The sequence below is a fragment of the Hylobates moloch genome, unplaced genomic scaffold, assembly GCF_009828535.3.
Source record: "Hylobates moloch isolate HMO894 unplaced genomic scaffold, HMol_V3 SCAFFOLD_22, whole genome shotgun sequence".
Taxonomy (NCBI): Eukaryota; Metazoa; Chordata; class Mammalia; order Primates; family Hylobatidae; genus Hylobates; species Hylobates moloch.
The window spans coordinates 46,180,320-46,251,221 of NW_026652297.1; the positions used below are offsets into that span (position 1 = coordinate 46,180,320).

General features: G+C 46.6%; 2 protein-coding genes across 7 annotated transcripts in view; one reads left to right on the forward strand and one right to left on the reverse strand.

The window, feature by feature from the left end:
• The first annotated feature begins 4,742 nt into the window (after nt 1-4,742).
• Nucleotides 4,743-49,110, forward strand: GPAT4 (glycerol-3-phosphate acyltransferase 4). Of its 5 annotated transcripts, none has more exons than XM_032143420.2 (13): nt 4,743-4,840; nt 24,941-25,954; nt 36,635-36,704; nt 36,874-37,174; nt 37,958-38,032; nt 39,129-39,218; nt 39,406-39,499; nt 40,069-40,184; nt 41,607-41,662; nt 42,268-42,353; nt 45,960-46,088; nt 46,174-46,253; nt 48,089-49,110. In XM_032143420.2, exons 2-13 carry the CDS (start codon nt 25,790-25,792, stop codon nt 48,195-48,197), a joined length of 1,371 nt encoding a protein of 456 aa, XP_031999311.1. In that variant the 5' UTR covers nt 4,743-4,840; nt 24,941-25,789; the 3' UTR covers nt 48,198-49,110. The 5 variants fall into 5 exon arrangements, with proteins under 5 accessions (XP_031999311.1, XP_058289369.1, XP_058289371.1 ...); XM_058433386.1 differs by lacking the exon at nt 4,743-4,840 and adding an exon at nt 6,851-6,980; XM_058433388.1 differs by lacking the exon at nt 4,743-4,840 and adding an exon at nt 28,532-28,612 and having other exon boundaries at nt 25,807-25,954.
• Nucleotides 49,111-70,651: 21,541 nt separating this feature from the next.
• The window catches only part of NKX6-3 (NK6 homeobox 3), a 5,231-nt gene continuing 4,980 nt past the window's right edge, over nt 70,652-70,902 (reverse strand). For both annotated transcript variants that reach the window (XM_032143425.2, XM_032143426.2), the window contains one exon: nt 70,652-70,902. This exon is cut by the window's right edge and continues 1,233 nt beyond it. The gene's annotated coding sequence lies outside the window, so the exon portion shown is untranslated.

A 70,902-nucleotide genomic window follows, 5' to 3' on the forward strand; every position in this document is an offset into this window, starting at 1 on the left:
GTCCAGGCTGGAGTGCAGTGAAGCAATTTCAGCTCACTGCAGCCTCGACCTCCTGGACTCAAGTGATCCTCCCACCTCAGATTCCCAAGTAGCTGAGACTACAGGCTCCTGCCACCATGGCTGGCTAATTTTTTTTTTTTTTTTTTTAGAGAGAGGGTTTCACCATATTGCTCAGGCTGGTCTTGAACTCCTGGGTTCAAGCGATCTGCCTGCCTCAGCTTCCCAAAGTGTTGGAATTACAGGCATAAGCCACCGTGCCCTGCCTGACTCTCAAATTTATATCACTAGCTAAAGCTCTCCTCCCAACTCCAGACTTAAAAAAATTGAGTGTAGAATTACCATACGATTGGGCAATCCCACTTCAGGGTAGATACACAAAATAATTGAAAGCAGGATCAACCCCAAATGTCCATCAACAGACAAATAGATAAAGAAAATGTAGTATACAAATACAATGGGGCCAGGCGCAGTGGCTTATGCCTGTAATCCCAGCACTTTGGGAGGCTGAAGTGGGTGGATAACTTGAGGTCAGGAGTTTGAGACCAGCCTGACCAACACGGTGAAACGCCATCGCTACTAAAAATAAAATAAAATAAAAATCAGCCAGGCATGGTGGCACATGCCTGTAATCCCAGCTATTTGGGAGGCTGAGGCAGGAGAATCTCTTGAATCCAGGAGGCGGAGGTTGCAGTGAGCCAAGATCACGCCATTGCACTCAAGCCTGGGAAACAAGAGCAAAAACTCCGTCTCAAAATAAATACATACATACATACAACGGAATATTAGCCCTAAAAAAAAGGGAACTCTGACACATGCTACAACATGGAAGAATCTGGAGGACACTGTGCTAAGTGAAAAAAGCCAGTCACAAAAAGACAAAAACTGACTATTTATATGAGGTAGAGTACTCAAACTCCCATTAGCAGAACGTAGAGTGGTAGAATGGTTGTTATTTGGGGTAGAGAGAAGAGAAATGAAATTTTTTTTTAATGGGCATAGAATGTCAATTTTTTAAGATGAAAAATTTCTTTCTTTCTTTCTTTTTTGTAGTGATTGGGTTCCCCCAGGTTTCCCAGGCTTTGTCTTGAACTCCTGGGTTCAAGCAATCCACTTGCCTCAGCCTCCCAAATAACTGGAATTACAGGCATTAGATACCACCCCCAGCCTTGATAAAAAATTTCTGAAGATTCACAATAATGAGAATATATTTAACACCACTGAACTGTACACTTAGAAATGATTAAGATGGGCCAGGCCCAGTGGCTCATGTCAGTAATCCCAGCACTTTGGGAGGCCAAGGTGGGTAGATCACCTAAGGTCAGGAGTTCAAGAGCAGCCTGGTCAATATGGTGAAAACCCATCTCTACTAAAAATACAAAAATTATCTGGGCATGGTGGCGCACACCTGTAGTCCCAGCTACTCGGGAGGCTGAGGCAGAAGAATCACTTGAACTGGGAGGAGGAGGTTGCAGTGAACCGAGATCTCGCCACTGCACTCCAGCCTGGTCGACAGAGTGAGACTCCGTCCCCTCTCCCCCTACCAAAAAAATTAGCCAGATGTGGTGGCACATGCCTATAATCCCGGCTACTCAGGAGGCTGAGGTGAGAGGATCGCTTGGACCTGGAGGCAGAGGTTGCAGTGAGCTGAGATTGTGCCACTGTACTCCAGCCTGGGCAAGAGAGTGAGACTCCATCTCAAAAAAAAAAAAAAAAAAAAAAAGAACTGATTAAGATGGTATAATAAATTTTAGGTTCTACGTATTTTACCACAATTGAAAACATTTTTTAAAAATAATATTTATTTTACTTTATTTGGCTTTTTCTTTTGGTGCTTGGAAATGAGCATTGATGTTGCTGGTTGTGCGGTCAAGAGTTATGGATTCACCTCTTAATGAATGGCAAAGTCTTTGTAGATGTTAAAGTTGACTTTGGAAGGAAGATAAGTTGTACAGCACAGGCATGGTATTTTCCTGGGGAAAGGAGTTCTTCCCAGGCTCACAGCACTGTGCACCATGTAGAGAGCACACATTTTGGGGAAATGCCCTCATACTATGAATGAATTCAAAGTTAGTATGGGATAGGATCTAAATCTTGTGATCTCTTTCTTCTAAAGGACTACCCTTCACCAGGTTTTAAAAATTACTCCTATAATTTCTGCAGTATGAGTTTTTTCATTCTAGAATGTGAAAATATTGCCAACAATAATCTAAGGACAGCCGATATTCACAGCGACAAGAAGTTCAGTGTTGGCTATAGCTCGGTCATGCTATGGGCAGGAGGCCTTCTCTAAAGATAAGTCTGCTTTGTGTCAAGCATTTCAAGCATGACTTGCTTGTTTCATCTGCCCATTTACATTCCTTGTACCCAGAAATGAATGTGATAAAAGTTTTGGTGCCTACAGGAACTATATTTACCCAGTTCATGTTGGCTTCCCACTCAGAGGGAAGTTTGATTGCCTTCCTGCACTTGAGAAGTTTAGAGAATGTGCCAGTGAATGTGCACACTCATAAGGTGTGTGTGTGTGTATCAGTGTTAATACCCAACAATTGAGCCTACTATTTGCTTGGGCAAAGAACATCATTTTCTCTTGAGCCTCTAATATGTGTGAAATATGTTAAGATTTCAATATTATGTACAAAGAACTAGTAGATGGTAAGAATTGTGAGAAAATATAACCATGAGAACACAAAGAGAGTAGAGCAGATGAGTGGGCTACTTCCAAGACTGGTTCTGGGGGCAGAAAAGGAGACCAGATGTAAGACTCCAAAGAGCAGCTGAGATCCTGGTAGCCACTTTAAATCCCTATCCCAAGGACTGTGGAGAACACAAAAATGTATGATGTCTGGTTTCTTCTCTCTCATTTTTTTTTTTTTTTTTTTGAGATGGAGTCTCCCTCTGTCGCCCAGGCTGGAGTGCAGTGGTGTGATCTCAACTCACTGCAACCTCCGCCTCCCGGGTTCAAGCAATTCTCCTGCCTCAGCCTCCCGAATAGCTGGGATTACAGGTGTGCACCACCACGCCTGGCTAATTTTTGTATTTTTAGTAGAGACGGAGAGACGAGGTTTCACCATGTTGGTTAGGCGTCTCGAATGCCTGACCTCGTGATCCGCCCACCTCAGCCTCCCAAAGTGCTGGGTTACAGGTGTGAGCCACCGCACAAGGTGGTTTCTTCTCTTAGGGAATTCAATGTAGTTGACGATTAGACATGGCCATGCATTACTCAGTCTTGAATTGGGATCCCGAAAAAAGCTGGGCGAGTAACAAGGGCTCAACGAATGGATAAGTGATTGAGTTAATAAATATGTGATCAGTTCCAAATGGGTAACATTTAGTTATATTTGGTGGAGATAAGTAGTCCAGTCCAGTGTTTTGGAGCAAAGTGGTTATTCTTTTTTTTTTTTTTTTTTTTTTTGGGTCTCGCTCTGTCACCCAGGCTGGAGTACAGTGCCACAATCTCAGTTCACTGCAACATCTGCCTCCTGGGTTCATGCAATTCTCCTGTCTCAGCCTCCCGAGTAGCTGGGATTACAGGTGCGAGCCATCACCCCCGGCTAAATTTTGTATTTTTAGTAGAGACGGGGTTTCACCATGTTGGCCAGGCTGGTCTCAAACTCCCGGCCTTAAGTGATCTGCCCGCCTCTGCCTCCCAAAGTGCTGGGATTATAGGCGTGAGCTACCCGCGCCCTGCTCCCCCCACCATTTTTTTTAATTTTTAAAATTTTTGTAGAAGTGGGGATCTCGTTATGTTGCTCCGGCTAGTCTCAAACTCCTGGCCTCAAGCGATCCTCCTACTTTAGCTTCCCAAAACGCTGGGATTACTGGCGTGAACTACCATACCCTGCCCATTATTCTTACAGAGATTTTGATGTCTAAGAATGTGGACTTTAAAGATTTCATTATCAGATTATGCATTTAGCATGGAATGACAGTCTGACAGCCGTGTACAGCGTAAACCGGCGGAGAGGGCTTGGCACTAAAGGCAAACTGTCTTTTAAGAGCAGGAAAAAGAAAGGTAATATATATTTTAGGGAGGTCCCATTTTAGGGGAGATAATAAACTTGGGTTAGGCGTCTGAAGTCAGAAGATATAGTAAGAAACACACACGCAAACTCCAGCAGCCACCAGCTAGACTTGAGTAGAGACAGCAGGTCCAAGTGGAGGTGGAAGTTGGAAAGCTGCATCTGCCAGGGAGGGCGAAGGTGGCCTACACCCACTCCTGGAGCACCCTGCTTGACGAGCAAGGCAGACGAGGCTGAAGGAAAAGGCTGGTGATGACGGTGATCGTGGTGATGGTGCCGGCAGCTAACAGATCTTGAGCGTACCAGGCCCTGAGGTGAGTCCTCTAACGGGCAGAATGTCGCTGCATACGGACAGCAGCCCCAAGAGGACAAGGTGATTTAGTGACTCTAGCCTCTTCCCGCGGTGTCGGGCTGATTTCACCCTCTCCGGAACACACGTGCGAACCCCCTGACGCAGGAAAGCGCTCCGCTTTCTGAGAGGGGCGCGCCAGCGGAGGGGCGGCCAGGGCCCGGCCTCTCCTGCTCCCGTCCCGCCCCGCCCCCGGCACTGGCCCCTAGTCCGCCAGAGGGCGACTCCGCGCGTCCCGGGCTCGCCCAACCCGCGAGCCCGTCCACGCGGCACCCGCCTCTCCCTAGGCCCCAGCCCTGCCGGCCCGCGCGCGCCCGACGGGAGCGTGCGGGGCGGTGGGCGCAGGGTCACGTTGGGCGGCGTAGACAAAGGCGGGCGCGCGCACGTCTTGACGCAGCCTGGGCCCGCGGCGGCGGTAAGGGCGGGAGGGAGCGGTCGCCGCGGGATTTGGAGCTGCCTGGCCTCGCGGTCGGTGAGTAGGAGGGAGCTGGCCCCTTACCTCAAAGTCCCCGACCTCCGGGGAGCCGAGAGCGGGACGTGGGAGCCGGGCTTGGGCGGCCGCGCGGGGCCTGCGGTCTGGGACGCCCCGGCGACGCTGCGCTGGCGTCAGGAGGCACCATCGCCGCGCCCCGGGGATCCCCGGCGGGTGGAGCGGGTGCCCCCCGTCCGCGATGGAACGGTCCGCGCCCGCCCCGAACCCCGGCCGCCCGCCTCTCCGCTCCCCTGCCCTCCGAGCCTGGCTCCTCGGAGCCCCTCGCCTCCCCCGAGTCCCAGGTGTGCGCAGCCCTCCGGCCCCGGGAGTGCGGGGATGTGGGTGGCGAGGGCTGCGGGGCTTTGGAGCACCAGGAAGCGCCTTCCCCTGTCATTCCCCTTCCTGTGTTCTCTGGCTGCCGTGAGATGCATGTCTTTACCCTCTCTTTCTCCAAATGCATGCTCCCATTTTTCTTTAGGATTTCTTAACTCCCGAAATCCCTTGCCTTTCCTTTTTTATTTCAGCACCCTCCGAGGCATCCTCCTCCCACTGGTGCTTGTTTATTTCCTCGCTTTCCATGTCACAGAGGGCTGAAGTTTAGCTGTTCAGAAGTTGCAGAAAATAGCTTATAGGAGACATACGGTGTAGCACGATGGAAATAAGTTCCATCCTCTGCCAAGTATTACCATGGATCTTCTCACTGATAACCTTGAGGTCATTTGAGGAATTTTGTTTCTGGTCCATTTTCCTTAATTTTGGCTGAACTTTGAGGAGCTCTGCTTAGTTTCATGTCTTGTAGATTCTATCTCAATCCAAGGGAAATGGTGTGAAGAGCGGTTATACCATACCAAAGTCTGCAGACAAAATCCTGTAATAATGCCAATCAAATATACTTCTCTCTTTGAAAGAGATGTGCTTTTTTTTTTTTTTTAGCTTTGTATTTTGGAGAATTTCAGACACAGGGAAATAGATGGAATAGGGAACCAGCATGTACTTGTTCTGGCCTCCTCAGCCACTTAACTGTGGCTATTCCTGTGCCATCCACACCCCACCCATTTCCCCTCCCGTGTGTCTCAGGGAGAACTTGATGCAAGATGAGTCTGTCAAAAGTAGCTTCAGTTCCGTAATGAAAACCACCCTACGAAGTCATAATGTACTTTTTGTGTTGGAACACAGCCTACTTTTATGAGGTCGTCAGCTAAGAAACACAATAGAGTTGAAGAAAGAGCACAGCAAAAGGTTTTTAACATGATTGAACAGGTTAAAAGAAAAAGTATGGCCGGGCATGGTGACTCACGCCAGTAATCCCAGCACTTTGGGAGGCCGAAGCGGGCGGATCACCTAAAGTCAGGAGTTCAAGACCAGCCTGGCCAACATGGTGAAACCCTGCATATACTCAAAATACAAAAATTAGCCAGACTTGGTGGCGAGTACCTGTTTTCCCAGCTACTTGGGAGGCTGAGGCCGGAGAATCGCTTGAACCCAGGAGGCAGAGGTTGCATGAGCCGAGATTGCGCCACTGCACTCCAGCCTGGGCGACAGAGCGAGACTCGTCTCAAAAAAAAAAAAAGAAAAAAGAAAAAAAGTGTTTCAGATCTGGATGAGAACATTCGGAACGTCCTGTTCAATGTTTTCATTTTTTTCTGAGCCCTTGGAGGTCCAGAGAAGTTCAGTGACTTGTCCAGAGCCGCAGGTCTTAAGAGGCTGAAATCCCGCCTCTGCCTCCAGGCTGCGGTTCCACTGACCCATACTGCTTGCCTTCAGGTTCCCTTCAGGAAAGAGAAATGGTGTAGGAGGGCTGTGGATGAAGACGCTTACATTCATGTAGGATTTGGATAGGCGAACATGAGCTTTTCCACCAAATTCCAGAATTTTAAGAAATGCCTTAAATTATTTCTTAAAAATCAATTGGGGACAGACGAGAAGTTCTGATGATAGTTTTTAGGGAACATGATAAAATTCTGACCTTAGAAGTGGTATACCAGTTTGAGAATAAGAACAAGCTATAAACGGTGTAGATAACATTCACAGCTATTTAAGAAAGAGTTACTAAGGGAAACCAGAATGACTTGGAGTGTTACTCTTCTTTTTCTGAGAGAACAATGGCACCATCTCAGAAAGCCTTTCGTGCCATTAGCAGGTAAGAATCTGGGCTTCTTGGACCATGGGTTAGACTTTCTTACAAAATCATAATATGCATTTCCTAGCAAAATTTATGCTACTACATTTCGTTATCTCAACAAAGACTGGTAAATTCAGTACTTATTCCTCAATTTTCCTACCCTTAAAATGGGGATATGCTACCTCTTCAAGGAATGCTGGGAACAAGCAAGTCCTCATGTTAGGGGTCTTTGAGTTTTCATGGAAGTTTAGGTTATTTATATGATGACATAGTTGTCAACTTACTTTCAGGATGGACTTTTCTTTTGTGAGTTTGTGACCTAAATACAATAGTTGTTATGCATGTCCAGTTTATGGAAGTACCACTGCAATAGCATTTGAGTGTCATGGTAAATCATTACCCCTAAAGATAGAGGAGGGAGGAGGAGGCGACTGTTGTGTGTCTATTTTGTGTTTGGTGTGAGGAGTGCTGTGGCTAGGCTCTTCAGAGGCTAGCCTAACTTGCTAAGTGGTTTCTGCTAAAGAAAAACCCACTTTTCTTGTGTGTGCTTGTCACCAAAAGTTAGCTTTTATTAAAAACAAAACAAAGCTCTGAGCTATCTGGGGATTATTTGGCCCTGGTTAAACATGAACTGTACTGCAGAATTGTTTGGGTAAAGTAGAACCTCATTATGACATGTCGTTAACTTCCTACTGTGTCATTGTGCTCATGGGGAGAACTTGACGGAATATCATCCATTGCATGTATCACTAAACCATGTAATAGCATACACTATGATTAAGGCTTTTTAAGAGAATAGAATTTTAGAGTTAGAAGGAGCCTTCCAAGTGCTTAGAGTTTCCCCTGAGTCCTTTAATATACTCTTTCACCTTTAAAACACATGCAGACACGTACAAATGCCACACAAACACAGAGGCTCATCTAGGGCTCTCTTCATTTTGCCTTGTACGATCTTAGTATGTTTGGATCCCACCTCCAGTTAATTTGTAAGCCGAAGATCTGCAATAATAGAAAAATGCTTTGTAAAACAGGAGCGTAATACGTTTGCACTTGACTTTTATTTATTTATTTTACAGAGATGGTCTTGATCCGTGACCCAGGCTAGAGTGCAGTGGCATGATCAAGGCTCACTGCACCCTCAGCCTCCCTGGCTCAAACAGTCCTCCCGCCTCAGCCTCCCGAAGGGTCAGAGTTACAGACATGAGCCACCACGCCAGGCCTTTGTTGACTTTTTTTTTTTTTTTTTTTGAGACAGAGTCTTGCTCTGTCACCCAGGCTGGAGTGCAGTGGCACAATCTTGTCTCACTGCAAGCTCTGCCTCCCAGGTTCACACCATTCTCCTGCCTCAGCCTCCTCAGTAGTTGGGATTACAGGCACCTGCCACCACGCCTGGCTCTTTTTTTTATTATTATTTTTTAGTAGAGACGGGGTTTCACCGTGTTAGCCAGGATGGTCTCAATCTCCTGACCTCGTGATCCCCCCGCCTTGGCCTCCCAAAGTGCTGGAATTATAGGCGTGAGCCATCACACCCGGCCAACTTTTTTGAATTAAAAAAAAAAAAAAATGATCAGGAAGCCTAAATCAAGGGAAGTTCAATGATTTTTCTTTTTAATTTTTTTTTTTTTTTGAGACTGAATCTCCCTCTGTCACCCAGGCTGGAGTGCGGTGGCGAGATCTCGGCTCTCTGCAACCCTCCACCTCCTGAGCTCAAATGATTTTCCTACCTCAGCCTCCTGAGTAGCTAGGATTACAGGCATGCGCCACCACACCCAGTTAATTTTTGTATTTTTAGTAGAGACGGGGTTTCACCATGTTGGCCAGGCTGGTCTCGAACTCCTGACCTCAGGTGATCCACCCGCCTCAGCCTCCCAAAGTGCTGAGATTACAGGCGTGAGACACTGCTCGTGGCCAAAGCTGAATGATTTATTCAAGGACACATAGACTAGACAGTAAGAGTTGTGCCTGGAACCTAAGGGCAGTCCTGGTTCCAGATCTAAGCCCTTTCTGCTGTAGCATTTTCTTGACCTCGGAGAAATAGAGTGGGAAAGTGTATATATATGTATACACACACACACATATACATATCTTTCTTTCTTTGCCAGTTGAAGATATATTATTTTCGGAGTCTCCTTTAAAAATTTTTGATCAGTGCTGTCCCATAGAAATATTATATGTCTATATACACAATTTTAAATTTTATAGTAATGCTTTTTTAAAAAGCACAAAGAAATAAGATAAGGTTGATTTAATCATTCCACAAGGGATGAGAGAGAGAGTGTGTGTGTGTGTGTGTGTGTGTGTGTGTGTGTGTATCTCAAAACATTACATTGTGCCCCATACATATGTAAAATTATGTATCAATTTTTTAAAAATTGACAAACAGTAATTTTACATATTTATAGTGTACAGTAGTATTTGTCCACATGAATAGAATGTGTAATGATAAAATCAGAGTATTTAGGATATCCAACACCTGAAACATACATCATTTCTTTGTGTTGGGAACATTTCAAACCTACTTAACATTTCAAATTAAAATATACAAGAAATTGGCCCGACGTGGTGGCTCATGCCTGTAACCCTAGCACTTTGGGAGGCCAAAGTGGGTAGATCACTTGAGGTCAGGAGTTTGAAATCAGCCTGGCCAACATGATGAAACCCCTTCTCTACTAAAAATACAAAAGAAACTAGCCGAGTGTGGTGGCCTGTGCCTATAATCCCAGGTACGAGGGAGGCTGAGGCACGAGAATTGCTTGAACCCAGGAGGCAGAGGATGCAGTGAGCAGAGATCGCACCACTGCACTCCAGCCTGGGCCACAGAATGAGACTGTCTCAAAAAAAAAAAAAAAAAAAAATGTATATATATATATATATATATATATATATGTACAAGAAAGTGGTAACTATAGTCATCTTCCTTTGCTATTGAATACTGGAACTCATTCGTTCCATCTAAGTTATTTTTTTCTATCCATTAACCAAGCTCTCAACATCCACCCTTCCCAGCCTCTGGTATCTATTATATTCTACTGTCTACCTCTATGAGATCATTTTTAGCTCTTACATATTGACTTTGATTTGAAAGTCAATTTAAATTTTTTTAAAAAAATTTTATAAAGTAAAAAGAAACAGGTGAAAATAATTTTAACAATATATTTTATTTAACCTAGTTTATGCAGAATATTACTTTGAAACGTAATCAATATAAAAATTATTAATGGGATATTTCACATGCGTTTTTTCATACTAAGTCATTGAAGTCCAGTTTGCATTTTACATTCACAACACATTTTAAGTGCTCCAAGGTCACACATGGTTAGTGGCTGCTCTGTTGGACTGCAGAGAATCACTGTCAGTGGAACATAAAGATGAAGGAATGTTTTATTTTGCTTGGTAATGTTCAGGTCTGAGGTTAGAGTTTGTGGTTGTGGTCATTGGTTTTTTCTTTCATGTTTTAGTGATTTTCTTTGCACAATTAGAAGTATTTTGAATTTGCAGAGAAATGAACAAAAAGGTCTGATACCACAAATTTGTGCACTTGTCATGAAAAGGTTTCATTTTTTAAGACAGGGTCTTGCTCTGTTGCTCAGGCTGGAGTGCAGTGGCACTGTCATGGCTCACTGCAGCCTCAGCCTACTGGACTCAGGTGATCCTCCCACCTAAGCCTCCCAAATAGCTGAGATTACAGGAATGCACCACCACGCCCGGCTAATTTGTGTATTTTTAGTAGAAATGGGGTCTCTCCTTGTTGGCCAGGCTGTTTTTGAACTCCTGGCCTCAAGTGATCCGCCCGCCTTGGCCTCCCAGAGTGCTGGAATTACAGGTGTGAGCCACTGCACCTGGCCAGTGATGTGTGTAAATTTAAAAGACTGTATTGGTGAAGATGTGGAACAAGTGGGACTTCCCTACGCTGCTAGTGGGAATACAAAGTGGTACAACCCGTTTTGGAATTTGTCATTCCACTCCTAGGTATTTACCCAAGAGAAATGAAGTATATGTCCATACAAAGACTTGTAGATAGCAGTTTTATTTGTTAATAGCCTCAAACTGGAACAACCTTAGTGTCCATCAGTAGGGGAATGGATGAAGAAACTGGTATATCCATATACTGGAATACAGCTCAGAAATCAAGAGGAATAAACTGTTGATACATGCAGCAACGTGGATGGTTCTCAGTATAATTATGCTGAGTGAAGTAAATTGGATAAAAAGATTTTTTAAACAAGAAAAAGGCCAGGAAGTTGCTTCTAATTACATATGCAGTACTCAGATGTCAAGAACTGGTATTGAAATTGAGCCATCAGAGCAGTGTTCAGGTCGAATAATGAATTGTCTTGGGTCTTAAAGCTCCAGCAAATCAAATTGTCATCATCAAAATATCCTCTTTTTTTGGTTTTGTTTTCTGTTTTTTGTTTTGCCAGCTTCAAGAGATGGTTCTGTTGCTTTGGGGTAAACTTGGTACCAGTGCCGTGTTACTTATCCAGTTCTAACTCAAGAAAGTTCTGGAGGGCATAATGGTGTTAGATAAGACCAAGGCCCTGAACCTGACCATGTTCTGTCTTCCCTATGAGTTGAATCATCCTGTGGCCAGTTGGATCCTGGCTTTGTCTTGGGTAATTTATTTTATCCAGGATTGATGCCAGCTATGTGTGTTCTGGGTTTTCAGCACTTCAGGTTCATGTCAACTGAGTCGCTCTGAGAGCTGCCCTGTTTGGAAACATTATGCACTTTCCCCACTAAGCAGCAGCTTCCTATTCAAGCAAATGTCTTACACTCTACCAGTCCTGATACACTCGACATTAAATTCAGCGTAGCACACATTTCCTCATGCCTGTGTGTGTGTGTTTGTTCACATTACAGTTGGGGCATTTGGTGGGCCTATGTTCTGACAGTAAACTAGGAGAAATGGATGCTTTTCTCTGAATTGTAATCCACCCTAAAGCAAGTGAGGAGTCAGCCTGGGAAGCAAGAAGTGCACTCGGCTGGGCATCAGATGGGCGTCTTAGTCCTGCCTCTGTTACCAGCCAGTTTTGTAACTTGTCCCCGTCATCAAACCCTTCCAAGGCTCAGTTATTTGAGCCATAAAATGAAGAGGTTGGACTAGAATTCTGAAAGATTAATAAAGTTGTGGTTTGTCATCATTTTATTATTATTGCCTCCAGCTTTATGGTGATGATTAGTAGTAGAAGCTTCTATTTATAGAGGATTTTGTGCCAAGCACTACACTGATAGCTTGACAGGCATCATGTTCAGTCTTCACAACAATACCACAGGAATGTATTATTACCATTTTACAGATGAGAAAAGTGAAGCATGGAATGTGACTTTTGAGGTCAGACAGCCAGAAGGTAGGGGAGGCTGGTTTTGAATGTAGCTTGTCCGATTCCGCATATATTTGGCCATCATGTTTAACTGCTTCCCTGACATTCTGCAATTTTAAATAAAGACGTAAGGACAAAAAACTTGTTTCAGGAAGGATTTTTAAAAGACATCTAGTCTAATCACCATAATGTATCTGCCACTCTGCAGAATGCAGATGTAGGTGAAGGTCTCCCTATACAGCCTATTCTTTTTGAACAACTTTATCTTAGATTCTTTTAAAAATAGCTTTATTGAGATACAATTCACCTAATGAAAGTATACAGTTCACTGGGATTTATTATGTTCACAGATGTGTATAGTCATCAACAGAGTCAGTTTTAGAACATTTTCGTCACCTCAGAAAGAAACCTTTTAGCTATCACTCTCATATCTCTCCACTCTCGCCAGCTCTGAAGTAACCAATAATCTACTTTCTGTCTGTAGATTTGCCTATTTTGTATAAATGGAATCAATATGTGGTCTTTTCGATGGGTTTCATTCACTTAGTATGATGTTTTGAAGATTCATCCATGTTATAGCTTGTATCATTTATTCATTTTTATGGCCTAAGTTTCCACTGTATGTCTACACCACATTTTGTTTATCCAGTCATCAGTTGATGGACATTTTGGTTGTTTCCGTCTTTTGGCTGTTCTGAATAATGCCATTGTAAGCATTCATGTGCAATTTTTTTGGTGTAGACAGTTTGTCTTTCTCTTGGGTATTTACTTAGGAGTGGAATTGCGAGGTACATGGTAACTTTGTTTAGCCATTCTCTGAGCTGCACTATCTTACATTCCCACCAGCAAAGCGTGAGGGTTGGATTCTTAGTATTGAGCTAGAATTTGCACCCCATACCTACCAACCATAGCACCAATTCCCTTGCTTCAGGTGTCCCAAGCAAATCCACTTTTTCTAGGTGACAGCCAGCCCTGTCTGACCTGAGTGCTCTCCAGTACTGAAGGGCTTCCACCAGTTTTCATGTCCTGGGATGTTGTTCTAGATCCTCACCACCTCTCTTATGAATGTGATCCCCCTCCTTTTTTTAGAGAACTAGATGCCTTTTTATGTATGGGTAATTTGTGCTCAGAGATGGTTGTCTTCTCAGTTTCAGTTGTCCTTTCTCAGTTAACTGGTAAGAACCCTTAACCCAGTAGTCTCAACTGGCTACACATTAGAATCACTCGAGTGTCTTAAGAACAAATCCAGATTATACCTGCAGAGATTCTAATTTATTTCATCTGGGCTGAGGCCCAGTGATGCAAATAAGCATCCTGGGTAGAGAACCAGTGCAGCCTTTAGTGGCCAGGGGATGGCTCTGGCTGGGTCTCTGAGGGCCCACGTGGCTCATGTCCCTGCCATCTGTACATGGATACCAACTGTCCTGATTCAGAATTACTGTGAGAGTCTCAGTTTTTACTAATGCATTTACACAGAGTGCCATCTTGAAGCCTCAAGCATTTATGTTCCTGTTTTCTGGAGAGTCTCATTTGCCCCCAGTATGCTCTGCAGGCACTGGCTGTGGCCATGTTGGCCTCCCTGTCAGGCCATGTGAACTTTTTGAATAAGAAAGCATGCTCCAGCCATTTTAGAGGCATATAAACACCTTTAGGCAAAAGTGGTAGTTGAAAACCTCATTAGTGTAATGTCATTACTTCTTGGGAAATACATTCAAATTCCCCTTCTCCTTCCTAGTGACAGGGGCTTAGATGAATAGTATTCCATTATATCCTCTATTGGGAGACGTTGATGTTTGTTTTGATATTACAGACAATGCCATAGTCAATATCCCAGCACATATTATCACTTTGCTCATGCTTTAAAATACAGGGTTTATATACTTCTAAACTACTGACGTTTGGGGCTGGACAGTTCCTCATTGTGTGGGAGCTGTCCTGTGCATTGTAAGATGTGCAGCATCATCTCTGCCCTGCGCACCGCACTAGATGCCAGTAGTAGCACTCCCATCCCAAGTCGTGGCAGCCAAAAATCCCTGCAGATATTGCCAGATGCTCCCCAAGGGGGTAAAAAAATCACCCTTTGTTGGGAACCGCTGGTCCGATTTATCCTTAGGATACATTTCTAGAAGTGGAATTGCTGGATCTAAGGTTATATACATTTAAAATTTTGATGGCAGTCGCTAAATTGTTCTTTGTAGAGGTCGAACCCATTTTACACTCCAACCAGCAGTATTTGAGGATGTTTTTTCATTCTCACCAGTGCAGTGGTTTATCAGAATTTCTTTGCCATCTCACTGTAGTTTCAATTCGAATTTCTCCGTTTTACGACTAACCTTTTTATTGAACACTTACTGCTTGCTAGGCAAGTTGTGTTTTTTGGTCTGTGGATTTTGTATCATACGTTATAATGCTTTCCTCTCTAAGCCTTCTTGAAGTTTGGTACCTAGGACTGAAGACTGAGTTTCTTCTGATTCTAATGAAATGATAATATATACCATTCATTGAGATCTAACATGTGACAGGCATTGTGCTTGGTATGCTCTAAAAATACGTGCATTCTTGTGTGATCTAAGCATGTATTAATAAAGTGGCCTTTATTTTACCTTTTGAGTTGGCACAGGGCCTCTGTCTGCACATATTCTAGCAGTTATGGTCCCTGAGTTGGGATGTGTCACAGACAGCCGACTGAAAAGTATTTGATTCTGCATTTAGGAGTGATAATAGTCCCAGTCCAATACCTTGTGATTGGGACAGAATTGGTGTAGATGCCTTGATTTAAATTAAGTTCTGTTCTGTTCTGTTCTTTTTTCTTTTCCTTTTCCCTTTCCTTTTCTCTCTTCTCTCTTTTCTCTTTTCTTTTCTTTTCCTTTTCCTTTTCTTTTGTTTTCTTTTCTTTTCCAGGAGTGTATTTTCCTTGTCAACAGTCATCATAGTTTGAAATTACGACTTTTTGTGTGCTTGTTTCCGGATGGGCATATCTTTTCATCACTGAGCAACAGCTAACACCTGGTGTACTGTCTGGCATACACTGTGTGCCCAGTGAGTATTTGTTGAATTAATGAACTAGTCACTCCAAGAACTGAGGCCAAAAGGCCCAGATTTGCCATTCCATGGGTTGAAGAGTTAGGTTAGCTTAGTGATGGGCTCTGTTGCCTTCCTGGAATGGAGGCAGCTTCCTTCCTAAAAGACTCAGAACTAGCTGATTCTCTGGAATGTTTGGCCTGTGGGGGAACATTGGCCTTGATGATTCTGGGTGAGTTTGGTTGGAACCCATCTGTGGACGTTGAGGGAGTAAGTGAATATTCCTCTGAATGAATGGCTTCCCCAGCTCACATTCTTAAGGGGTCATGCTTATATTTACTTGAGGCAAAGTGATAGCCTCTCGTAAAAGAACGGTTATCTAGAAATTGTGGTTTGATTGAGTTCTGATATGAACAGTTTTGATATTTCCAGACATCAAAGTCTGTATTAAGGGGACCTTAAGCCACCAGTTACCTCTGGCTTTAATGATTTTTCAGTTTCCAAACACTACCGATTTGATAAACTCAGTTGGCTTGCTCTTTCCTCTACTTCTAAGAATTTGTGTGAGTGTTGTTTAGTATTGGCCAAATAACTTGTTAGGCCAGTTTGGTGTTCTCTGTCCTGGAGGCTGGCATTCAGCAAAAGGAACTCGGGGTGGAGTGTGTCGGGATGGGATGGGGTGGGATGGGATGGGACTGGGAGAGCCAGCAGGGGGCCTCTGAGCGGAGGAAAGACCAGCAAGGTCATGAGTGCAAACTCTTCCTATAAGGGGCAGATAGTGAGTATTTTAGGGTCTGTATCTGTAAGGGGCAGATAGTGAGTATTTTAGGGTTTGTCAAATCTTCTTTGTTTTTTGCATCTGTTTAAAAGAGTCTAAGAATGTAAAAACTCATGAGCCTTTGTGAAAAAGACTGTAGCCAGATGTGGGCTGTGACTGGCCAACCCCTGAACTAGGTGAAGAAATTGGTTTATGGCTACACGTGTTTACTGGTTTGGGGACATGAACCCAGAAGAACCTTGGGAATTCTTAGTTGTGATCCTTAGAGGAGTGATCTATACTCTGGCATGAGGGTCAAAGTGACCCTGGTGCCGGTCACCTTGGGTCTGTGGAACTCAGGGTAACCCTGGCCAGTAGGACAGAGGCCCTTTCTGCCTCTTTCCCATGGCAGTGCTGTCCACAGGGAGTGGAGAGACAGCAATGGAGGAGGAAAGGAGATGTTGCCCTGGACAGGCCTGAGAACTTTGGTAACTCAGGTGCCTGAACTACCTCTAGAACATGGTTAGAAAACTGTCATGTACAAGTGTTTATCAAAACACAAGAGCATATCTGTATCTTGGAGTCTGAGACCACCACCAAATTCTGATAATGGAGTCCAGATCTTGATGGTTTTCTCTAATCACAAGAAGTTCTGTAGAGCAGGCTGGCTTGAAGAAAGTGCTACTTTGTTTTTGTTTTGTTTTTTAAGAGTCCCCTTTTGTCACCCATGCTGGAGTCTTCCAGGTTCAAGCAAGTCTCCTGCCTCAGCCTCTTGAGTAGTTGAGATTACAGGCATGCACCATGATGCTTGGCTAATTTTTGTATTTTTAGTAGAGATGGGGTTTCGCCATGTTGGCCTGGCTGGTCTCGAACCTCTGACCTCAGGTGATCCACCTGCTTCAGCTCCCAAAGTGGGATTACAGGCATGAGCCACCGCGCCCGGCCAGTGCTACTTCATTTTAAAGCATGTTGTTTGGGAGACAGGAAGAAGTAGGGGTTACAGAGCAGGGGCCTGGAGACGGATGCTCTTGTCCTGCTTCCAACTCTCTGCAACCCTGGGTAACTTGACTCCCTTAATCTTCCCAACCTCAGCGTCCTCACCTGTAGATCAGGATGACAATGACTCCATTGTACAGCCATTGTGAGGATTACATGGGGGTGGTATATGTGAAATGCTCTTTAGTGCAGTGCTGGGCATGTTGTAAGCACTCAGTCAATGTTAGCAATCGCAGTGACAGTGTGAAAGTGGAAGGAAATGTAAGAAGTGGCCATCAGAACTAGGAACTAGGATTCATGACCCAGCGCCACTGACATAGCGCCAAGGACATAGCATGTCCTTGTAGACTAGAGCATTTTGTCTTCAGAAATGTGTGAATGTTACGGAGCCGTACAGAGGAACTGGGTCTGCAACTACCTCTCTCAGCTTCCTGACGTGTGAAATGGAAATCATACAGATTGACGGGCTGGGGATAAACAAACGAGGTAACAAGGGAAGGGCCTTGAGTTCTCTAAAACTGTAGCAGGACGAGCCGCAGACAAGAACCCCTCAGACACCAAGTTGTAGAAGGAAAGGGCTTTATTCAGCTGGGAGCATTGGCAGACTCACATCTCCAAAAACCAAGCTCCCTGAGTGAGCAATTCTTGTCCCTTTTAAGGGCTTACAACTCTAAGGGGGTCCACGCGAGAGGGTTGTGATCGATTGAGCAAGCAGGGGGTACGTGACTGGGGGCTGCATGCATGGGTAATCAGAATGGAACAGAACAGGAAGGGATTTTCGCGATGCTTTTCCATACAATGTCTGAAATCTATAGATAACACAAGGAGTTAGGTCAGAGGTTGGTTTTTAACTACCAGGCCCAGAGTGCGCTGCTGGGCTGCCTGTGGATTCCATTTCTGCCTTTTAGATTTTATACTTCTTTCTTTGGAGGCAGAAATTGGGCATAAGACAATATGAAGGGTGGTCTTCTCCCTTAAAACATGGTGCAGATTTTAAGGCAAAATCAGTAGTTGTTCATTCCCTCCCTTTGAGAACTTCACTCAGTGGGAGTTCTCACTTTCTTCCTCACTACCCGTGTCTTCTTGCAAGACAGATTGATAGTGATTCATATAGTACACTTATGCTGAAGCATTTTGGTGAACTAAGGTAACGATGAAGCTTTTTATCATTTGAAGAAGTACAGGTAGCAAACAAGGGAGTAGTAAGCAGGTTCCTATTACTATTGTAACTCCTATTATAAGAGTTTTAAATCCTCCTAGCACTGGGAACCATTTTCCAAACATGGTCCCAGGATCAAATCCATGCCACACTTGCATTGGCACATGTGCCAGTTTTGTCATATCTCTGTGTCTTCAACTACTTGCCCTTGATCATCTACGTGTAGACAGCAATTACTAAGGTTAAATTCCTGATAGACCCTTCCTTCAGCTGCTAGCAAGTAGTCAAGAGCCAGTCTATTTTGCTAGATAGCATTTCTCATCTGAGTTTCTTGCCGGGCCAGAATAGTCAAGGCTCTGCTGGTTTTATTAGTGATTATTTCTAAGATAGCTTGTAACCGTTTGATTCGGTTGAGCATGTAAATGGCAGTCCAGTATCCCTACGAGCCATCTTGTGCCCAATTAGCAGGCCCATAATATGGTATGATTCTCTTAGGGCGCCATTTATCATCTTTCCAATTTCCTACAGCTGTGCTTCTTTTTTTCGCAGGAAGCATAGACAGGGAAGCCCAGGAGTTTACCCGTTTTTATGGGCAGTAGGAAGAAAGATGGCTTAATAGTGCCAATAACATAACTACCTGTCCACTGGTTGGGTAATTTGGCGTAAGCTGTATGCCCACATATCCAGTATAATCCAGTAGGGGCTGTCCAGTCCCGGTGGGACTCCGGGTGGGTCCACGTGGTTTGCAACTTTGGGAATTTACTAAATGGATTCCTTTCTGTGTGATTTGAACTCCACCAAGTGACTGTTTTTGTGGTACCATTATACAGTTTCTGTCCCAGACAACTAAGTTGTCCTACAGGGTGAGTGAATTCTTTGCCTTCTCTAGCTGTGCAATATTGTCCAAAAATTTAGGCTTTTAGGACCCAGAAATTATCAGGGTGATTCTTTTGAGCTGGGAATTCATCAGGAACTGGGTCTGTAGATACTAATTCTCGGGCTTCTCATGGCCATTGATCTCCCATTACAGTTCGTCAACATACATAACATGAAGTGACATTGAGGGACTGGGCTAAATGCTCCGCTAATTGCAAAAACATATTTCATGTTTTTCCTGGAATTCCTGGTACTAGCACATTTAGTTCATCATAGAAAGTTTGAAACACTGGCTCAGGAAAGCGTTTGTAAACTTCTCCTCGAACTAAGATATTTACTCGAGGATCCAGTCTGGCCCCATCGATTCCTAAGGTCACACGCTCCCCTTTTTTCCAGTGAGGATCAAGGGGATTGGTTATTACTAGCTCTAAGGAGTTACGTTGTCCCTTAGTACAGGAGGGGCCACTTTTTCCTTTCTGAAGGTGGTCTGGATCCTTTTCATTTTTTATCCACGTGGCCCAAATGACACAGGACTAGTATCCACATTCATTTCTACACAGTCCTAATTCATAACAAATATACTTATTTTTGGTCATATAGCCTTTTTCCCAGTCAAAAGAGCCACATCCGCTTCCTAACTTATTGCTATTAATGACAGCACAGGCATCAAATTTCAAGATTATGCGTTTGGGCACCCCTTTTTTTTCTGTTCTGGCTAATACTTTACTTGTATCACTTACAAGTCCCCACCAGTCTTCAGTCCTTAATCTTATTTCAAAAACTGTGGACATGGGAGGCTCAGAGGGGTTATAACACATATCAGGCTGGTTACTTCCTGGGCTACATACCTTGTACTGAGTGGCATTATACAAACAAGTCCTTTTAGAGTTCCAGCACATTTATAATAATTATAGAACAAAAAGACAGTTTTAACTTTTTGACTGGATGTATACACTGGGAACAGTCCTTAGTTTGAGGAAGGTCAGTTGAAGTCCCTACTGTACAAGTCCAAAATTTAAGGAAAATAAGTCCCACGGTGAGTTTCCTCATGCTTCGGCCATGTGTGGACCAGTCAGCCTCAGGTGTGACTGGGACTATGGCCCACAACTCTGAAGGAGGTGCTGCTTTCTTGACTCGGGTGTGATGAGTCCATCCCTTTTTTGCTGTACGAACAGCAGTCTCTGTGGTTAACAGCACAGGGTAGGGTCCTTCCCAGGCTGGCTCAAGTTTCCCTTCTTTTCACCCCTCGATGAGAATGTGATCTTCAGGCTGGCTCTGGTTTACCAGAAATTCTAGGGGTGGTACATGTGCTAAAAGACTTCTGGTTTTGAGGGAAAGGAAAGTGGAAGATAAACCAAGTATATAATTTTTAAGAAATTCACCTTTTGTTTTAAATGTGGGGACATCAGCAGTGGACTTTATAGTCCTTGGTGCCTTTCTACTGAGAAATTTCCTTTAGCACCTATTTCTATTAGTTTTTAGAACAAAGAAAGCCAAACACCATTTTATATTTGACAATGCTTCCTGGATGATTTTTATACCAGGTAAGCTATATTTCATTTTTATATTAGTGTGTTATTAATGTTAAACTTAGTTTTAATAAAACTTTGTATACAGACATATTTATTCAATTTTTAATGTCTGACCATAAGGTAAGATTTTTATAGACTCTTTTTAACCTTTTATAATTTTTTGTTAAAGAGCAGGTTAGTGTTTTTATTTTAATGTTCAGTTTACAGAAACACTGGATGATACCTCTTTAACTTTAGCCAATATGTTTACACACAGAATTTTCTTTACAATTAACATTTTGAAACTTGCTTAAACCTTTAAAAGAATTTTTTTAACCTTTTAATGTAGGTAAAAATTTACATTCCTATGCCTCCTTATAATCCATTTACCAAAGGTATATTTTACTTTCCTTATACACCTTGCACATAAACTGTTTTTTTTTAAATAGTTTTACATTCAGGTGGCCTATATTATACATTTCTTGCATAAATTCCTTTTTTTAATAACTTTTTTTTCTCACAACTTTCGCAGACAATTCTTTGATATGTCTCAACTTTCTGACTTATTACAAACTTTTTTTTTTTTTTGAGATGGAATCTTGCTCTGTTGCTCAGGCTGGAGTGCAGTGGCGCGATCTCAGCTCACTGCAAGTTCTGCCTCCCGGGTTCATGCCATTCTCCTGCCTCAGCCTCCCAAGTAGCTGGGACTACAGGCGCCCGCCACCACGCCCGGCTAATTTTTTGTATTTTTAGCAGAGACGGGGTTTCACCGTGTTAGCCAGGATGGTCTCCATCTCCTGACCTTGTGATCCGCCCACCTCAGCCTCCCAAAGTGCTGGGATTTCAGGCGTGAGCCACTGTGCCCGGCCCAAACTTTTTTTTTTTTTAAACAACCAGTTAATTTATTTAAGGACAAGAATTTACCATATAACATTTTTTTTTTACATAAATTCTGTCCCCCCTTTTTTTCTGAAGATGATAACCATTCTTTTCCAAAGTGAACTTCCTTTATGTCTGTGGACTAGACTGCCTAAGGCCACAAGATTAGAAGTTACTATAATACATGTTACACTTTTAACTTTTAGCAGACTTCAGTTTTGTTGAAAACCTTGTAAGTTTGGGATTTTAATTATCCTTTGCTGTTAATAAGACCTTGTTTAGTCCAAATTAACTTAGAATTGGTATAGTTTTTTTGTTTTTTTTTTTAATTACCTGGGAGGAACCATCTATTGCCCTGTCCTGAAGGGAGTTCCTCCTAGGTCTGGTTGGACCTTTGTATGGTAATTAAGATTTAGATCCCCTGTTAGGAAACCTGCTGGGTTAAGGGAATTTTCAGTGGTTAATGTTAAATCATCCTTTTTTTTTTTTTTTTTTTTTTTTAACTTAGGATATTTCTGAACTAGTGAGGTATGCTCACAATGAGGTTTCCTCTAAAAGTTATTTTTCTGCTTTCTTCTGTTAGCAAAGCAGTTGCTGCTACAGATTGAATGCTTTGGGGCCATCCGCAGATTACTAGGTTGAGGATTGTTGATAGGAAGGCTACAGGTTGTTAGTGGCCTCAGTGCTTTCAGGCTACGCCCTTGTTTACACTTACAATAAGGTGGTATTGGAGTGTTATAGGGTCACGGAGAAGACCTTCGATTATCAATTATCAATTATAGGTTTTAAATTTACCCTGGATTTTAAAGGAATAGGGTACACTTTTTTCTTAACTACTTGTATATCTCTTTCTTTCTCTGTTTAACTTTCTGTCTCCCTCTTTGACTTTTCTTTTGCCTCTGCCTCTTCCTCTCTCTCTGCCTCTCTCCCTCCTTGACTCTATCTTTGTCTCTCCCTCTCTTCCTGTCTCTCTTTTGTTTTCCTCTCTGTCTCTTTTCTCTGTCTTTCTCTTTTTTCTGTCTCTCTCTGCTGGTCTTTCCTTGCCTCTGCCAGCCATTTATGCTGCTGTTCTCTCAACCACTGTGGCGGGGCAGGGGTGGGGTGGGGGGTGTGGTCTAAAACCAGCTGTAACCCTGTCTATGAATGGGAACTGGTCTAGGTGCCCCGGCTTACAGGTTACCTTGTGCCGTACCTTTGAAACAAGGGACCTGTCCAGGCTTCTTTCTGATGGCCAACGGCCACCTCTAATGCTGGCCAGTCTATTTCACACAAAGTTCTAAGTTTTCCTGGTATCATAGTAATGCCGTAATCTCCCTTCAGTCCTTTCTTGAAATTTTTCAACGTAGTTCCTAGTAGGGTGGGCTTATTTTGTGCCTGACCCATGCTTCCTCGAGACAAAACACCACGCTCACACCACACGCACACCACAAAACAAAGAACGGGTAAAAAGGGCACACACACACTTTTACAGTTTACGCCAAACCAGAATCAAAACCAAAATCAGAGTATCAGGAGATCCAAGCCAGGTCAAAACCAAAGTATCAAGCAATCCAAGTTAAGTCAAAAACAAAAACCAAAGTACCGGTACAGGCATGCTGTGGGTGATCAGGCCACACTTCCACTCAGATGGAGTGGGCAAGTTCCAAAGACCAGTCTTACCAAGTTTCAGATGTCTGGACTCCCAAGTGCCAGTTCATTCCCGGTTTTCAGCCACTGTGTTGATCCTCTGCGGGAGCCTGCCACATGCTGCTCTGGCGACATGTCCCATGGGGCAATTGCCTACCCGGGAGCGCTCTTTGGATACGCATTGCTCAGGCTGGTCTGAGTCCCCCGTAGGGATGCTCCACAGGGCAGGCCTAAGTCACCTAAGGGGCTGCCTTGGCCTTCCGCTAATCACCTCGTTTCCTGGTCAGGGAACCAAGAAATGCAGCAGAACTAGCCGCAGACAAGAACACCTCAGACACCAAGTTGTAGAAGGAAAGGGCTTTATTCAGCTGGGAGCATCAGTGGACTCACGTCTCCAAAAACCGAGCTCCCTGAGTAAGCAATTCCTGTCCCTTTTAAGGGCTTACAATTCCAAGGGGGTCCGCGTGAGAGGGTCATGATCGATTGAGCAAGCAGGGGGTACGTGACTTGCGGGCTACATGCACCGGTAATCAGAATGGAACAGAACAGGACAGGGGTTTTCATGATGCTTTTCCATACAATGTCTGAAATCTATAGATAACACAAGCAGTTAGGTCAGGTGTTGATTTTTAACTACCAGATCCAGGGCACAATGCTGGGCTATCTGCCTGTGGATTCCATTTCTGCCTTTTAGATTTTACTTCTTCTTTCTTTGGAGGCAGAAATTGGGCATAAGACAATATGAAGGGTGGTCTTCTCCCTTAAATTGCGCACATTTTAAGGCGAAGTCAGTACGTGTTCATTTGTTCAATTTCTTGTGCTTCTAAGTGTTTGGAATAGCCTGAAGGTGATTAGTGTGAAGCCAAAATGTTTGCCAGAGAGACTTGATAAGATACTCCCAAGTTCAGGGATTTGGAATGTGCAATGTAAAATTGGAATACTTTTGTGAGATATTTGAAATAGTGGAATTTCACAATGAGTGGCCAGTGTGGGGAGAGGCTGGAGGAGTTTAATCTCTATGTGGAAAATATGGCAAGATCTTGCAAATTTAAAAATGTGTATTTTCTTTTCCTCTGCAATTCCATTTCTAGGAATTTACCCCGAAAATATATTTGCTAAGCACATTTTGTGTACTAAGTCATGCATGTACCTGGTTATTCATTACAATATTATTTATACAAAAAAAAAAGTAAAAATATCAGTGTTTAGGCTTAGGAGACTGGTGAACAAAGTTGTGGCACATTCTTAAGTTGAAAACTGTGCACCTGCAGAGTGAAGGAGCTCTATGTGTATTGATGGGACATTCTTCTAAGATGTGTTAAGCTAAAAACAAAAACAAAAAGCAAGGTGAAGAATAATATGCTGTTGTTGCCTGGCCTGGGGGCCAGTGGTGATGGAGAACCGTTGTGATTTCCTTGTTTAAGCATAGAATGTCTTGGGAAGAATACAAAGGTGGTTACAACCTTTGGCAGTATCTGTGCAGAACCACTCTGAGTACCTGGGGGACAGGTAGGAAGGAGATGTACTTTCCATAGCACGTGCTTTTTGTCTTTTAAATGTGTCTTATATACATGTATTTTATATTCAGAAAGTTTGACCACAGATCATATCATTTGGGTTGAAAACTGTGAAACCTCTGTTTCCCTCCCACATTCATGTCTGCCACCTGTTGGGTCTGCCTGGTCTCTTTGACCTTGATGAATTGAGAAGCAGGCATTGACCACACTGACAGTTTTAGGCTTACCCTAAAACAGTCCGCCTGGCCCCCAGCATATTGACATTTCTCCTCTTGATTTGTGTGACTGACAATGTTTCTTTTTCCCTCCCCCCAGCTTTGGCAGCATGTAAGCAGCTGTTTGCCAAGAACCCAGGTCACTGCTAAGAAAGGGAGCATTCGGGAGAAGAGTGTCCAGAGGAAACCAATGCCAGATGCATCTGGAGTTACACTCAGCACTTGCAATATGAGACATTGTGTGCCAGCATCTCTTTCCTTCTGGCAAAGACTGTAGCTCTCCAGGTAGGAGGGTCCTGGAAGCTGAGAGCACCAGGAGCCTCGCCAGAGGAGGATGGGGCCAGATATGAACTCTCTACCATGAACATGGTTCTCAGCTTATGAAGGAATTTTAAGTAAAACAATTATTTAATTTCCACATATTCAAGTTCAAAAGCCTTCTGTGTGAAGTGCCAGTGATTACCCCTCCACAGGAGTTATCAGGATTTTTCTGGCACCAAGTTGAACTCTTCTTGGTACTTCTGGTAGTGACAGATCTGCAGGACAGATTTATCTGTTGAATGCTCTTGGGCAGGAAAACCATGTAAAACCTCTGGAAGCAGCATCAGGACAGCAGAGCAGAGCCCCCGTCCTCACTGCTCACTTGCACAGAAACTCCATCTGGACTTGGATTCTTCTACTGAACACCCATCGAGCTTCGTTCATCTTTAGAGTCCATCCGTTCTGGGGAGACCTGGCATTTGCAGCTGCCTCTTGTGGCCGTGTTTTTCTGTCATTCTGTTCCCAGACCTTCTATTCAGGCAGTTGAAGGGTGTGGACTTTGGAATGGGGTTTGCTGTTCTTCGGGAACTTGCTTCCTTTCCCTGGCTGGTGCTGTCAGGAAGGACCATCTGAAGGCTGCAGTTTGTTCTTGGGGAGGCAGGTGCTGGCCTGTTCTGGATCTTCCACCATGTTCCTGTTGCTGCCTTTTGATAGCCTGATTGTCAACCTTCTGGGCATCTCCCTGACTGTCCTCTTCACCCTCCTTCTTGTTTTCATCATAGTGCCAGCCATTTTTGGAGTCTCCTTTGGTATCCGCAAACTCTACATGAAAACTCTGTTAAAAATCTTTGCGGTAAGTTGTGCTGTTACAAAAGGTTGCTTCACAGAGGAGGGTAGAAGTGCATTTAGCAAAAAGTTATTCTTACAGGCCTATTGTTATCTCTTTATTAGATAGGGAGAAAGTTGGGAGAATGGGAAGTGGCTTTTTGAGTAAGAAGAATAACTAAACATGTACTTTTGAAAGGTACTTCTATGTTTGACTTATGCCGAGCTGAGAGACCTATACCATGACTCCACATGTTGTCTGTTTATTTCAAAGAGAATGGGGCTTAGAATTAAAGAAAAGCACTGCCAATCTCTGTCTCTTCTTGCATAACTGATGCTGTAGCTTGAAGCTGCTGCAGGCATATTCCCTCACTGAGAAGCATGGGAGAGCCTCTTCTCTTCCAGGCATTTATTCTAAGTAGGTTCTTGCATTTCAGACTAAAAGAATGGACAGAAAAGGGCATTTGAATTGTTTTATTTTCTTAAAGATAGAGGAGAAGGATACATTTCTGAACATATGTCAGAACTTACCTGACCGTTGAATTATATCATACTGGTCACATTGTAAGGAAATGGGTGAGAAGTGATATTTTTTGGAAGCTGATCTCTCCCACAAGACTTAAATACCTCTGCACAGATTTGGTGATTTCATTGTAATGTCTGTTTTTAGTAGTCACCAAATCTTTAGGGATTCATGTATAATTTGAGAAGTGCACTTATAGTAGTAAAAATAATACAGCATTGTTTGTTCATATTTTATCTTTTTCTTTTCTTTTTTTTTTTGAGGCAGAGTCTCACTCTGTCGCCCAGGCTGGAATGCAGTGGCGCAATCACGGCTCACTGCAACCTCTGCCTCCTGGGTTCAAGCAATTCACCTGCTTCAGCCTCCTGAGTAGCTGGGACTACAGGCCCACGCCACCACACCCAGCTAATTTTTTTGTATTTTTAGTAGAGACAGGGTTTCACCATGTTGGCCAGGCTGGTCTCGAACTCCTGACCCTTCAAGTGATCTGCCCACCTCAGCCTCCCAGAGTGCTGGGATTACAGGCCTGAGCCACCGTACCTGGCCCATATTGTATCTTCTGGTTTTGAGAGTAATTTTTATAATTTTTCTTTGGTTCCTTATAATTCTGTGGTAGATGGGGCATTTTATCAACCTGCATTTTATTTATCTGCATTTTATCAATGAAGAAAAAGACTCAGATTAAGTGAGCTATATGAAATGTTACATTATAGTGGGAAATATTTTTTACGTTTGTCATTGAATCTTGGATTTTTTCTTTTTTGGTACTTGTATGTCTATAAGCATATGTTTTTTGTTTTTTTTTTTTTCATATTTAAGAAAACCAAGGGGAAATTGACAACATAAAGTTAATAATTTTAGAGTGAACAGTTCAGTAGCGTTTACTATATTCACATTGTTTTCTGTCCAGTTCACAACATTTTCGTCAGTCCAAAGGAAACCCCACACTCATTAAGCATTCACTCCCCATTCCTCCCTCCGCCAGCCCTGGCAACCACAGTCTGCGTTCTTTCTCTGAATTTACCTATTCTGCATATTTCATATGAATGGAATCATACCAAATATGCCCTTTTGTGTCTGGCTTCTTTCACTCAGCATAACGTTTTCAAGGTTCGTCAGCATCATAGCACGTGTCACTACTTCTCTTCTGCCTGTTTGTGGGTGGGGGGCTGAATTATACTGTATGTCTCTACCATAATTTGCTCATCCTTTCATCCATTGATGGACAAGGATGGGCTGTTTCTACCTTCTCTGCCTATTTTGAATAGTGCTGCCGTAGACCCGTGTGTACATGCATTTGTTTGAGTACCTGTTTTTTAAGAATATGATCTTTGAGCATTGCTTAGGATGGACTTGGGGTTATCTGTATCTGGGTCCTTGCTACTCACAGAGCGATCTGGAGACCAGCTGCATGAGTGTTGCTGAGCAGCTGGTTAGAAATGACCATTGCAGGCCCACCCCAGACCTATTGAGTTAGACTCTGAACAGGTGAATCAAATGCATATTAAAATTTTGAGGAGTAGTGATCTAGTCAGTCTTTGGACTGGCTGTTTTTTAATGTATTTATTTTAATTAGGAAATGTAATTTTCATATATTTTAGTCCAAGAAAATCTCGAGCAGCACACAGGATCCCTGTGAATGATATAACTTACACCTGGGCCCTTTTATCACCATGAAAAACATCTATCAGGATAGAATTAGTAGAAAAGCTGATAAACTTAGGACACAGTGAGTGATGTCTAGTGTCTAGCTTTCATTTACATTTGTAAGCAAGTGGTTAATTCATGGACCTGTGGAAATTGTAATTATTAAAAGGTAGAAGTAAGAGTTATGAGTCTAGAGTGCTCTTGTAGTAGTTAAAATTTCACTTGGATGACTTTGGGTGGGACAGAAGGCCTAGAATACATGTATATTCCTTACTCCATTTTGAAAATGTCCTCAAAATTAATACTTTAAAGTTTGTAGCCAAATAAATCCTTTGTATTGTGACTATTATTTAAAATATACATCCCTATGACTTTTAATGTAGATTATGATACAATGGAAAATTCATCATATGTGTACTTTGGGCCAATTTATAGGACCTGCAGTCTTGAACCAACAGAGACTATTTGAAGCCACATCTTGAAAATTACTGGTTTGGGCCACGGTGATGTATGTATGTATGTATTATGTATGTATTTATTTATGAGACAGAGTCTCGCTTTTTTGCCCAGGCTGGAGTGCAGTGGCGTGATCTTGGCCCACTGCAGCCTCCTCCTCCTGGGTTCAAGCAATTCTCCTGCCTCAGCCACCCAAGTAGCTGGGATGACAGGCGCGCACCACCACACCCGGCTAATTTTTGTATTTTTAGTAAAGACAGGGTTTTGCCATGTTGCTCAGGCTGGTCTTGAACTCCTGGCCTCAAGTGATCCATCCGACTCAGTCTCCCAAAGTGCTGGGATTACAGGCGTGAGCCACCACACCTGGCCTGGGGCACAGTGATTTAGAAGTGGTAATGGAAGTAGCGTATGTATATTTGTGACCTCAACATTTAGAATTTCAGAAACTAGATTTGCACTCCTTCCTTCCTTAGAGGTGTGTGCCAGCCACCGAAAGGGTTGTGGATGCCCTATGGGGTCTTTCCTGTTCGTGGACCATTACAGCCTGGCTGTAAACTGAGTCACGTGGGCCAGAGAGGACTGGCGTATTCCTGCAGGGGCCTGGGGTACTCCAGAGGAGTGCCGGTCTTTTCTCACCCTCTGTTACTGCTCTGAGTCGATCTGAATGGAAGGTAGGAACTGAATGCTGCCTTCTCAGTGGTCACATAGGTACAGCTGAACTTGGCCCAGTGGGCTTCAGGTCTTGGGAAGTCAGTATCTGTGTATCTGTCTAAAATACACCTAACACTTGTCAGTGTTTTTGTGTACCTTTCTTAAAATTGAGGAATGTCTTAGTCTATTTAGGCTGCTTTAATGAACTACCATGGGTTGGGTGGCTTAAAAAACACATTTAGTTTTTACATTTCTGGAGGCTGGGAAAACCATGTCCAGGCACCAGCAGATTCAGTGTCTGGTGAGGCTGCTTCCTGGTTCATAGACATTTGTCTTCTCTCTGCGCTCATGCGGCAGAGGGATGAGGGAGCCCTCCGAGGTCCCTTTTATAAGGGTACTACTAGTGCTATTCATGACGGCTTCACCTTCATGACCTTATCACCTCCCAAAGGCTCCACCTCCAAATGCCATCACCTTGGGGCGTAGGTTTCAACATGAATTTTGAGGGGGCATAAACATTTATTCTCTAGCAAGGAGAGACCTTTATTTTACCTTTTTAAGCCTCTTCACCCCTTCCTAAAGTGGAATAATAGGTATAAGTTTAGAACCAGAAGAAAGTTCAGAGATCTTCATTTTGCCCTTCTCCCTCCTGTCAGTGCATTTAAATCCCCTGGGGAGGCATTTAAAAAAATACTTTTGGGGCTGGGCGCGGTGGCTCATGCCTGTAATCCCAGCACTTTGGGAGGCCAAGGCAGGTGGATCGCCTGAGGTCTGGAGTTTGAGACCAGCCTGGTCAACATTGTGAAACTCCGTCTCTACTAAAAATACAAAATTAGCCGGGCGTAGTGACGCACGTCTGTAATCCCAGCTACTCGGGAGGCTGAAGCAGAAGAATCGCTTGAACCTAGGAGGCGGAGGTTGCAGTGAGCCGAGATCCCGCCACTGCACTCCAGCCTGGGTGACAGAGCAAGACTCTGTCTCAAAAAAAAAAAAAAAAAAAAGTTCTTTTGGGCCCCAGAACCTGCTTTAATTGATCTGGGTAGGCGTTTTTTTAAAAGCCCCCCAGGGTATTCTGATGTCCCAAGTATGGACCTCAGTGACTGTTCCTGACACACAGGATGTGGGGGGCAGGATGCTGTGGTATGTGAGATTAGGTTAGAAAATGCAGTAGGGCTTCTATCTGGCCCGTCTCTCAGGCCACTTGCCCCTGAACCCCAGCTACCATGTTGTAAGGAAGCCAACCAGGTGTAGGCAGCCCAGCTCCCAGCTCAGTGAGGCCCTGAAGGCCAGCACCAGCCACCCCACACTTGAGGGATGAGTCTTCTGAGGATTCCAGTCCTCAGCTGCACAGAATGAATGAATGAGTGGTGTATTAAGCCACGTAGTTTTGGGGTGGCTTGTAATATAGCAATAAGATAGCCAAACAGACATTAGAAAATTTTAAGCATTCATTCATGGCCCACAGCTTGTAACACCTTTTAATTTTTTTTTTTTTTGCCTTCTTCCTTTCAGTCTTTGGCAATACCCATTTATGTTTTATGGCTGTATTAATAGTGTTTACTTGTTGTGTGTCTACATTTTCTTTTGGCATTTTATCAGCCATTTTCACATTTTACTAAATAATCTTCATAAAGATCGTTAAAACTGGATACCTAATAGTTCATGCGGTACATACACCTGTGCTTTTGGCAGACCTAAGCAAGCCCTGGCTTACAGCTCCTTTCCCATGACTAGTTCTCCCTATATAAAGGAACCAGGAGAAAACATTTGTGTACCTGCCAAGGGAGGAGGAATATTGAGAGGATATGGGTGGATCAATGTCTTTTCTATTCCCTTTCCTGGAAGCCCTAACTCAGTGCAGGTCCTGTTCATGCTGAGTCACGGAAGATCTTTGTGTGCAGAGAGCAGCATGTGACTGGAAGGGTTTTAGTCTGTTTGCTTAATGTTTGTGCTTCACATGAACCCCCTCCGCAGTGGTAATGGTATCACTAGGAGTAGAATTCCCAGGAGTAGACTCTCAGCTGAGTTGAAAATGACCTGGAAGAGGGGAGAGAAGAAAGCCTGGATGTAAAGGAGAAAGATGAGAACAAATGATGTGAAAGGAGTTGATCAGGTCACATTAGAGAAGATGAGACAGCTATAATGTGATCTGTGTTAAACTCCAAGGTGTAACTTGTTGGTGGAGAGTCATAGAAACCAGTGGCAGTTGTGGAGAAGCTGAAGAGACTAGTGGTGGTGGCATTGTGTGCGATGGGCGTTCGTGTTGGGTCAGGCAGCTGTTACCGTGAATACCGTGAATCATTACTGGCTCTGAAAAAGGCATTGAACTTTCCAATGTTTCTTCATCTAGAGAGTGGGAGTATTAATACTCCTTTCACATGGTTGTTGTGAAAGAGGTCATCCTACCCCGATGAGGAGCGTGATTTTAACATAGCCTTGAGTAGGTTAAAGGACAAACTGAAGCAGACAGGAATTGAGGGGGAAGACGAAAGGAAATAGTTCCAGGTTTTGTCACTTTGGCTCTACTTTTCCATAAGGAGACCTTGATGGAGAGAAATATTGGGAGTTGATGAATTAAATTCGGGACTGCCTACTAAGTAGAAGGCACTCTCTCAGACTGTGCTGAAATGCACATAGGGGTAAGTTCTGGCTCCTGCCTCTTGAGGTATGTGTAGTATAGTAGGAAAGACAAATATATGCATATATAACTAATTCAGAATGGGATACCAGTTGAAATACACAGGCAGAGGTGAATTCTTTTTTTTTTTTTTTTTTTGAGACGGAGTCTCGCTCTGTCACCCAGGCTGGAGTGCAGTGGCGCGATCTCGGCTCGCTGCAAGCTCCGCCTCCCGGGTTCACGCCATTCTCCTGCCTCAGCCTCTCCGAGTAGCTGGGACTACAGGCGCCCGCCACCACGCCCGGCTAATTTTTTGTATTTTTTTTAGTAGAGACGGGGTTTCACCGTGGTCTCGATCTCCTGACCTCGTGATCCGCCCGCCTCGGCCTCCCAAAGTGCTGGGATTACAAGCGTGAGCCACCGCGCCCGGCCAGGTGAATTCTGATTGCAGGAATTGAGTAGGTAACATTTCTTAGATTTGACATTTGGACTGGATCCTAAAAGGGAAAAGGATAGAGCATTCTAGAAGCACAGTTGATAAAGGCGAAAAGGTAATCTTGTTTAGAGATGGCACATAGTTCAGTAGAGCAAAAACGCTGGGTGCATGGAGGGAATGAGGTGGGTTACAATACTGAACTTCAGGCATTGGGAAGTCATTGAAGGTTGTTTTTTTTTTTTTTTTTGAGACAGAGTCTCCCTCTGTTGCCCAGGCTGGAGTGCAGTAGCGCAATCTCGGCTCACTGCAACCTTCGCCTCCTGGGTTCAAGCAATTCTCCTGCCTCAGCCCCCTGAGTAGCTGGGGCTACAGGCCTGTGCCACCACACCTGACTATTTTTGTAGTGTTAGGAGAGATGGGATTTTGCCATGTTGGCCAGGCTGGTCTCAAACTCCTGACCTCAAGTGATCCACCCTCCTCAGCCTCCTAAAGTTCTGGGATTACAGGCATGATCCACTGCGCCCAGCCCGTTGAAGGTTTTTGAACAAGAAAGTGACGTGGCTGGACTCTGGCAGCATGTGTTCAGGTGGATCGGAGGGAGGCAAGAGGGAAGCAATTCAATAGGGAATAAGGGAGTGCAGAGGACAGGGCATGAACCACGAGGCAGCTGGGTGAGAGCATCCTCTTGGGAGGATGGCGAGGGCTTGCCGTATCTTGCCCTATGCATCTCTTCCATCTGGTGCTTCCTGAGCTGTGTGTCCTTTATCAGAAAGCCATACATGTAAGTAAACCATTCCCCTGAGTCTTGGGAGTCGCTCCAGCACATTGAACCTGAAGAGGGGTTGTGGGAACCCTGATTTATAGCTGGTCAGTCAGAAGTACAAGTCACATGAGACTTTCAACTTGCATCTGAAGTAGGGGCAGTCATGTGGGACTGACTCTTGTGGGATCTGATACCAACTCCAGGTCAATAGCCTCAGAATTGAATTGAATTGAATTAGAGGACGCCCAGCTGGTGCCTGCTGAAGATTTGCTTGGTTTGGGTTTGGGGGGGCATTCCTCACACATCTGGTATCAGGAGTGTGCTGTGTGAGCATAGTGCAGAGAAGCAGTATTTTCCCAGAGGCCCTTTGATTTGGTCCAGTAGGGTTTGTAGGGGCCAAGGGAAAGCATCCCCTTTGCCCTCTGAAGATTCACTGAAAAATCAACTCTCAAAAGCAGATTAATAAAAGAAAAGATGTACAAATTTATTAATGTGCACAGGAGTTTTACAAAGATCTCAAAGAAATAGCCAGATGGTTGATGCTTTTGTAGCGTTTGAGGTTACAGAAGCAGTGGGGGCTCCGAGCATGGCCAAAAAACAGGGTATGGCGGTAAATCGGGTGGCAATAGGTAACAAGAGGGAGCGAAGAGGAGACCTGGCTAGCACAGGTGGTCTTGTGTAGATGAAACCTCACAGATAGCAGCTCTTCAAGAGTGTAGATGCGAAGTGTTTCTTTTAGACCTTTAAAGGCGTCTGACTCAGTTCTTTCCAGATTAGGACAAGGAGGGAGGTGCTTCATAGAAAGTTCATTTGCATCTGTTGTTTACTTCACTTTATCTCTACAGATGCAAATTCCTCCTACAAAAGACAGTTTCTCCATTATTCTTGCATTTCCAGTCCTTCTGAACAGTCATCTTGAAATATGTCAAAGAAGTATATTTCGGGATGAAATATTTTGGTTTCTTTCAGGCAGAAAGAATCCAGTTCATTGATCAGCCATTTCTCAAAGTCCTGGGCTTAAATGATCCTCCTGCCCGTAGTGCTGGGATTACAGGTGTGAGCCACTACACCCAGCCGCCTGATCAGCCATTTCTTAACAGGCTGTTCAGCCCTCTCCTCTTTTCCCCTGCCCTTGTGACTTGGCACAATTTTTTCCTAAACACAGACACGTTTTGTCATGTTCCTGAAGTTAAAAAGCAGGAGGCCAGCCGGGCGCGGTAACTCACGCCTGTAATCCCAGCACTTTGGGAGGCCGAGGCGGGCGGATCATGAGGTCAGGAGATCGAGACCATCCTGGCTAACACGGTGAAACCCCGTCTCTACTAAAAATACAGAAAAATTAGCCGGACGTAGTGGCGGGCACCTGTAGTCCCAGCTACTTGGGAGGCTGAGGCAGGAGAATGGTGTGAACCTGGGAGGCGGAGCTTGCAGTGAGCTGAGATTGCGCCACTGCACTCCAGCCTGGGCGACAGAGCGAGACTCCGTCTCAAAAAAAAAAAAAAAAAAGCAGGAGGCCAAAGGGATGTTTATCACTGAACTGGCACAGAACTAGGAGATGTAGAATCTCAGTTAGCAGATCCCTTTCCCGTGATGACAGAGCCTGCAGGCGTCTTGAATTTTGCACATTGAAGCAATCCTCAGACTGAAATTGTCATCTGCAAGAGGCCTGATGTCATGTATTCTCTGCCTATTGCAGTCTCATGGAGTATCAGAATTGTCAGTACAGAATCAAGTTTCTCTCTCTCTTTTTTTTTTTTTTGAGACAGGGTCTTGCTCTATCTCCCAGGCTAGAGTGCAGTGGTGCAATCTCCGCTCACTGCAGCCTCAACGTCCCCTGGCTCCCATCTCAGCCTCTGGAGTAGCTGGGACTACAGGCACATGTCACTATGCCTAGCTAATTTTTTTATATTTTTTAGATACGGGATTTTGCCATGTTGCCCAGGCTGGTCTCAAACTCCTGGGCTCAAACGATCTTCCTGCCTTGGCCTCCCAAAGTGCTAGGATTACAGGCATGAGCCCCACTGCGTCTGGCCCCAAGTTTTTCTCTTCTGATTATTCTTGAGTGCCAAAACAGAGCCTGGCCAAAATGTAGAACCTTAAATTCTGGTTGAGTGACCTGTGTTTCTGCATGCCAGGATTGTTGTGAACTCTCTTGCCTCTTTTCACCTCTTCTCTAGTTCCAGGAAACCAAATGAAATTTACCTTCCTCCATTTTAGGTATTATACTAACATTTTTAAAGGAAAGCTCATCTGTGCTTAGAGCCAAAAGACATCAATGGCCAAATATCTGAAACAGAGAAAATGGGTCATGTGTGTTTTCTTGCCTTTGAACTTTCTTTGCGTGGTGATTTTGTGAGCCACTTTCCTTTCTAGACTGTGGGGTTTGAGATTTCCAGATGAGGTCAGATCACTGATCAAACTCGCATGCAGCATTTGGCTTTGCTGGACCACGTGGTGCAGTCTTGCTGACCCTTTGGGCTTTGCCAGCAGAACCCGCACCATGTGCCCTGGGCCATGTGCGTCTTCCCGTGCCATGGGATGATGGGCTCGTGCCCACCGTGCATAACCGTGGAAGCCGAAGGTTGAGGCTTTTGAATGCCTGTTCTGTTTCTCTGACTCACTGTGGACATGACATAGCTTTCTCTAGTGATACCATATCCAAGGGGGGATAAGTGCACCCACGTTTTCACCTCTCATTTGATAGTGGAAGAGAACCAGCCCCTGGCTGTCTTATACCAGTGAAACCGGTTTTAATGAAGAGGGGTTCTAGGAAAAGCGTCTTTTTCCTAGGTCTGTTCCAGAATCTGTGTTATTTCGGTGATAATGAGAACAGAGTGCTTTGCATTTCCCCAGTTTTGTCCCATATATGATCGATCCCATTTTATCCTAAGTGACCCCATGAAGTAGGAGGTTGAGGTAGTATCAATCCTGTTTTGCAGATAAAGAGACCAAGATTCAGAGACTTGGAATGGGTTGCTTAATGAACGCAGCTAGTGAGTGTAAACTTGGGAATTGAATCTGGGATTTTTTTCAGTCTCCTAATAGTATTCTTTTTTCCTTTAACACTATTAAGCCACTCCCAGGCCTTTCAGTGTTAAGTGGTGGGATTCTCCCATTAAAATGTTACTCCTGTTGCTGGACAGTCCAAACATATGTATTACTTAAGCTCTTTGTCTCCTTTAAAATGAAAATTACTGCTTTCTTGGAGTAATTTGGTGGCAGGCAGTAGTTTACAGGATACCTGGCTTTGCTGTTTTGAGTAGCTGCCTTGGGGCAGTGCAGGAGGAATCGTGAGGTCTGTGCTGTCAGCAGGTGAGCTCCCTACAGCCCGGAGACAGAGAGATGCAGGCAGTGAGAAACTAGGCCTGAGGAACTCACCCCAGCTTCTTGAAGTTCCCAGTGTTTTGCTATAGGTGACTTAACTCTTGGTCCCAGTTGTCAAGGAGGGGGCTGCTCTGGGGAGAGGTAGTTTGAGTTTCCTTCTAGACTATGTGCTGCTTGGCTGCGGTCTTAGGTGACTGGGACTGAGGCCTTCACAGAATAGAGATGGAGGTGTTCACTGATTGAAAACAGGTCTCATTCTTGCTCTTGTATCTTGCTTCCTTCCCCTCCCAGTGGGCTACCTTGAGAATGGAGCGAGGAGCCAAGGAGAAGAACCACCAGCTTTACAAGCCCTACACCAACGGTAAGATGGGGGTGTGGTCCTTGTCCTGAGAGGTCCATTTGAACAGTGTTCCCCAGTGCTTCTGGTGCCACACACGCTCTTCCCTGCATTAGTGCAAGATGTGCGCCCTGAGTATGTCTCACGTGCTCTCCCCTAGCGTGCTGCTTGACAGGGACACACTCTTTTGCAGGAATCATTGCAAAGGATCCCACTTCACTAGAAGAAGAGATCAAAGAGATTCGTCGAAGTGGTAGTAGTAAGGCTCTGGACAACACTCCAGAGTTCGAGCTCTCTGACATTTTCTACTTTTGCCGAAAAGGAATGGAGACCATTATGGATGATGAGGTGACAAAGAGATTCTCAGCAGAAGAACTAGAGTCCTGGAACCTGCTGAGCAGAACCAATTATAACTTCCAGTACATCAGCCTTCGGCTCACGGTCCTGTGGGGGTTAGGAGTGCTGATTCGGTACTGCTTCCTGCTGCCGCTCAGGTGAGGCAGGGCCTGCGGGGAGTGGGGCTCGCTGCTGCCACCCCACGTGGTGCACAGTCCACCTGCCTGCTCTGCTGTGTGTTTCCGTTTTAGAAAGGAGGAGGGAATGACTGTCATTAGCCAGGCCACGTCACTCTTTGGAGGGATACACTGGTGATTCTCCTTTAGAGGCCCTTGGATTCTCTGCATATCAGACAGAAATAGTTGGATTTCTTAAAGACAGCTTGCTTGTCTAGATGACAGCAAACACAGGGACAGGGAACATTGTGTGCTTTCTGCCACTCCTTCCTGGACATGGCTCGTTCTTTCCTGAAGCTTGCCTCTCAGGTACAGAGGCAGTATTGATCTCTCAGCTTCTCTGCACCATGTGCTGCTCTGAGTGTGCCTTGCCAGATGCTAATACCTTCAAGCTCCACCTCCTGTTGCTTCAGAGGGAAGCTGTGCTTCCACCAGGGTTTCCAGCCAAAAGGAAGGGGAGGGCAGCAGGGAGCAGCCCTGCGGCAGAATGGCCAGCTTAGGGTTTTCCAGCCTTCCAGCTGCCTGAGGCCTCAGGAGATGCAGGCAGCTTCGAGAGCCAGACCCATGGCTCACTGTCAGTTGGAATCAAAAGGATCTCTGGTTCTGATAGGCCTGCTTACATTTCTAGGTGAACTCTGGTCCAGGTCCCAGGCGAGCAGGTCTTGGGGGTGGTTTTTGTGATGCCCACTTTGATTTTCACACCTTCAGTTCTGTACTTGGTAGAAGGATTTGCTGGCTATGCTCTAACTTTTCTTCTTCTTACAGGATAGCGCTGGCTTTCACAGGGATTAGCCTTCTGGTGGTGGGCACAACTGTGGTGGGATACTTGCCAAATGGGAGGTGAGTAGAGTGTGGCAGTCCATGCCTGAAGGACAGTTAGTTCTAGGAATGGTGCTCAGATACCGAAGGCAAGGCCACTTCTTTGGACACAACCAAAGCCATGGAATCTTAGATGGATTAAATAACCCAGTGGTAGCCGGGCGCGGTGGCTCACGCCTGTAATCCCAGCACTTTGGGAGGCTGAGGTGGGTGGGTCACCTGAGGTCAGGAGTTCGAGACCAGCCTGGCCAGCATGACGAAACCCTGTCTACTAAAAACACAAAAGTTAGCCAGGCGCAATGGCAGGTGCCTGTAATCCCAGCTACTTGGGAAGCTGAGGCAGGATAATCCTTGAATCCAGGGGGCAGAGGTTGCAGTGAGCCAACATTACACCACTGCACTCCAGCCTAGGCAACAGAGCGAGACTCCATCTCAAATAATAATAATAATAACAACCCAATAGCAACAATGGCATCAGCAGTAAAGTCTTTACTTTTTTAAAATTTTGATCTATGACTGTTCTTTTTGTCCTTCAGCCCTCACATTCTTCCCATTTTAAAGACAAAAGGGAGAAGCCACAAACTGTAGAGTCCGAGACTCAGATGTTAACAGATTTTACGGCTTCTTGTTTAGTTTTGAGCATTTGACTGTGTGGATAGAGTGGTGAGACAATACAGTTTTTAAAATGGTTTGAAATGTAGGGAGGTTTTGTCTGTTTGTGTGAAGAATATTTTGCTCCCTTTGGGAAGTTCTGGGGTTTAGAAACCTTTCTTCTGCCTGGGTGGGTGAGGAGGTTCGCCTCTGGCCTTGGGCCTGCCTCTGGATGTTGACTGGGGGAACGGAGTTCAGCCCGCCTGTGGTCTGTGGATGCCGGATTCTAGGCTGTGAATTCTCCACCCACTGATTTGGGTGGATGTAAGTGAGTCTCCCTGTCCCCTCTTTCTTTCCTCATGTGTGAACATAAAGGTGCTCATGCATCACAGGACTTTCCTGTGTGTGCTCATGTCTATACAAGCACTTTGCCATCATAAAGGACTGCTGAGCTGTTGAAGTCAGCAACTCTTTCTGTCTTCCTGTATGTAAAATAAAACCCAGAATCCTTGTCCCGTTGTTGCAGGTTTAAGGAGTTCATGAGTAAACATGTTCACTTAATGTGTTACCGGATCTGCGTGCGAGCGCTGACAGCCATCATCACCTACCACGACAGGTGAGAGCGTTTTGTATCGATAGGAAGGGAGATGGCGCTGCAGGAAACACCACCCACCTGTACTTGGCCAAATGGGAAGATGCTTCTGAGCTTTTAATTAGAGCAGATGAAGCGTGTGAGGTGAGAGGTGTGTTATATGAACTGTTTCACACTAATTTTGGTTGCTTTGCATACATTTTAAACCCAGGGAAAACAGACCAAGAAACGGTGGCATCTGTGTGGCCAATCATACCTCGCCGATCGATGTGATCATCTTGGCCAGCGATGGCTATTATGCCATGGTAAGAGCTCTTTCCGGTGCGTTCTTGAGGCAAGACTTCCTGCTTTAGACTGGTCAGGGCTAGGAGGCTCCTGGACTCTTCACATAAACACTTTTATGCGTGGGCCAGGCCCCCACCTTACTGTCACTGTGGGGGCTTTGTGGGACTGTGATAGGAGATACCCTGGGCAGAGTGATTGTTGAGTGTGGCTGGAGAGGATGCTGAGGGCGGTCAGGCAGACCAGCAGCGGGAGAGGGAGTTGCTGGCAAGGACTGTGTCCAGGGCATCTGAGAATCTGCTCAGGGAGAGGCAGTTTTACACAGGGAATCGCGCTACTTTAGTATTTTAGTGTTTTGTCTTAGGGGTTTCAGTTATGTTTTTAATTACCTATTTCTAGTATTACTGATTAAAAGGAGAAGTTTAAGATTCGGGGAGTCTTGGTAGTGGTTTCTTGGCAGTGAGCAACCTTCAGCCAGCAAGCGTTAGAGGTGAGAAGTTGGACTGCTTATTTTGTGAGATCTGGTGCTTCCTAGTGGGGAGATTTGTGTGAAGATGGCTTCACTACTAATGAGTCCTGTGCCTGCGCTTAGGTGGGTCAAGTGCACGGGGGACTCATGGGTGTGATTCAGAGAGCCATGGTGAAGGCCTGCCCACACGTCTGGTTTGAGCGCTCGGAAGTGAAGGATCGCCACCTGGTGGCTAAGAGGTAATGGACAGAACACTGCTGTTCTGCTTGGCCAGTTAGAATGCTGAAAAGCTTTCAGGGTAGTTATCCCTCCACAGTGCAGTTACGTGCCTTCTATCATAAGCCTATACTGCTTTCATAATAATTTTTTCCTAAAACATGAGATTTTAAAAGTGGCCGGGTGTGGTGGCTCATGCCTGTAATCCCAGCACTTTGGGAGGCCAAGGTGGGCGGATCACTTGAGGTCAGGAGTTCGAGACTAGCCTGACCAACATGGTGAAAATACAAAATACTAAAAATACAAAAATTATTGACGGGCATCTGTAATCCCAGCTACTAGGGAGACTGAGGCAGGAGAATAACTTGAACCAGGGAGGCAGAGGTTGCAGTGAGCCAAGATCGCGCCATTGCATTCCAGCCTGGGCGACAGAGTGAGACTCTGTCTTAAAAAAGTATAGAAACCCTAATATTATTTACCAAGTTAATAATGTTTCTTAACCTTTTTTTTATTCATTGTACCCATCGTAATAAAGAAAATACGAATTTTTACTTCATTTGAAACCTCAAAGTGAATTCATTTATCACAAATAAAAAGAAATCTAAGGCAGTGGAACAAAGTACTGCCCTGTTTTCAAACTTTAAGAAGGTGAATCTGGTGTAAGTAATGCAAAGAGATTTGCAGCAGACAGAGACATCAAGACAGTTGAGACCAAGCCACACATGGTGGCTCAGGCCTATAATCCCAGTGCTTTGAGAGCCCAGGAGTTCGAGACCAGCCTGGGCAACATAGGGAGACCCCATCTCTACAAAAAATTTAAAAATCAGCTGAGCGTGGTGGTACGCTCCTGTAGTCCCAGCTACTTGGGAGGCTGATGTGGGAGGATCGCTTGAGCCAGGGAGAGTGAGACTGCAGTGAGCTGTGGTTGCACCACTGCATTCCAGCCTGGGCAACACAGGGAGACCCTGTCTCAAAAAATAACAAATAAGAAAAGACAGTTGAGATTATCTTCCATAGAGACAGATGACCCCTCCCCTAACTCCCTTTGCTACATCTCAGGGACAGAGCATTGAGCCAGCAGGGCTGGGCCCAGCTTCACAACTGTTACGTGGTCTAGTGACACAGGTTTATTGAGGGGGCCATGCCCAGGCCTTGTGGCAGGTGTCTCTTTCAGGTGGCCCCCAGGTTGAGTGGCATCGTTGGTGCTCCGATGTTCACACAGAATTGAACAGTTCTGTGAATTAAATGGTAACCTGATTTTTCTCTATCCATATACATTTTTTCTTGATGAGCATTAGATTATGGGTTTAAAAGGATACAGTCATGCTTGTTAACTTTTTATAATCGAGACTATTGTCACAAATAAATAGGTTATTTATAAACATATTTTGACAATGATGTGTATAGGGTTGTCTGACCCTTCATTTTATTTTCCTCTTTGAAAGACTGACTGAACATGTGCAAGATAAAAGCAAGCTGCCTATCCTCATCTTCCCAGAAGGTAAGAAGGGATTGGTTGCCACGAAGCGCTTCTGTGGGGAGTGCGGGAGTGTGATGCTGTTGTTTCCTGGGAACCAAGGCCCTCAGCCCTTGTTGGGGTTATCTGTTTTCACTGAATAATGTTAGGTCCCCGTTAGGTTGGAAGTAGGACTAAAAACTCAGGCAAGTTCAGAATTTGAACTAAGAATGCCATAGTGTGAACTCCCCAAATGCAGGAATTTCTTCTGTAATGTTTCAGCTCCTCACGGAGCTCGTGGAGTCCTCCTAAAGCCACTGCAAGTCTCTGCTTTATCTAGGCTGTGTGTATGAATCAGGGAAAGTGGTCCTGTAGAAAGAGAATCGGAGGCACCATCTTGCTTGTCTCTGTTAAGTGTTGTTTTTGCTGTGTGTATGAATCAGGGAAAGTGGTCCTGCAGAAAGAGAATCGGAGGCACCACCTTGCTTGTCTCTGTTAAGTGTTGTTTTTAAGTTAGGGAGATGACAGATGTATCTTACTGGAGGAACCATTAGAAGAATTTTGTCTATTATACTTAGTCTTTAAGAAACGCCTAATATCTGGGGTAAAGGGCCAACAGAAATAGCATTTTATTGTCTCCTGCATTTTAGGAACCTGCATCAATAATACATCGGTGATGATGTTCAAAAAGGGAAGTTTTGAAATTGGAGCCACAGTTTACCCTGTTGCTATCAAGGTACAAGACCTCCGATGGTACACACTGTCATTACTGGAGCTGCTGTGAGTGGGGCACAGCAGGAGGAGGTAGAGGAAGGAGCTGGGGTCACCAGTCTGTGGTCGATGCCCTCAGCAGTGGCGTGGGGCTGGGTTGACGTGGGTCAAGTGCTGCCGGAGGAGGATGGTGAGTGCTCAGCACCCCCTTAGAAGGGCCTGGGGAGTGTGGAATGGGGGACAGCCAGATTCCCGCCTGCATGCTGCTGCCGCAACCATTCGGGAAATGGCAAGCCCTTCACTTCTTACCTTGCTTCATAAACCTAGCTGGAATGTAGGCCCCTCCACATGGAAAGGTGACTGATTGCCGGGCCCAGTGGTGTGGTTTCAAGCTGGATTTTTGCATTTTGGGGGAGCCATGAGGATGGGGGGGGTCCTTACTCCAGTCCAGTGGGAGAAACAGCTTCACTGCTTTTAGTTGTGTCATCTTTTAGACCTACAGCAGCTCCTAACAATGAGATGGACCCTGGGAGTTTATCTAATGTACGTCGACCCTTTAGGAACTGCTCCTCTAACCCTTCAGACACCCAGAGCTATAGGATGTGATTAGCTAGTCATCTGCACTTTGTTCCTCCCCGCTCTTACCCTCTTCACATCCACCAGGCCTCACATCATGACACCTACAAAACACAGGCCGTCCTCAGTGTGATTAAAGTATTTAGGCTGCAGCCTAAGAGCTCGGTAAAATGGTGAGCAGATATGAGTCAGGCTTCACGCTTAGAATTTCTTTTGTAGGGGACTGCGGGTTGTCTGCAGAGCATTCTGTAGAGTTGGTTCTGACTTTCTTTTCACCTTGCCAGTGCCACTGGAGAGGTGTTGCTCCTGGTGAGGCCGATGCTCACCAGCCTCTCACTGTTCATCATTTAGCTGGAGGACCAGGCCAGGGATGGCAGATGAATATTGCCTGCAGGGGACTCTGATTGACAGGCTAGGACTCACCAGAGCCTGAGGATGCTGTGTCTGGAAACAGCAGGAAAGAGGAACATAGTCTGGTAGCAGAGTCTGCCTTGGGTGTGGGAGTGGGGACTGGCATCTGCATCCTGCATTCTGGCAAAACGAGGACAGGTGCTTTGCAGTGAGACTGTGAAGCTGCTGGATGGAAGCCCTTACTGCTGCCTCCAGAACAGCGGCTCTTGAACTTAGGCTGCATCAGCATTGCCTGCAGGGATTGTTAAAATGTAGATCGCTGGGCCCCACACCCGGGGTTTCTGAACTTCCCATTCTTTTTCTTTTGAGGCAGGGTCTCAGTCTGTCACCCAGGCTGGAGTGCAGTGGCACAATCATGACTCGTGCAACCTTGACCTCCCACATTCAGGTGATTCTTGTGTCTCAGCCTCCCAAGTAGCTGGGATTACAGGTGCATGCCACCACACCCGGCTAATTTTTTAATTTTTGTAGAGACGGAGTTTCACCATGTTGCCCAGACTGATCTAGAACTCCTGGACTCAAGTGATCCGCCTGCCTTGGCCTCTCAAAGTGCTGGGATTACAGGCCTGAGCCACCCTGCCGGGCCTTCTGAGTTTCCATTCTAACATGTTCTGGGTGGCATTGATGGTGCCGGTCGGGACTACACTGGTGGCCACAGTTCTGAAGCAGTGGCTCTTAGCTGCTGTCGGAACACGAACCCTGAGGAGTTTCTGCTCCTCTCCAAAGTAAAATGCTTATAAATTTTAGATACATTTCCATTCAGTCCACAGAGTAGAGCCCATGTATGGCTAAGAACATCTGGTCTACAGATTACTGGTTTTTGTGAATTCTTTATTGGTAATCAAACTTGGATAGCCTTAGCGATTTCAAGGCTCTTCTTATATTTCCACCGGAATCCAGCCGTGACCTGATGTGAGGAGTGTGTCGCTGTGTTGAGCTTCTGCCTTGTTTCTCTGTCCACACACACTGCCCAGTGTGGAATAGAGAATCAGCCCAAAACAAAGGGTTCTCACACTCCTGTGACATCAGAATTTCTGTCCATATCAGGCTTTATAAAATATAACAACATGACCAGATGCGGTGGCTCACGCCTGTAATCCCAGCACTTTGGGAGGCTGAGGCAGGTGGATCACTTGAGGCCAGGAGTTCGAGACAAGCCTGGCCAATATGGTGAAACCCCGTCTCTACTAAAAATACAAAAAAATTAGCCGGGTGTAGTGGCGGGTGCCTGTAGCCCCAACTACTCGGGAGGCTAAGGCAGGAGAATGGCGTGAACCCAGGAGGTGGAGCTTGCAGTGAGCCGAGATAGCACCACGGCACTCCAGCCTGGGCAACAGTGTGAGACTAAAATAAAAAAATAATACTTTCTTTCTGATCATACACATTGCTTAGTTTTAAGAACTTTATTTTCCCTTGTTTCTGTTGGTATTATAATAACACATTAAGCCTTCTGTAGTTAAATCTAAATTTCTTAGCTTCTATAATTAAGCCTAAATTATCTTCATTTTTGTAGTTAGGGCCACAGTCTTGTCAAAATTATCCAGTTTTTATACTGTGGATCATAAAACTTAGGCTGGAAAGGCCTAAAAGATCATAGAGTTCAACCCCAGCCCAGCCCACATGCAGGACCCTGCCCTGGGCTCCTTCTCAGGCTTTCCCAGGGAAAGGACATTTTTGATGTTGTTGGCAGCACGGCTGTGTGGCATAACTCTTGAAATTCTGGCTCCTTTATTTTTCCACTCTGGTCCTGGGTGTTTGCACAAGGTCAGCCTACTGCTTTGTGTACAGGATCCCTTCAGACATTCGCTGGCAGCACCAGGCACTTTGTCCAGGCGTTCTCAAGCACCCAGGTCCTCCTGTTGCTCCTTGCACAACTTCCTCCAGAGCTTACCTACCCTGCTCACCTGCCCCTCCAGCTACTTGTTTGGTGAGAATGTGGGTCACAGCTGCAGCCACATTTTCTGCAAAATAGCAATGAAATAATGGAAGGATCTGATACTTGCTTCATGGTAGATGCAGGCCTGTGTGGTTGAGACCTCCCAGGGCTGTCAGCGTGAGCACAGAGCTGCCTCCTGAACAGACGGCTGACTTTGTTGGAAGTGTAAATGTAGAAGCTTTCTAATAGTGTCCTCCCTGGTCTGGGCACCAGAAATCATATTTAAAAGTTGGTGTTTGTATAAGAAAATATCTTTATTTGGGGGAGGTACACTAGATGAATGACAGGATGCTGGGAGGGGAGAGGTGGAGCAAGTGGGAAACATTGGCGGTGGTTGAATCAGGGAATGGGTACATGGGAGTGCATGATCCTTTTATCCCTGGTGTTGGAGATGTTTGAAAACTTTATATTAACCTATGAGTAAGACCTGAAACTAATCAAAGAGGGAAGACATTTGCTTGAGGCAGGCTGTCAGGGGAGCCTTCCTTACTGATCTGTAGCAGAGGCCGGGTCCCTCGGGGGAGATCAGTGTTGCTCACAGTCAGAACCAGCCACATGGAGAGGGGCTTCCGCAGTACTCATGCAAGGTTAGGGAGCAGCACCCCAGTACCAGCACGGCCCAGTGGAGTCACTGACAGCAGTCACTGTGGACTCGCACACGTTGTGAGAACTACTCACGTCTTACCTCCAGCTTTCCGTTGTTTTCAGTATGACCCTCAATTCGGCGATGCCTTCTGGAACAGCAGCAAATATGGGATGGTGACGTACCTGCTGCGAATGATGACCAGCTGGGCCATTGTCTGCAGCGTGTGGTACCTGCCTCCCATGACTAGAGAGGTGAGTGCCCACCCCAGGCAGGTCTGCACCCGCTCTGTGTAACGTCAAGCTGGGGCTGAACAGTCTCATTCATTCTTTCTTACAGGCAGATGAAGATGCCGTCCAGTTTGCAAATAGGGTAAAATCTGCCATTGCCAGACAGGGAGGACTTGTGGACCTGCTGTGGTAAGTTTAGAGCCAGGCCTTTTCAGCTGAGTTTCTGCAACAAATGCTGTGTCATTGACTTCACTTACATATCATTCCCCCTGGTGTGGAGAATTAAACTTGTCAGCTCTAGAGAGAGCAGTTGGACTCTCCCCGAATTCCAACCCAGAAGTGCCCTGTGCCTCCTTGACCTTGGGGAACCTGGATCAGGGATGCCTGGACTGAGGCAGTTGATTCTGTGTACCTTTCTGGGGTTTGAACCAGTCTTCCAGGACACCTGGACAGTGCCCATCTCTGGGTGGGCATGACCTGCTACTAATCTGAAAACCTCAAGAAGGAAGGAGGACTTTCCCTGGTCCCAGTATATCTGGCAAAATTGAACCATTCTTAGAAACGCAAAGGTCGTGTTTGTTGTATTCAGCTTGTTACCTAATAGAGCAGGATTGACATACTTTTTCTGTAGTCAGTAAATAGTTTAGGGTTTGCAGGCCATATGGTGTCTGTTGCAGCTACTGATCTCTGCCATTGTAGTGTGAAAACAGACAGTCTATAAACCAATGAGCATGGCTGTGTTCCAATAAAACTTTATTTACAAAAACAGGTATCAGCTGGATGTGGTCCATGGGCTGCATTTGACCAGCCCTTATACTAGAGCATGAGGTAGTTTTATCCCAAACAGTAGGAGACTGACAGGGGTGAATGCTGATTCAGAGAAAGTTTTCCACTCTGTAGGGCATTTAGGTTTAAGAGCCAAGGGTCAACCGAGGAGAGCATTTGTCTTAGATGGGCATTATCTATGAGAAAAGAAAGGGTAGAAATTCACATTGTAAACTCAACTGTAGAGTCTCAGGGAATAGATTGGCTTTCAGATGATGGCCTTTTAAAAAATGCTAGCATGGATTGTGCACTCACCAACTCACCATAACATTAGCACTGGAGCTAGATTTTGAACCCACATCTAACAGACTTTTAGAGCTTGAAGGTTTAACTTCTGCCCCATGTTCCCATCTCTGAAGTTTAACAAAGACAGAGTTCCCGTCTCTGAAGTTTAACAAAGACAGAGTTCCCGTCTCTGAAGTTTAACATGCTTTTAAAATCCATGCCTTTGCTATGGATTTTAAAGGGTGTAGCGGAGAGACTGAAAGCGGGCTTGGATTTTTATAAGTTGTTGAAGATGGTGATAATTCTAGAGTGTAGGCACGGAGGGGGCCAGCAGGCGAGACGGAATGGGACTGTAACGAAACAATCCCAAGTCTGGTGGGTTGGTTTGGGGCTGCTGCAGGGAGGCACTGGGGCAGTGGGGCTGGAACTCTGAGAGGCAGCCCCGGAGGTAAACCTCCATTCCTGATGACATTCTTTTTTTGAGCATGGAAGAAGTCAGAACACGCGTTACCCCTTGCGTTAGCTCTCTGCATGAGTTTGGAGTATCCCTGGGTCTGAATTAAACAAGTGACATTTTACAGATCGATTTTACAGATACGTTATGAGTCGATATTTCTTAAAGCATGTCTACCTTCCGTAATGCCAGAATTCCTCCTTTTCCTTTGTGAGGTGAAGATGAATGTTAGAGTAGAAAGAATTGTAAACTCCTTGGTAGGCTTAAGCAGTTACCAAGTACCTTGAATGTGAGTAGTAAATTCTCACCCCAGGGCAAGGGTAGACCTTTTGAGATAGAAAGGGTGGATATTGGGAACCCAGAGCCCCAAATCCCCTGAGGTTGTCTTGGTGAGTGCCACGGGTTACCCTGTTTCTGGCAGGTTTTTCTTGGTATTTGGGCAGCACGGTGCATCTCCCATGGTGTGAGGGTAGCTGGGAGCCCTCTTGGCTGTTACTACATCCAGCCTTTGTCTCTCCAGGGATGGGGGCCTGAAGAGGGAGAAGGTGAAGGACACGTTCAAGGAGGAGCAGCAGAAGCTGTACAGCAAGATGATCGTGGGGAACCACAAGGACAGGAGCCGCTCCTGAGCCTGCCTCCAGCTGGCTGGGGCCACCGTGCGGAGTGCCGACGGGCTCAGAGCTGGAGTTGCCACCGCCGCCCCCACTGCTGTGTCCTTTCCAGACTCCAGGGCTCCCCGGGCTGCTCTGGATCCCAGGACTCCGGCTTTCGCCGAGCCGCAGCGGGATTCCTGTGCACCGGGCGCAGCCTGCCCTTGGTGGTCTAAACGGATGCTGCTGGGTGTCGCAACCCAGGACGAGATGCCTTGTTTCTTTTACAATAAGTCGTTGGAGGAATGCCATTAAAGTGAACTCCCCACCTTTGCACGCTGTGCGGGCTGAGTGGTTGGGGAGATGTGGCCACCGTCTTGTGCTAGAGATGGCGGGACAAGAGTCTGTTATGCAAGCCCGTGCGCCAGGGATGTGCTGGGGGCGGCCACCTGCTCTCCAGGAAAGGCACAGCTGAGGCACTGTGGCTGGCTTCAGCCTCAACATCGCCCCCAGCCTTGGAGCTCTGCAGACATGATAGGAAGGAAACTGTCATCTGCAGGGGCTTTCAGCAAAATGAAGGGTTAGATTTTTATGCTGCTGCTGATGGGGTCACCAAAGGGAGGGGAAGAGGCCAGGTGGGCCACTGACTGGCCCATGGGGAGAACATGTGTTCGTACTCCAGGCTAACCCTGAACTCCCCATGTGATGCGCGCTTTGTTGAATGTGTGTCTCGGTTTCCCCATCTGTAACATGAGTCGGGGGGAATGGTGGTGATTCCTACCTCACAGGGCTGTTGTGGGGATTAAAGTGCTGCGGGTGAGTGAAGGACACATCACGTTCAGTGTTTCAAGTACAGGCCCACAAAACGGGGCAGGGCAGGCCTGAGCTCAGAGCTGCTGCACTGGGCTTTGGATTTGTTCTTGTGAGTAAATAAAACTGGCTGGTGAATGAACTGGGGGACTTCTCCCTTTACTTTCTCCCTTGGCTGTGGCCCTGAGTAGCAGGCTTCTCGTGAGGATTCCCGTTCTCTTCTGGGAGCACGGCCCTGAGGCTGCAGAGAAGCCACCTGACTCCTGGAGCGAGGAACCCTGCAGCTCAGAAGGTGAACGGCTCGTCTCAGATGCTTGCAGATCTTTGGTTAATTTAGAATTTCCAGCACAGACATGGATTTCTCCAGAGATTGGAGGTGTGTGCGGGTCGCTGATGTGAGGCCTAGGGGAAGCAATGAGTAAACTCCAGGGTGGGGGAGGAGCAGGGGCCCAGGGAGGGCTGCAGAGGGGCAGCGGGGGCAGGGCCTGTGCTGCATGGTGGCTTCTGCAGGGGAGGAGCAGGGGCCCAGGGAGGGCTGCAGAGGGGCAGAGGGGGCAGGGCCTGTGCTGCTGCATGGTGGCTTCTGCAGGGGAGGAGCAGTGGCCCGGGGAGGGCTGCAGAGGGGCAGGGTGGGCAGGGCATGTGCTGCATGGTGGCTTCTGCACAGCCAGAGCAGGCACCACAGGAAAAGAGGTCGGCCACTGGTGCCTGCTGTACAGTCACAGTGGAGGCAGAGCCAAGGCCAAGCAGCCCCTGTGGATTCTGGGGTTTCACCAGTTTCATGCTCCTCAGCTCCCCATTCATGCCCCACCAGCCCTCACTTGGGACCCACACTCCCTTGTGGCACAGTCATGAGGCCTCTCAGGATTTTGTGCCTGTGGTGCTAAGTGTCACGTCCCCAAGGTCGCCCTCTGGCCTGCAGTTCACGGACGGGGTGGGTGTGAAGCTGTGCTCCTGGGGCTGCAGACATATCCACTTTGTCACATGGGGACCTGCTGGGTTGGCCCTGCAATCTCCTTTTCTCTGCACCTACTTGTGACCTCCCCGGGAGAGCCTCCCGTTTCCTCACCTGCCCTGTTGCCAGCCCGGGGGAAATCATCTTTTTGCTCTCAAATGAAGACTGAAAAAATAAATAAAGTAAGTGTTATGACTAATAACAGTCTCTTAGGAACTGTTTTACAAAATGCTTAAGAATGAAAAGTGATTTTCAGCTTTTATAGGTGATGTTTACAGTGTTTGTAAACCAACTGGAGGGATCAGTAATTGGTCTTAAAGATCCGGTTCTCTTTTAAAAAGTTCATCTGAAACTTTATGATTTGTTACTTTCGTGATTTGCATAGGTATTTATATATACACACACACACAGGTTTTGCTTTTGTCTGTCTCACATTCAGCACAGCTGTCTGCGGCCCCTGCTGGCAGGTGTGGCCGCACCTGGTGTGAAGTCACGTGGAGTCAGTACTGTGGAGGGAAGTCCTGTGTGGGCCGGGCAGTGAGGAGAGGACTGACTCACGCCTGAAGAAACGAAACCTCCCCTTTCTGTGTATGCCTTTTACCATCATCCAGGTGACTGCTCCATCCTTTTAAATTAGGGGTCCTGCAAGCCCCAAGTGACCCATAGTCAGAATATCTGGTTTGGGGTAACCGAGTTGGTCTTATGGGGCAAAACCTCAAGACACTTAGAAACATGCAAAGTACAAAATAATGTGTTCCCTCCTGTTACCCCAGCGATGGTGGGGCTGAGCTGGGAATGACAACCGGTGGTGTAATGAGTGGAAAGTGCTGGCCAGCTGCTAACCCCCCTCCAAGCCTGCTGCACCTTCACTTCTCTGCATCTGTCTCCTGAGTCATAATTAGGTACTTGGCTAGATGACCTCAGAGACCCCATCCACCTCTGAATTTTCTGTTTTTAAGCCCATATCTCAAACTTTGGCTTTGATCTCTGAAGTCTTCTGGGTTTGGAAATACAGGAAGTCAGCTTTGAATCCATTGCTTCTCTAAAACATCAGGGCTAGTGGAACTAACCCACTTGAGGGTGACTTCAAGGGCTTTAGGCAGCCGTGGGGCTGGGGCCATACTGCTCTCAGGCTGGGCAGTGTCTTCATTGTGGATCTCAGACAGCCTTTTTTACTCAAACATGAGACTTTCCACCCACCAGTTAGGGAACTTTTTTTTTTTTTTTTAAACACAGAGTTTCACTCTTGTTGCGCATGCTGGAGTGCAATGGCACAATCTCAGCTCACTGCAACCTCTACCTCCTGGATTCAAGTGATTCTTTTGCCTCAGCCTCCAAGTAGCTGAGATTACAGGCATGCACCACCACACCCAGCTAATTTTTTGTATTTAGTAGAGACTGGGTTTCACCATGTTGGTCAGGCTGGTCTCCAACTCCTGACCTCAGGTGATCCACTCTCCTAGGCCTCCCAAAGTTCTGGGATTACAGGCGTGAGCCACTGTGCCCAGCCAAGAGGGAACTTCTTAATAAAGCTAGTGGGATTCCCTTGACAGCAGAACCAGCCTTGGGACTTGATGCTTCACTGTGTCAGAATCCGTCCATGGTGCTGCCTTTCAGAGAAGAGGCTTGATGTGTGAGGGGTCGGGGGAGTGCTCCAGATCCCTGAAATGCCCCTCCCAGACCAGTGACAGGCATTTTTGGGTGCCATCGTGTGACCTTCACGGCAGAGCAAACAGTGGGCACCAACCCTGTTGTCCTGTGGAAATCTGAGTCTCTGAATCCTGCCATTTCCTTTCTGGAATTGGCCAGGAACTTGATTTTCTGGGCTAGTGCTTGCTACTGTCCCCTGACACATAAAGGATCCCCCTATGTCATAGGTCCCACCTGCCTGCTGTGCATCCCGGGTGGCCAGACTCGGCTTCTCCAGGTGCACTTGTCCCGGGTGGCCCAGCCCGTAGGCTGGAAGGGCAGCTGCAGGTGCACTGCCTCGCGGACAGGTTAGGAGACGGCCACGCAGCCATCCATCTTCTACAGCACACACACCCCGCTCTCCCCCCCAGTCAATATGTCTCTCTCCGATGGGAAAGTTAATAAATTTTGCTCTAGATTAAAAGTATTGATCATTTCATTTGTAAACGATAAATAAAAAGGGGGAACTTTTCATTGCGCCAGGGGTGGCGCCTGGCGTGTGTTGCGGGGGTGATTGCGCTGGCTGCCGGGGGGTGGGCTTCTCATATGCATTCTGGCCGGCCAGCTGCATTGATTTCCTATTAGTCTCCCAGCACCACCCAGTAACACATCATTTCAGTACCTGCTATTAATGGTCTTTTGATAAATAATCACTTGTAAGTCAATAAATTTTTATTAAACAGTGTGGCTCTTTGATTTATTAAAATCCGACTGTGTTTGTCTGGGAGAAAAGGGATGCCGAATTGAAGTGGAGGTTTTCATACATCTTCCTGACGCGGAGCAGTCACCACACACTCCAGAGAAAAACAATTGCATTTTAACAGAAACAAAACGGCCGAGTTTGGAACTTGGGCCCAGGGAAACTTTATCTCTGTCAGCCTGAGGCTTACTCTGCAGGGATCAGCTGCGGGCTGGAGGGCGCCGAGTTGAGAACTTTGTGTTGGCCTCCAAGAGTGCCCAAGTGCCAGGGCTGGATGCCCCTGCTGGGCTGCATTCTGGGATGGCACCTACCGGCCCTCTCCCAGCTGGGGATGCACCCTGGGGCAGGCACCCTTTGCCAGCAGACATCTGGCATCAACAAGAGAAGCTCGTATGGCAGGACCCTTTAGCTTCCTTCCTGGCCAAATCGCCGCCAGAGTCACCTGTGGCAGGAAGATGTGCCAGGAGACAGTCTTTTGCAGCAATCGGGCTGCATGGATTATTTTTTAAAGTGTGGGCCAATAGCTGAAGACTGGAAATGCCTTTTTGTGAGATTTTCATTGGCATAGAGTTTGCTGTAAAGAGTTTGGCACTTTTTATCGAGACGAATATGGCCCCAAACAGATGGTCTTACGTAGATCAACCCAACCACTGACGATACAACCAGAATTCTCACCCAGGGGAAGTTGTAGGAAAGGGAAAACACTTTCTAGTGTTTCTAGTAAACGTTTTTATTAAAGCAAATAGTTGGAACACCTTCTTGACCCTCCCTCGTCCAGGCTGCTGCTGCGGACTTCCTTCCCATTCATGCTTAGTTTGGCAGGTAGGAACACACAAGGGCTTTTGACAGCGGCACTCTCGGTAAGAAGTGTGGCTGCGGGCCCCAGTGCACTCCAACCTGCTGCAGGCCTTCTCTGGGGTTGTTAGGATTTCCTTCTCTCTCCTGGTCTCAGGGGACCTTGACGGTGGTTAGGAAGCTGGACGGCAGAAAACAAACAGGTATGAATGTCCCGCAGAGCAGGCGGATGCTAGTAGAGTGGTTTTCAGGAGTGTGGTCCATGTGCAGGAGGCTGGTCAAGGACCTAGTTTCTCTTCCAAGGACTTCCAGCCCCACTCCCAGGAATGTGCCAGGCTGGCCAGCAAAGCCTGAGGACACCATGGTTATGGATTCCCAGCACACGGGGAACTGTAGGAGCACCTTGCATTTTACACATACAGACTTCAAGTCCACTTTCAGGGTTAAGCAGGACACTTCTGAAACGCTTCACTGGGGGCTTCCCTCTTAGCCTGCGCTGGCTCCCTGACACCTCACTTCCTGTGCCCACACCCATCCCACTGCACTGTTAGGAGCACTTTGCTGGGGAGGCTGAAGAACGATCTCAGGCTTTCTTGTACTCCATGAGGTTACTTCCTATGCGGGAGTCAAATACATTAAACTGGGAAAGGAATGGCTCTTGCTTGTCGGCTGCCATTACAGCTGCTGATGGGGGTCAGGGGAGTGAGGTTGGCTAAAGGCAGGACAGGGGGCATTTGGGCCATCACCCGGCAGGTACCTGTACCACCTGTTGATGTCACCAGCAGGAAGCCACAGCAAGGGGGATGTCAGGAGGCTCTGTCTCCCTTGAGAGTAAGAAAGGAGAAATGATAATTCCAAGAGTAGCCGTGACCGCACTCCCTTCCCTTGAACCCACAGGTCCCAAAATGCATTTTTTCTTTGTTTTGTTTTGTTTTGTTTTTTGTTGTTTGAGACGGAGTCTTGCTCTGTCATCCAAGCTGGAGTGCAATGGCATGATCTCGGCTCACTGCAACCTCTGCCTCCCAGGTTCAAGCGATTCTCCTGCCTCAGCCTCCCGAGTAGCTGGGATTACAGGCACGCGCCACCATGCCTGGCTAATTTTTGTATTTTTTAGTAGAGACAGGGTTTCACCATGTTGGTCAGGCTGGTCTTGAACTCCTGACCAGGATTACAGGCATGAGCCACCGCACCCGGCCCGGTTGTTGTTTTAAGAGACAAGGTCTCACTCTGTTGCCCAGGCTGGAGTGCAGTGGTGTGATCATGTTCATGGCTCACTGCAGCCTGGGCTCCTGGGTTCAAGCAATCCTCCTGCCTCAGCCTCCCAAGTAACTGGGACTACAGGCGCACCATCACACTGAGCTAATTTTTAAAATTTCTTATAGAGGCAGGGTCTCACTATGTTGCCCAGGTTGATGTTGAACTCCTGGCCTCAAGCAATCCTCCTTTCTTGGCCTCCCAAAGTGCTGGGATTACAGGTGTGACACACCTTGCCCGGGTGACGAAAATGTACTCGAACCCCTCCATATACACAGACTCGGCTCTGGATGGCTGGATGTGAGATCAAGAGGTTAACTGGTGCCTTCCCTTCTGATTCATCCAGAGTTCTAGGCAGATGTTCGGAGGCTCCCTCTGCTCCCTCTTGCCCTGTGTTCCAAATACAAACACCTTGCTCCTCCCTGCTAAGGAGTCAGGGCTGGGTGGGGGGCGCGGAGGCCCTGTGGGCCCAGCCCAGGGCCAGGGTCCCGGTTCCTGCTGCTCGATGTGGGCTTGGGGAAGGGCTGTCCGTACGCAGATTGATCCGCCAGCTGTGATTTGTCATTTCTCTCAGGCAGGCGCTGTTTTCCCTTGGTTCAGGAGGCCCCTTCGACACCTGCTTTATTTTTCTTCCTGCATTGACGTGACGGGAGACAGGTGTTAAACTACTTAATCACTTTAAAATTGTTTTAATTTTCTGTTTTTTATTGATCTCTCCAGCACCAATTAATCAGCTCACTGGACCAGGCAGTTAGTACATTAAAAATTGTCAGGGAGGCCGTGCATCTTGCAAAATGTCTAAAAAATATTCAGCTAGCAAATTTCGCTTTTCTTTGGCATGCAACAGTCCATGGCCCATGAAACTCCCACTCAGAAAAGGCCTCTGCCTCCAGGACTTGTGTGCAGGGAGTATTCAGGCCACTACAGGAGCTCCGGCCAGGGGCTTCTGGTAGGGCAACGCTGGACGCAGGTGCCTGGCTCATCAGTGATTTGCCACCTTTCCTTCCACTTTTGTTCTGTTTCTTGCACATCCTGGGTCTGATTTCCCCAAGGACTTTGGGAGTTTTTGTGGAAGGGGACTTGACAGTCTGTAACTGCCCTGTGAGGCCAGGACAGAGGGTCTAAAGCAAGTGTCCCTTTCCACAAAATCTCCCAACATCCGGCCCCCGAGCCCACAGCCAGATTTCCCCTCCCTGGGACACCAGCACTTTTGACTTGTCCTTCTGACAATGCCAAAACTACCTCCCTGGGGCAGGGGCCCCCTAGGCTGGGTACACTCCGTCTGCTGGCGTGCGGCAGTTGTGTCATGCTGCCTCTTCCCCAGCACACAGTGATGGGCCTGAAGCCCTTCCACAGAATGTCCTGGGCAGTGCCACTCCACACCCACTGTCACTGTCACTGGCTCCTGTGCTGCAAGCCTTCACTGCCTGTCTTTTGTCACCCCTCTGGAAAATGATTTATTAACTACTTGGCTATACTTCTCATTCAATAAAATATGGATGGAACAACCAGAGACTTCAACCTCACTTCTTGGGGTGAGAACTGTGTTTTCCAGTTTTCCCATGTTTGCCTAGTTTCCTATGACTTTCTAAGAGCAAGCCCCTTATTTCTTCCGGGGTGCATTAACCATCCCGCAGACTGTCCACAGGGTCTGGGTCACCCGCTTCTTCCTGGGAGCACCACCCTCCCATAGCAGCTCTTGCTCCCCTGCCCCTCTCTCCAGGCCCAGTAGGCCCCGTGCAGCTGGACGTTTCCTCCCCTCCTCCACGCTTCCCGCTCACGGGGCTCCGCAGAGAGCTAAGCCCAGGCTCTTGAGACTCAGGGGTCCCAGGCCCTGCTGAGAAGGGCTGCCCCCCGCCCCCGCCCCCGACCCCACATTCTGGAAAGTTGGAGGGCGTGGGCCTCGGGGGCCGGCACAGCCAGCCCTGGTTCTGGCCATGGACTTATCTCCCTCACCCCACCCTCTGGTATTAATTGGTATATGATTGGGCCGGGACATATAATCTAGTATTGATTTTCTCTCTGGACGCCACAGCTTTATTTGCTCACATCTGCCTTGTGTTTAATTGGTGCTTTGCTCTGGAAACAGAGATCTTATCGGCCTGCTGGGTTTCTTTTCCTGGAGCACACAGGCACGCACAGTCCCAACCCTGCCTCTCCAGGACCCTCCCGCAGCCAGGCCTGCCCGGGCTTAAGGGGACAGAGGGGAATGACCCAGGGGGTTTGCTTTACACTTGACCTCCCGAGCTGGGGCCAATCCTTCCTGGAGTGAATGTGTGTGTGTCTGTGATGATCACTGGGGAACACTGGCTTTGGGTGGAGCCTGGGTTCATACCCGCTTCCTCCATGTATGTCTTCGCGGCTGGCCTATTGAGTTTTTCAGCACAGTAATATCTCTTCCTTATCTGAGAGAAAGGGAGAATGGATACCTGCTCTGTAGGACTCCTGGAGATTACCTTTCAGGCCCCACACAGCACCTGGCACTTAGTAGGTGTAATGAGCAGCAGCTCCTTTGTCACTTGCCTGGTCCCACTCAGCCCATGCAGCTCTGTCAGAGGCCTGTGAACCAGAGCAACTCCATCTTGAATAGGGGCTGGGTAAAATGAGTCTGAGACCTGCTGGGCTGCATTCCCAGGAGGTTAAGGCATTCTTAGTTGCAGGATGAGTTAGAAGGTCAGCACAAGATATAGCTCATAAAGACCTTGCTGATAAAACAGGTTGCAGTAAGGAAGCCAGCCAAATCCCACCAAAATCAAGATGGTGACGAGAGTGACGGCTTCACTGCTACACTCCCACCAGTGCCATGACAGTTTACAAATGCCATGGCAACATCAGGGAGTTACCCTATATGGTCTAGAAGGGGAGGCATGAATAATCCATCCCTTGTTTAGCATATCATCAAAAATAACCAGAAAAATGGGCAACCGGTAGCTGTCAGGGCTGCTCTGTCTGTGGAGTAGCCATTCTGTTAGTCCTCTACTTTTTTTTTTTTTTTTTTGAGACAGAGTCTCGCTCTGTCGCCAGGCTGGGGTGCAGTGGTGTGATCTCGGCTCACTGTAACATCTGCCTCCCAGGTGCAAGCAATTCTCATGCCTCAGCCTCCTGAGTAGCTGGAACAATAGGCCCGCCATGACACCCAGCTAATTTTTGTATTTTTAGTAGAGACGGGGTTTCACCATGTTGGCCAGGCTGGTCCTGAACTCCTGACCTCAAGTGATCCACCTGCCTCAGCCTCCCAAAGAGCTGAGATTATAGGTGTGAGCCACAGGGGCCGGCCTGATTCCTCTGCTTTCTTAATAAACTTGCTTTCACTTTACTGTAAGGACTCACCCTGAATTCTTTCTTGTGAGAGATCCAAGAGTCCTCTCTTGAGGTCTGGATCGGGACCCCTTTCCTGTAACAGTTCCACATGACTGCAGGCATGGAGGGAGAGGCCACAGGCATGTGCGTTGGAAAGGCGGTATCTCCCGCTGACACCTCTGTTTGTAGGGCTGGGCTGGTGGGCTCATGTCCTCCTAGGGACCCACAATCCAATGACAGCCTCTGACCGCAAGGCCCTGTGGTCACCACCCCCCGCTGCCTTGTCTGAGGTTGAGGGCTTCTGTCCTCTGCACCCAAGAGCTCACCCTCAGGAGGGCCTTTCCTGCCCCTGCCCTCCCAGCTCCACCACACCCCGGCCCCTGCATGTTGGGTTTTGTTTTTCCCTTGTCTGGCATTGGGGCTGTTCGGCACTGCCTGGGCTTTTTGCAGTAAAGGGAAGAGAGAAAGGCCAGGGGTAAACACTGATTTCCTATTGACACAACATTAATTCTCTTGCTCGGACAGGTGAATGTGCTTTCACTCACTTTACCAAGATTAATGATACTTGTTTGCTTGCTAAGAGAGGCCTAATGAGGGGCTTTGGAACACATGCCTTCTGGGCTGGCGTAGGGAAGGAGGCTGCAGGCTGCCGGACTTGGGAAGAGAAGCAGCCTCCCCATGCTGCTTCCAACACCACGGCTCCTCCTTGGGCGCTGGTGCCTTTCCCTAGCGGCAACAGGATCAAGGAGTTATTGGATAAAGAATGTGGGCTCTTTGTGTCCTGCCCCTGGGGTTATTTCTGACAAGGAGAACTTCTCAACAGACCTGCAAATGGGGTCCCTAGTCAGTCCGCCCCTACCCCTGCCCCTACCCCTGCCCCTGCCAGTCACCAGAAGCTCTCCTCCCACCTGTGCAAACCAGAGCCTCCCTCCATTGGCGCCCAAGGCCAAGGTCAAATGTAGGATCAGTCTTTGCTTTATGGCTCTGAAGAGTAAAAAATAGTATCGGAGAGGACAAGCTGGGGCTTCTGAGGTGGGACAGCTGGCAGAGGAGCATCGGTTCCATGAAGGATGCCCATGACCTTAAGGGAGGGGACTCCTAGGCCTGTGAGTCATGCGGCAATAAGATTGAATCAGAGCCGTTTCTGCCTTGTGACTTTGTAGGTTCAGCACAGCTTGAATAAGAAGCAGCCCTACAGCCTCTCTTCTCAGCAAAACAGCCAGGGGCAGATCACGAAAGCGGGTGCAGAGGTGGAGTCGCTCCAGTCTCAGGCTGTTCCAGATTCAGGGACTGCCAGGATCTCCTGAGGACCCCCTCACCTGGTGGGAGGCAGGCCAGGCCATGCCACAAGCAGCCAGATGCGGCAGGCCTCCACCGAACGGAAGCACCAGTTCTCAGGCAGAGCCGTGCTAGAATTGTAAGGCCAGCGTTGCTTTCTTTCCAGCACTAAGCAGCAGCAATTTAGCAAATTCTGCTAAAGCAGGGTCTCTTGAGAAAATAAATAAATACAATCTTAAACCCCAAGAGCCTACAGGGGTAGGTTTTCTTCCATAAGACCTTCCGCAGGTGTCACGCGGCAGGACACCTGGACCTGTCATTGCTCTTTCACCCTTGCCACCTTTCTGGGTCATTCGTATCTTTGTCATCTGGGGAGGAAGGAAAAACCACAGAAATCAATTTAGATCATATGTGGACAACTCCATAGGAGGCAGGGAGAACCAAAACATATGGATTTAAATCAAATTGGGCTTTAAAAATCACTCTTTCCCAGGAGGGAGAGCATTAGGACAAATACCTAATGCATACGAGGCTTAAAACCTATATGACAGGTTGATAGGTGCAGCAAACCACCATGGCACGTGTATACCTATGTAACAAACCTGCACATTCAGCACATGTATCCCAGAACTTAAATTTTTTTTTTTTAAATCACTGTTTCTGACATGCCTCCATCACCAGTCCCTGGGGCACTTGTTAAACCAGGCAGGTTCCTTGGCTGCCCCTCCCCTCCCCTCCCACCTCCCACTGGGTCCGAATATCCCTGCTGGCTCTGGGGTCTATGCGTCTGACCAGGCCGGTCATCAGGCGCGTTGGGAAGCTGCCTACATGAACATTGCTGGCTGTGGGGTATCTGCTCCATCCAGGAATACTGGCAGCCAGCTATCAAACAGCAGGAACCACTCCAGTAAATATGATGCTTGCTGTGAAAATGAACCAGAACACATTTGATCAGCGTGCCTTTGGCTAGAGGATGTCCTCTCATCCTCTTGTGTCCACTATAGCTTGGAACTTCAGGCCTTTATACACCTGGGGAGCGGACACAGATCTGGATGAGAGCTGGAAGGCAGGGTGTCAGCCCCAGGCCTCACACTTACTAGAGTTCTGGCCTCAGACAAGTCTCAGCACTGCATGCCTCAGTGTTCTCATCTGCAAATTGGGAATAAAACTGGATGGCCAGTCGGAGAATTACAAGAAATAATGTTCAATAATGCAACCCCTATCAAAATTCCAATGTCATTTTTCATAGAAATAGAAAAAACAATCCTAAAATTCACATGGAACCACAAAAAATCCTGAATAGCCAAGGCAATCACGAGCAAAAAGAGCAAAGCTGGAGGCATCACACTACCTGACTTCAAACCATACTACAAAAGCTATAGTAATTAAAACAGCATGGTGCTGGCATAGAAATAGAAGCACCAAACAATGGAACTGAGTAGAGTCCAGATATGATCCCACACATGTATGGGCAACTAATTTTTTTTTTTTTTTTGAGACACAGTTTCACTCTGTCTCCCAGGCTGGAGTGCAGTGGCACGATCTTGGCTCACTGCAACCTCTGCCTCCCAGGTTCAAGCGATTCTCCTGCCTCAGCCTCCCAAGTAGCTGGGAATACAGGTGCCCGCCACCATGCCTGGCTAATTTTTGCATTTTTAGTAGAGACAGGATTTTGCCATGTTGGCCAGGTTGTTCTCAAACTCCTGACCTCAAGTGATCTGCCCACCTTGGCCTCCCAAAGTGCTGGGATTACAGGCATGAGCCATCATGCCCAGCCTGATTTTTTGATGAAGATGCCAAGAACACACAATGGGGGAAGCATTTATCTCCAATAAATAGTGTTGGGAAAACTGGATATCCACATGCAGAAGAGTGAAATGAAATTCTTATCTCTCATCACATACAAACAAAAATTAACTCACATTGAATTAAAGGCTTAAATGTAAAACCAGAAACTGTAAAACTTCTAAAAGAAAACATAAGGGAAAAACTGCACAACATTGGTCTGGACAGTGATATTTTGGCTTTGACCCCAAAAGCACAGACAACAAAAGCAAAAGTAGACAAATGGGGTCATATCAAATGAAAAAGCTTCTGCACAGCAAAGGAAATAATGAAGAGAGTAAGAATCCAACTTACAGACTGGGACAAAAAAATTGCAAATAGGCCGGGCGTGGTGGCTCATGCCTGTAATCCCAGCACTTCGGGAGGCTGAGGCAGGTGGATCACCTGAGGTCAGGAGTTCGAGACCAGTCTGGCCAACATGGTGAAATCCCGTCTCTACTAAAAATACAAAAATTAGCCAGGCATGGTGGCATGCGCCTATAGTCCCAGCTACTCGGGAGGCTGAGGCAGGAGAATCGCTTGAACCCAGGAGGTGGAGGTTGCAGTGAGCCGAGATGGTGCCACTGCATTCCAGCCTGGGTGACAGAGCAAGACTTCATCTCTAAATAAATAAATAGATAAAATAAATTTGCACATTATACATCTATCCAAGATAGATTAAGAACTCAAACAGCAGGCCAGGCGTGGTGGCTCACGCCTGTAATACCAGCACTTTGGGAGGCTGAGGCAGGTGGATCACCTGAGGTCAGGAGTTTGAGACCAGCCTGGCCAATACGGTGAAACCCCATCTCTACTAAAAATACAAAAACTAGACTGGCGTAGTGGTGGGTGCCTGTAGTCCCAGCTACTCGGGAGGCTGAGGCAGGAGAATTGCTTGAGCCCAGGAGGCGGAGCTTGCAGTGAGCTGAGATCGCACCACTGCACTCTGACCTGGGTGACAGAGCGAGACTCTGTCTCAGGAAACAAAACAAAACAAAACCCCCAAAACAAATCAAACACTTCAATAGCAAGAAAACAAATAACCCAATTAAAAAATGGGCATGGGACCTGAATAGACATTTCTGAAAATAAGACATACAAATGACCAACAGACATGAAAAAAACAATGCTCCACCTCACTAATCATTAGGGAATGCGAATCATAACCACAATGAGCTACCACCTCGCACCTGTCAGAATGACTGTTATCAAAAATACAAGCGTTGTTGAGGATGTGAAGTAAAGAAAACCCTTGCCTGCTCTTGGTGGGAATGTAAATTAGATTAGCTATTGTGGAAAACAGCATGGAGATTCCTAAAACTAAAACCAGAGCTTCCACATGATCCAGCAGTCCCCTACTAGGAAAGGAAATCAATATATCAAAGAGATACCTGCACTCCCATGTTTACTGCAGCACTACTCACAATGGCCAAGATTTGGAATCAACCTGTGTCCATCATAGATGAGTAGATAAGGAAAATGTGGTATATGTCACCATGGAATATTATTCAGCCTTAAAAAAGAAGGAAATCCTGTCATTTACGACATCATGGATGGAATCGAAGAACGTTATGCTAAGTAAAATAAATCAATCACAGGACAGATAACACATGTTCTCACTCATATGTGGAGTCTCGGACAATTGAATTCATAGAAGCAGAGAGTAGAGTGGTAAGTACAGAGACCAAGGGTTGGGAGAGTGGGGAGATGATGGTCAGAGGGCACATAATTAGACAAGAAAAATGAGGTTGTTTGTTTGTTTGTTTGTTTTTGAGACAGAGTCTCACTTTTGTCACCAGGCTGGAGTGCAGTGGCGTGGTCTCAGCTCACTGCAACCTCCACCTCCCGGGTTCAAGCGATTCTCCTGCCTCAGCCTCCTGAGTAGCTGGGACTACAGGTGTGCACTACCACGCCCAGATAATTTTTTGTATTTTTAGTAGAGACGGGGTTTCACCGTGTTAGCCAGGATGGTCTCAATCTCCTGACCTCGTGATCTGCCTGCCTCGGTCTCCCAAAGTGCTGAGATTACAGGCGTGAGCCACCGCGCCCGGCCAGGAATGAGGTTTTATTTGAGCTCTATTGCAGTGTAGTGAATATAGTTAATAATAGTGTATAGTACATTTCAAAACTGCAAGGAGACTAAATTTCTATGCTCTCATCACAAAAAATGATAAGTATTTGAGGTGATGGATCTATTAATTAGCCTGATTTAATTATTCCACATTCTATTCATAAACATAGCATCACTTTCAACCCCCAAGATATACACAATTATAAACTGTCAATTTATAATTAACATTTTAATAAAACAAAAAATAATGTACAAGACAGCCAGGCACAGTGGCTCACATCTGTAATCCCAGCATTTTGGGAGGCTGAGGCAGATGGATGACTTAAGCCCAGGAGTTCAAGACCATTCTGGGTAACGTATGAGACCCTGTCTCTACAAAAAATACAAAAAAATTAGCTGGGCGTGGTGGCACGCACCTGTGGCCCCAGCTACTGGAGAGGCTGAGATAGGAAGATTGCTTGAGCCCGGGAGGTGGAGGTTGCAGTGAGCCATGATTGCGAAACTGCACTCCAGCCTGGGCACAGAGTGAGACCCTGTCTCAAAAAAATAATAATGTATACGGAAGTGTCTTGAAAAACTTTGGCTTGTGATAGTGAGTATATTAATATGGTTAAAAATGGGAATTTGGTCATAGGTTTTCATATAATGTACAGCCTCATCCAAATTCTATGAATTCTTAATTTTAGGTAATGTAGACACGATTCTTACTGAAACACTTACCTTTATTTTAGTTCTCCTTATATGTTAAAGTGTACGTTTAGTAATCCTTATATGTTAAAAGATGTAATGCTTTTGGTGAGAATGGTGCTGCGTGGATCGATTGTGAGTCGCATTATTCCTAGTGTACATTACTTAATATTCTTGCTTCTTAACCACTGCCTCCCACAGGGCCCTCTGTCCCTGGTGAAGGCATTCCTCAGAGCACTGGCAGCTGCATTCCCTTTGTTTCTTGGTGCACTCCCCTCGACTGTGAGGTCAGCAAGGTAGGGAGCTCGCCCTTGTCTCTATTCCCAGCTCTAAGTACAGAGCGAGGCAAAAGGCAGACCTCAAATGTTGATTGCATAGATTTTCATTTACGGCACATATGACCTTCATTTTCTTTTAAACAGTTCAACAGCCCAGCCTTAATTCAAATAGGCCTTCTCTCCTTTCCCTTTTTATGGCGTTTTTATGGTGGTTAAGAGCGGGAGCTTCAGGGTCTGTCTGCCGGGATTAAGCTGTGTGATTTAGGGCAGGTTACTTAACTTCTGCGTGCCGTGTCCTGGCAAGACAGTGGGCATGATAGTAGTGCCTATTTTACATGGATTTTTGAAAATTACATGAGCTAAGTAAAGCACCTAGAACGGTGCCTAGCACATAGTGAATGTTTAATAAATGTCTGCAGAAAGTAGCAGCAGGAGTGGGGCAGGCTTGGCTGTTTCATTGCAGTGTGGTGAGGGTGCAAAGCATGTGCTTTGGAGTGGAGCTGAATCACCACTGAGCAGCCATGGACCTGGGGCGCTCCAGTGAACTTGCCTGCCTCAGCTTCTTCATCTGGAAAATGGGGGTGCTAATCACGCACAGCTGTTGGAGGATAAACATGTGAATGTAGGGCATTTATTAATAGAAAGAGCCCATTTGTTGTTTTTTTTTTCTTTCTTTCTTTTTTTTTTTGAGACAGAGTTTTTTTCAGACCCCCAGACTGGAGTGAAGTGGTATGATCTCAGCTCACTGCAACCTCCGGCCCCTGGGTTCAAGCGACTCTCCTGCCTCAGCCTTCCCAGTAGCTGGGATTACAGGTGCTCGCCACCACACCCAGCTAATTTTTGCATTTTTAGTAGAGACGGGTTTCGCCATGTTGACCAGGCTGGTCTCAAACTCCTGACCTCAGGTGATCCACCTGCCTTGGTCTCCCAAAGTGCTGGGATTATAGGCGTGAGCCACCGCACGCAGTCGAGCCCATTTCTTAGAAGGTGCTGGAGTCTCCTCTGCACCTGGGCCTCCTGCATTATAGGGAAAAAACAAGCACCTCTTTGGCATCCTGGTCTGATGCCAGATGGGTCCTGTCAGAGCTCCCAGGCCCTGGGGATGAGATGACCACAGGGAACCTCTTAGCCTCATTCCCAGGACCTCTGCCTTGGGATGAGGGGAAATCCTTTCAAGCAGAAGTCTGTATTAGATTCCTGCACAAACTCCCAGCCCAATCTCAGAGCCAAGCTGAAAGGACGTGATCCAACAGTGATTACAGGATTTGTATGTATTTGGTACCATTTTGTTTATCTGCGCATTATCAGAGGGTAAATGAATTGTTCTAAGCAAGATAATGTTCCAATGAAAATCTTCTAGAATATTATGCTGTCCTGGCCATTTGAAGCAGAAAATAAAAAACAGAGGTAATGTCAATTACTGTGGAGCCTCATTCTAAACAGGAGCCCTGGTGATGTTCTCTGACTTTGGATTGGGTTTTCAGTGCTATCAGAGGCTGACCTCCTGGGCTTTCTCCTTCTGCCTCCTTCAGCCTCTGCTAGTGGTTTGCTTCCCTGTCTCTTCACTGATGGGACCCTCAGAGTCTAGTCTTGCACCCGTTGAATCTCCTGGCATTACCTAGGAGAGCATTGTGTGGGCTCTATGGCAGCTACCCTCTGGTCCTCAGAAGCTTTTCCTTATTCTGCTCACAGTCGAGTTCCAGCTGTGTTGCCCATGCTCATTTGCCCATACCCGTCTGTACTTGTTTAACAACTTTTTCATTGAGCCTCCAATTTAGGCCAGTGTCTTTGTCCATTTGTGTTGCTATAAAGACATACCTTAAGGTGGGTAATTTATTAAAAAAAGAGGTTTCTTTTCTTTTCTTTTGAGACGGAGTCTCATTCTGTCACCCAGGCTGATGTGCAGTGGCACAATCTCAGCTTGCTGCAACCTTCACCTCCCGGGTTCAAGCAATTCTCCCTGCCTCAGCCTCTTGAGTAGCTGGGATTACAGGTGCCCGCCAACACATCCAGCTAATTTTTGTAATTTTTGGTAAAGACAGGGTTTCCCCATGTTGCTCAGGCTGGTCTCGAACTCCTGACCTCAGGTGATCTGCCCACCTTGGCCTCCCAAAATGCTGAGATTACAGGTGTGAGCCACCACACCCAGCTGAGAAAAGAGGTTTCTTTGGCCCATGATTCTGCTGGCTGGGAGACATGAGGGCATCCACCCCTATGACCCAAACACCTCACATTAGGTTTCACCTCCAACATTAGGGATCACATCTCAACCTTGGAGATGGTGGGGACAAATATCCAAATGAAAGCATCCAGGCACTGTATCTGAGAAGAGGGGTGCTGTCCACACATGTGCACACAGACATGTTCGCTCTGGATCTCCTCACACCAGCAGGGAATTTGTTGAAATGCAGATTCCGATTCAGGAGGTCTAAGTCCCGAAATGCCACATTTCTAAAATTTCCCAAGGGAGGCTGCTTCTTCTGTGCATGGACCACTTCTTTGCATAGTGAGGTTTATAGCAGGTGCACAGACTCAAACACCTGCCTGAGCCAGACAGGTGACGTTGCTGTGGAGCCCAGGTGTGGGACGTGGGAAGTGGTGGGTCACTCACTGGGCCAGGCTCGCCCTTCCTAGAGGCAAGCTACAGTTTCTTTCTTTCTTTTTTAAGACAGGGTCTCGCTCTGTCACCCAAGCTGGAGTGCAGTGGTGCGACCTCGGCTCACTGTAACCTCTGCCTCCCAGGTTCAAGCTATTCTCCTGCCTCAGCCTCCCAAGTAGCTGGGATTACAGACGTGTGCTACCACACCTGGCTAATTTTTGTATTTTTAGTAGAGACAGGGTTTCGCCATGCTGGCCAGGCTGATCTCAAACTCCTGACCTCAGGTGATCCCCTCGCCTCGGCCTCCCAAAGTGCTGGGATTATAGGCATGAGCCACTGCACCTGGCAAGCTACAGTTTCTATAAAACACTGTTCCATGAATGAACACATCTGCACGCTGAATTCAGCCCTGGGCACCTGGTTCAGAGCCCTACTCTAGAGTCCAGATCTCAGGGGTTTGCAGGTAAACTAATCTGGTCACTCATTGAGTCCTTCTGTAGCCTCCCAGCTAGCAGTTGACTTGCTAGGACTGTTATAGGAGTGGGTAGCTGCAACTTTGGAACGGCTTGTCCTATTGTTGAGAAGACCAGATTAGAACTGTCTCCACCACTTACTAGTGGCGTGAATTTGAGAGGAAGGAGAGAGTGTGAGTGTGCCAGTGTTTAAGTGCCTGCAGTATTCTATGCTCTGTGCATGATTCCATTTGAATCTTCTCATCTGTCTTGCAGAAGTGGTTCATCCGCTTCATTTTGCAGATGAGAACAGTGGAGTTGAAGAGCTTAACTAACCAGTCCTGGCAGCCCAGCTACTACTTTGTGAAGTGGGGATTCAAACTCAGGACTGCCAGCCTTCGTCTTAGTCCATCTGTGGCACTTTAACAAAATATCTGAGACTGGGTAATTTATAAATGATAGACATTTATTTCTCACAGTTCTGGAGGTTGGGAAGTCCAAAATCAAGGGTGCTGGTAGGTTCAGTGTCTGGCAAGAGCCTGGTCTCTGCTTCCCAGGTGGTGACTTGAATGCTGTGTCTTCACATGGTGGAAGGGATGGAAGAGCAAAAAAGGGCCAAACTCACTCCCTGAAGCCCTTTTATAAGGGCATGAATCTGATCCATGAGGATGAAGCCCTGATGGCCTTATCACCTCACAAAGGCCCTACCTCTCAATACTGTCACCTTGGGAGTTAAGTTTTGACATGTAAATTTTGGAGGGGACACCGACACTCACACCAAAGCCCTCTCTGAATAGTACAGGGCTACTGTTTACTGTCTGTGTATGCCAGGCACATGCGTTAGTTCTAATCTCACAGAAACCCTGCAAGGTGTGTGGAATTATTCCTATTTTACAGATGAGTAAACTGAGGCTCAGAGGTTAAGTAACTGGCCCAATGATACAGAGAGTGGTGGAGCTATGGTTTGAGCCCATATCTAACTGACCCCTTTCCCCTAACCCATGCTGCAGGGACAGCTGGTTTCTGGGGTCAAAACCTAGGGGTGGCCCGAGGATGAGGAGGGGTTACCAGAAGTGGGACTTCAGCACTTTGTCACCTTTCTTTTGCCGAGGCTGAAGTGCAGCAGAGTCATCTCGGCTCACTGCAACCTCCACCTCCTGGGTTCAAGCGATTCTTCTGCCTCAGCCTCCCCAGTAGCTGGGATTACAGGCACCTGCCATCATGCCCAGCTAATTTTTGTATTTTTAGCAGAGACGAGGTTTCACCATGTTGCCCAGGCTAGTCTCCAACTCCTGATCTCAGGTGATCCGCCCACCTTGGCCTCCCAAAGTGCTGGGATTATAGGCGTGAGCCACCACGCCCAGCCTCTTTGTCTTCTTTCTGATTGTTACCATCAGGATATGGCCACTGTGAGCCTGGTAAGGCATGGACGTCCACCCACCCTCGCCCCGACCTGCTGAAGACATATCCCGGGTCCTGCTAATAGCAGAAGCCACAAAGGTGACAGCTATGGCAGAATCTGTCCCTACTCGGTGGAGCCCATGGAGCCACCTGTCAGCGCAGATGCCACAGCTGTCATGGACGTGGGACTTAATTTCTTTCCTTTTGTCTCTGAAAAGTCTGTGATGTGGTGAAAGAGGAGCTGCAGGGAGCATGCATTTCCAAAGTTCTGTTGCTTTTTGTATGTTTGTTTATTTAACCCAGAATATACAATAAGTTCTATTTATGAGCAGGGATAAAAGTGGGGCCTATAGTTTATGATTTTTTTTCTTTTTCTTTCTTTTTTTTTTGGAGACAGTCTCACTCTGTCACCCAGGCTGGAGTGCAGTGGCATGATCTCAGCTCACTGCAACCTCCACCTCCCGGGTTCAAGCGATTCTCCCACCTCAACCTCCTGAGAATCTGGGACTACAAGCACTCACCACCACGCCCAGCTAATTTTTGTATTTTTAGTAGAGACAGGGTTTCACCATGTCTCACCGTGTTGGCCAGGCTGGTCTCGAACTCCTGGCCTCAAGTGATCCACCCACCTCAGCCTCCCAAAGTGCTGGGATTACAGGTATGAGCCACCACTCTTGGCCGGCTTATGATTTCTTTATGATGGATGAAGTGAGATAGCCTTGTGTTCTCCCAAGTAACACACACACGTATGCACACACAGGCATGCACATGCATTCACATGTGTGTACATCTGCAGAGGGCCAGACTTATCTTGAATCACCCTTGGGAATCTGGGTCTTCCACATGTGAGTTTTCTCCTCCTTTGAACTCCAAATCTAGTCTTTCGAATATGCTTCAGCCTGATCGTTAGGGAAATGCGAGGCAGTGCCTCTCCTGTGCTTGGCCCTATGTTCAGGCCGCACATGGAAGGTGGCGTGGGGTTAGAGGAAATGGCCCAGAAGGCTGGAGTCTTTTAGCTAAAGGTTCCAGTGGCTGGTGTCCCAGAACTTTGAGGTTGAAAGAGGTTTTATTTAGCTCAGCAAATATCTCCTGGGAAAAACTTTCCCCAGGCTTGATTTGACACTGACCCCAAATGACTTGAATCAGACATGCGGGAATTACAGCTACAACAGAGCAGTTACGATTACAGCATGCTTCAGAAAAAGATAAGTAAATGCAGTTTTTATGTCACTTGCATCTTCCTCCAGACCTGCTTGGTGACTTTGCACTGGGCTACGTGATAGCCTTTTCCTGCCCGCAGCACTCAGTGAATCACAAGCCTCCCAGAACCACAGAGACTTTACATCTTTGAAGCCTGTGCTGAATTCTAGGGTCCTCTCCTGCTGCAGCCACTGTAGGACCCACTCAGGACACCCGTGACAGAGCACAGCTTCTCAGTGTGCACACAGAGATTGTGCTCCGTTCCCTTCTTTTCTCCTTTCTGCTTTTCAAGGGGAGAGACTGACACCTGAGCACAGGCATCTTCACAAATGGAGGGTAGAAGTTTACACACATTCTGCATTTTCTGGTCATGTTCCCCTCTGCCCTCTGGGTCCACTAAGGGTCTTAGGAAAGGTGGGTGTCCCACTTTCTGAGATGCTCCTAGCTAGGGTCTTCCTCCACCCTCATCCCCTCTCAGGCTGGTTCCAGGGCCAGGTTCACCTGTCCTGGGGGTCCAAGGATGGACGATGGACTTCTTGGGAGAGCAAAGGGGTCAAGCCTAGTTGCTAGTTGCATAGATTGTTGAAGTTGGAAGGGCCTTAAACTACTTTTGGTTCTAGCCTCTCATTTGACAGAAAAGGCTTCAAAGGGTGCCCTTCACAACCCGAGGAAGTGGCTGAAAGGGCCTTGGGATCTACTCTGAGGTTGCCTCTTCCCAATTCTGTGACTTGGTTTAGGAACTTTCTGAGCTTTGGTTTTCTCCTCCATGCACTGAAGATGATACCTACTGCCTAGTTTTCTTGTGGGGTCAGTGATAATCCAGACATTCTACAGTGGAGAAATTAGCAGGTGTTCTGTTAAAGTTAGCTCTTCTAGTCTCTCCCTTCTTATTTTTCTTACGATACCCAATTCTCCACACAGATCATCTTCCCCACTAGGCTATAAATTCCTGGAGATCAGGGACCCCATAAAATTCACCTTAGGTTTCTCAGCACCTGGGGACAGTGTCTGGCATCTATCAGTGAGGTTTCAAATAACTTGTATTGTGCAACCTGTCAGAGCACGAATGTCCCCAGGAGACTAGACAACGGCCCTCGGGGAAGGCCCCACAGCTGGCAAGTCTGGGACCTTACAGCCAGTTTCCTGCCGTTTGTCCCTTTCACAGAAGTACAGGAGCCGTAAGGTTCATGGGACTTTTATTTTTACTGTTTATTTTTTGAAAGCCAGTGAGGATGGGCAAGTGCTTGGTCCCTTCTGGGCTGCATTCCTCTACAACCAGCCCTCACCCGCCTCCCCCAGCCCACCCCTTACCTGCCAGCAGCTCAGATCACCCAGGTGAAAAATACCACCCTTTTGGCCAGCGTCCCTACAAGGCTATCTGAGGAAAGGAAGGGCCGTGATTCCCAGCAGGCCGTGGTTCAGCCCCTCCCTGGCATCCTCCACCCAGCCGG

Bases quoted from the DNA above. Each gene is read 5' to 3' on its own strand.
- GPAT4 (XM_032143420.2), top strand. From the start codon at position 25,790: ATGTTCCTGTTGCTGCCTTTTGATAGCCTGATTGTCAACCTTCTGGGC. The intron at 39,219-39,405 runs GTGAGAGCGTTT...TTTTAAACCCAG, and splicing joins ATCATCACCTACCACGACAG to GGAAAACAGACCAAGAAACG. The intron at 42,354-45,959 runs GTACAAGACCTC...CGTTGTTTTCAG, and splicing joins TTTACCCTGTTGCTATCAAG to TATGACCCTCAATTCGGCGA.